We start from the raw sequence: 56,931 nt of genomic DNA on the forward strand, positions 1-56,931 counted from the left end.
GGAGCGGGAAAGCGTGAGGCGCTGCAGGCGTCAGGCCCGGCCCGGGAGCCCCCAGCCGCTCCTGCTCCCACGTACCCCCTTGCTTCCTTTACATTTGTGTATCGTATATAAATGCAGAGACAAGGAGCAGCGGCACGGAGCAGGCTGCTGGGTACGGGCTGTTCCCTCGGCACACACACCCACACGCCCCCGTCCGGGGCCCGCTGGGCACGAAAGGGAAGGTGAGGGAAGAACGAAAACTAAAGGCACACAGGCGTCCCGGCTGAAGCCGAGCTGTGCTCGTCTACCCTTTGAATGACAATTCCAAAGGCACAGCCCCACTCACGAAAGCTGGCGGCTCCGCAGCGTCCCCAGCAGACACAACCACCACCGGCGGGACGGGGGGGGCTCTGCCCGGGGAGCTCCCGCAGGGTCCGCAGTCTGAGGACAACGCTCCGCCCACAGCCCCGCACCGAAACCGCCGGAAGGTCCCACAGCCTCCTTGTCAAGCCCAAGGGAACCCGAGCTGGGCCTATATACGGTCAGTGCTGCAGAGGCTTCTCTGCTCCCAGGCGTTTCATTCAACGAGGCCCCGTCTGTCAGCCGAGGGCTGTGGGCGTGACCAGAGCGCCCATCAACCGGAAGTGCCGGGCGCTTTCCTGCGGCTGCAAAGCGCTGCGACACGGGGCTGGGGGCACCCCGGGGCGGGGCGCGGAGCCGCTGCGACCCCCAGTTCTGGGTCCCCCGGCCCAGAGCAGAGCGCTCCCCTCCTCCGGCTGCCGACAGTCAGCCCGGTGAAGCGCGGAATGACCTTACAGCCCTTGAGGTTATAAAGAAGGTATGTGTTTATTTACGACGCCGGGCACACCGGGAATCATTTCACCTAATACGTGTGTAAAATTACAGTAGCTGTGAACTTGGTTAAATGCAGTACAGTGTTACGTATTCAGGAAAGTTTTAGGAACGCCTATACATATTCATAACCTGTCCCCGAGAAGGCGGTTCTTATTACAGTGATTCAGGAGACCATTTCCAGAGCCTCCACCTCTGGCTGCTCCTGGTGGCAGCTGCGCAGTGACTGTGACCCCGGGTCCTCGTTCTCTGTACACGGTCACCGTTGGTCCAGTGTGATGAGCTGGTTGGGTCTCAGCCTGCTGAGCCGGTTCAAACTGGCGTATCTCCTGTCCTGTGCCCACGTTTCTGTAATCTAGTTCACCCAAGGATTATTATCTTTGCAAGGCGTCAGTGAAGTCCTGTTTTTCGTACAATCACAGAATCACAGAATTGGCCAGGTTGGAAAAGACCTCAGAGATCATCCAGTCCAACCCTTGGTCCAACTTCAGCCCGTTTACTAGATCATGGCACTAAGAGCCATGTCCAATCTCAGTTTAAAAACCTCCAGGGACGGTGAGTCCAGCACCTCCCTGGGCAGCCATTCCAATGCCTGATCACTCTCTCTGTAAAGAACTTCTTCCTAATATCCAGCCTAAACTTCCCCTGGCAGAGTTTAAGCCCATGTCCCCTTGTCCTATTGCTGACTGCCTGGGAGAAGAGACCAGTTCCCAATAAGTTACACAGAGCTAAGCAAGGCTGGGCAATAGTGATGCGGGTTAAAGGGTCAGCTCTCTAAGTGTCTTTAGTGATGTGGGGTAGGGTTAGTTCCTGAAGTGTCAAGTGTTAGTTTGTAAGTGTTAATTAGTTAATTGTCAGTTCCCTGTATCACTGGCTTCTTGCACAGCCCCCTGGTTACCCCCTGACCCCGTCCCCCCAGTTAGTCCCAGGGGGTGTTTCTGAAGCCCATGGACACCTCAGCCCCACCCGGGGTGCAGGATGGGCCTTTGCTGGCTCTGCCCTGGTGCCCACTGGTTTGCTCCCAGTGCTCCCTCTGGGGGGCCCTGGCTACCACCGGATCCACCTGGGCACCCCTAAAGTGCCATTTTAGCACTTATTTTTCTCCTGAAAAAGCAAACACGGCGAGGCTTTCTGCCATCCTGCCCCAGGGACCCCCACTCAGACCACACCAGCGCTTGGTTGCTCATCATCATTTATTGCAGCCACTGCCTGCTCAGCGCCCGGGGCGGTGGGACCAGGGCCGGGACCCCTGTCCTGCCCAGCTGTCAGGGCGCCGATTCACTGCGGCGGGGCTGGATGGGCGGCAGCGGCTTCGGTGCCTGGGTGATGTGTCCGAGAGACGAGACTGGTCGGCGCAGCAGCACGGCCGTTAGCAGCGAGGTCGAGGTACCTGGGGGCGAGGGGCAGGGTCAGCCACAGACGCCCACAAACAGCGTCCTGCCCCCACCCTGAAGCACACAGGCTGTTGTCCCACACTGCCCAGCACCACCCCCCATGTCCCCCAGCTCCCTCCAGCTCCACCACGAGGAGCGGCTGCCCCAGCAGCCAGTGCTGCCCCCACATACCAGGCCAAACCCCAGACCCTCGTCCCACCCAGCCCAGCTGCGGGCACAGACCCGTCCCCCCAGACAGCAGGGTGTCCTCTGCCCCCCGGTGCCCTGACAGGGCCATACTTGGCCGGCTCCTCAAGGTCAAGGTGTCTGGGGTGGCCCTTGGCGTTGTGGGCAGCTGAGAGCCCCCCATCATGGAAAGCTGATCGTCCTGCCGGTTCCCATCAGTGCCGTCCTGGCCCGACAGCTTCATCGCGTCCTTCTGGGAAGGGGAGAGCGTGTGACCCAAACATGGGGCCCCGTTCCACATCCCCCAGCAACCCTCCCCCAGCCAGCTCTCCCTGGGGAAACTGAGGCACAAATCCCCCCTACAGGCTCAGCATCCCCCTCCCCACCTCCGTCATCCCTACCTTGTTGGGGCTGCGGGCGCTGGGTGAGGACGGCCGTGGGGTGCTGGGCGGTTGGGGCTGGAAGCGCGGGGGCGTGAGGGTGTGTGCGCCCCCACAGCTCCGCGGAACAGTGGGGTACCTGCACTCGCCCGTCCGCTCCCTGTGGGACAGGACACGGGGTGCTCAGTGCCTGGCAGGTGGCACCCCATGTGTCACTCGATTCCAGGGAGGGGTCGGGGGTGCTCCCTGTTCGGGGGGGAGTTACTCACGGTCCAGGCGCCAGCATGTTGACGGGCCGGTCGCAGGACAGGCAATGGAAACCAGGCAGCAGCTGCCTGGAGAGGGGAGAAAAGGGCTGGGGAGCTCCTGGGGGGCACAGCCCCACCTGCACACCGTCCCCTGCCACAAAAAGCCTCTGCACCCACCCCCCAAGATTGGTTCAGGAGGGCTCCTCCCACACGTGCCCCCTCATTGTGCCGCCTCCGTCGCTGGGAAGCTGCAGCTGGCAGGAGCACAAGGCACAGCCACTTGCTCAGCATCCCCAGGGGCGCTGCCCACTCGGCTCCCACACCAGGGTACCACAGCGGCACGAGCTGGGACAGCCAGCAGGAACAGGGCCGGCACTGCCAAAGCCACCACTGTCCCCATCGCACTCACTTCCTAGTCCCAGCAGCATTGTCACGCTCTGGCTGCAGCGCCTTCTCCTGGAGCTGCTGCCCGCTGAGGCTCTTCCACCGCTCCTCCTGCTGCTGCCGGTACGCCCCCAGCTCCCGGCGGTCCAGCTGTGGACGGGTGACACCCTCAGCCATCTACCCCAGGATGGGACATGGCGGTCCCCAGGGGGACAGCCGGGAGGGGGCGCCCTCGCAAGGATGCTGCCTCAGGCTGCCAGGCCCCTAAGGTGCCAGTTCTGCGTGGAGGGGACGAGCCCTCACCTTGCAGTCCATCTGTCTCTGCAGCTCTTTCTGGAACCGGTGCCAGCTCTCCTCCTGGCCCGTCACCCGGCTCGTCACGTCCTCCATGACATTGTTCAGCCGCTCCACGCACGCCTCAAACTGGCTGCGACTGACTTTGTCAGCCAGGGCGGCTTTGTCTGCTTTCTAGCAACGGGGAAAGGGACAGGATGCAGGGACAACGCGAGAGGGACAAGTGGCTGCGTGGCCCTGTTCACCCCATCACCCCCGTGGGGTTGGTCCCACCAGCCAAAGTGACTCGGGGTCACAGAGGGATGTGGCAAGACACCCGCAACCGGGCTGGAAATCCTCCCTCCCCCTGGCTGCTTCTGCCAGCCGGCACCCAAGGGACAAGGGGCGTTTGTCACCCTGCCCGGGACACCCTTGGCTGGCACCAGGGCCCCTCAAGCCCCTACCTCATCGATTCCCAGCACCAGCAGCTGCTCCTTGTCTGCTTTCTGCTTCTTGAGCCTCCCCAGGGCCTGGGACAGAGCCTTCCAAGGCAGACAGCAGCCCGTGACGCCACGGCAGGGTCGGAGCTGCCCCCCCCCCCAGCCGAGCACCCCCTGCCTCCCCAGCCCATCAGAAACCTCCAGGAAAGGCATCGGGAAGCTGTGCAGGGCTGCGAGCAGGGTGGCAGGGGGACAGATCCCTTGGGGTCCCAGCCTGGGCTCTGCCTGCGGGTTACAGCCACCCACCTTGATGTCCTTCTGCTCCTGCTGGCGATCCTGCTGGAGGTTTGCAAGGGCCGAGCTGAACTTCTCGTAGTCCTTTTGGAGCTGCGTGATGCTGGCCTGGAGGCACTTGAGCTGCTCATCCTGCTGCAGGGACTAAGAGGACAAGGCGGTGCTGAGCAAGGGGGGTGGCTGCCCCACGGGGACAGACCCAGGGTCTTTTGGCTGGTGGCCGCGGGCTCTCAGGGCAAGCAGGACATTTGCTCCAAGGCTTTAACTCCCTTCCATGCTGCTGACTCCCACAAGCCAATTAGGGGGGCAGCGAGGGTCTCCCCCGCGTTACAGCAAAGCAGAAATGCCTGGGGGTCCTGGCAGCTCAAGCCCCCTACACCGCGTCTCCTTACCTGTCTCCTCCACTTTGGGTAACTCTCCACCTTGCCGCCCGCCTTCTGGGCCAGGGACTCCAGCTGCGCCTCGAGCTTCTCGCAGCGCTGGAGGAGCTTCCCCAGCAGCGTCCTGGTGTCCCAGTTGCAGCCGGGGCACCCCGCGTGCTCGTGTCCCCCGCTCTGCGCCGTCGCCCTCGGCTCGTCCAGCTGCTGGCAGGGGAGGAGGAATCAGCTCTGAGCCGGGCTGGATGCCGCCCACAAGCGCAGGTGCCGTGGAGGCTCCATGGCCCCATCCGGCCAGGGGACGTGGCCGGGACCCCGCCAAGACGCCCCCCGAGCCAGCGGGGGCTGGGAGCGCTGCCCCCGGGCCTCACCTCTGCCTGCAGCTGCTGTGCTGTCTCCATCACCAACTGATTCACGTACTCGGCCGCAAACTTCTCCAGCTGGGCCTGGGTCGGCTCCTGCTGCTTCCCCAACTCCTTCCGCTCTGCCTTGACCTTCTGTCCCTTGGGCCTGGCCAGCGAGACGGGGGCAGGGGCAGGCTTAGCCTTCGTGGGGGTGTCCAATGGCCCCCAAACTGGGATGCTCCCAGACCCCAGGCTCCCTCGCAGCCCTGCGGGGTAGGAAACCCTCTCCCATCCTTTTACCGCGGCTGTTGGGTCATCTGGCCGCTGCCGTCTGCTTTCCGGCTGGCGCCAGCCGCCCTCATCTTTCTGGGATCATCCTCCACCTTCCTGATCTGGGAACGGCAGTGGGGGCGGTGAGGGCACAGCCCCCTGTGCCATTCCGGCACGGGGACCCTTCGGCTGCCCCCTCCCTGCCCAAACTGGCATCCCCGCAGCCCCTCGGGGACTGCTGCCGGCTCACCTTCTCCTCCTGCCCGTGGAGGGCCCCGGCCATGTCTTGCAGGAAGGCCACCTGGCACTTGAGGTCGGCCAGGATGCTGGTGATGCTCTGCCGGCCTAGAGGGACATGGTGCAAGGGGATTTGCTATCGGTGAGGGGGTCTCAGCCTTGGGGCCAGGCTCTGAGCATGACAGGCCCCTGAGCCAGGGTGTCCCCACACCAGACAAGCCCCGCCAGCCCCCCCGTGCTCTCACCTCCCTCCGGGAAGAGCCGGCGCACGTTCTCAAGATCGGCATGTTCAGCTTTGGTAGATTTAAGCTGCTCCACCTGCTCCTTCAGACCAGTGCAGAGGTGGCCGAGCTGCCCAACCTGGGAGAGAACCTCCCGCATCTCCGACTCGTAGCTGGAGGTGCTGGTGGTGCCCCAGGGCTTGGCCGGCTCTTGGGCATCGCCTGGGATGGTGGCTTGGGAGGTGGAGGACCCAGGCTGCACCCCAGGGGTGGTGGTGTGGGTCCCAGCTGATCCTGGCTGCATCCCTGAGGTGCTGGCCTGGGCATCAGGGGCCCCTGGCTGTGTCCCCAGGGCGGTGGTGGCCTGGGTGCCCGGGGATCCTGGCTGCATCCCCGAGGTGCTGGCCTGGGTGTCAGGGGCCCCTGGCTGTGTCCCCAGGGCGGTGGTGGCCTGGGTGCCCGGGGATCCTGGCTGCATCCCCGAGGTGCTGGCCTGGGTGTCCGTGGCCCCTGGCTGTGTCCCCAGGGAGGTGCTGGCCTGGGTCACTGGTTCCCCCTGTGTCCCTGCTTGCATCCCCGGGGAGCCAGATCCTGCAGTCCCCTTGCTGGTCTCGATCTCAGGCTGTGTCCCACGTCCCTTCGGCCCCAGTGCTGAGCGCTTCCTGGCCTGGGTGTCCGTGGCCAGCTGGGTGGGCTCGGCGGGGGCAGACTGGCCCCCAGCGCCCTCCTGGGAAGAAGAGGCAAAGGGCAGCAGGGTTACTGGCAGCTGGGCAGCCGTGAGGACAGACCCCAGAACCCCCCGCCATGTCCCCAGTCCCTGTCCCCAAACCACCATCTGGCGGGGCCAAACTCATGTTGAACATGAGAGCCCAAATGCAAAGGGATCACGGGGTCAGCCCGGCCATGGAACTGGGGGGATGGGACCCCCAGGGATGGGACCCCCAGCATCACTGCCCAGCACCCCCAACCCACAGGCTGTGCCCCGAGGCAGGAGGGCTGGTGTCCCCGAGGGAGCAGGGAACGCAGCCGCCTCCTGTCCCTGCGCAGCCCGGCAGCGTCCTGGGGCTTCCCCTGGAGCTGGGTGAGGAGAGGGACACCCGTTCAGATGTGGGAGCGGGATTTAAAGAGCATCCCCAAATGAACTGGGGCAGGAGACAGAGGGTTGCTGGGCAGGGCTGTGCCTGGGGCCGTGGCTGAATTGCGGGAGCAGAGCTTTATCTCCCCTCCTTCCCCTCCCATGGTTCTGTTTGGATGGCTCTCTAGTTCAGAAGTGCCTTAGCAACTCCTGGGACACCCTTCCCACTCTTCCCTCCTGCTGCCCTTCACGCTGGTGACACCGATGGCCGTGGGGCACGGGCACAGTGTGACAGGGCAGCAGGAGCGGGGAGGGGACCAGGGTCCAGCTCCCTCCCGGGGCACCAGGGGACACTCACCAGGCCAAGGGTCTCCTGTATCTCCTGGATGTCCTCTGCCAGGCCAGAATGCGCCTCCTGCATGGCCCGCATGTCCTCTGTCAGGCCGACATGCGCCTCCTTCATCTCCTGGATGTCCTCTGCCAGGCCAGAATGCGCCTTCTGCATCTCCTCCTTCATCTCCCGCATGTCCTGTTCCAGGCCAGAATGCGCCTCCTGCATCGCCTCCTTCATCTCCCGCACGTCCTCTGCCAGGCCGGACTGCACCTCCTTAAACTTGTTGATCTCCTCCCAGAGATCCTGGAGCGAAGCCCTTTCCTGGGAGAGCGGGTGGGGGGTGAGCCCAGGGGAGGGTCCCTGGGGACCTGGACCCCGCTGTGCTCTGCTGCGGGAGCTCGGGCTTAACCCAGCCCTTGGGCTGAGGGCGGCACGAGGGCAGCGCGGAGCCCAGAGGAGGGGGCGTCTCGTGGGGGAGCACCCAGGGACCAGCAAGAGCATCTACCTTGGAGACGGCTCTCTCCTTCTCTTCTCTTGTTTTTGCAATGGCCTCCTTGGCCACGGAGGAGACCTCGGAGTCGCTCCCGGTCCCCTCCAGCGTGTCCTTCTCATGCAGCTGCTCTGCTGGTTTCCAGAGCTGCTGCCCTGTGCCCAGGGCTCCGTCCTCCTCCTTCTCCTGGCCAGGCTGGTCCTCGCTGTCCTGCTCCTTTGCCAGGCTGGGGGTCGGGCTCTGCCCTGGCTCCAGGACAGACGGCTCCTGCTGGCCCAGCTGCCCGATCATGGCCTCGAGCAACTTGTGCAGGGCCACCAAGTCGACAACCCCCAAATGGGGTGTCCCGATGGCGGCGTTCAGCAGCTCCAACAGACCGAGTGTGGCCATCGCTGCTGCTCTGCCGGAAAACACTGAACTTGATGTGGGAGGACGGGAGCTTTTCTGTCCGCAGATGATGTTGGAGGGAATGGCAGCCAGCAGCCTTTCTCCTCCTCCTTCTTGCCACAGAAAGTGATCCAGTCACCAAACGGATCCAAGTGCCGAAAGCAATCCGAGTGATGAAAGTGATCCAGTCACCAAAGCGATAAAGTTCCGAAAGTGATCAAACCACCGAAAGCGGTTCAACCACCAGAAGTGGTTCAACCACCAGTAGCGATCCCACCACAAAAAGTGATGCAACCACCAACAGCGATCCCACCACCAGAAGTGGTTCAACCACCAATAGCGATCCCACCACCAGAAGTGGTTCAACCACCAGTAGCGATCCCACCACCAAAAGTGATGCAACCACCAACAGCGATCCCACCACCAAAAGCGATCCAACTGCCAAAATGAGTCCACCACCACAGTGATCCCACCACGGCAAGTGATCCCACCACGGCCAGTGACCAAATGGGCACGGGGCACAGGTGACAGGGGACAATATAGTGTCTCTGTTGCCCGGCAACAGCCGCCCCAGCAGCCAGCGGGCGCCGCCCTGGCCATTGTGATGAAGTTATCCACGGGATGGGAGGTGCTGAGGGTCCCTCCTGCCTTTCCCGCTTTACCACCTACAGTGCAGCTGGTGACACCTCAAATGTTGTGGCAGTCACTGCAGCCCGTGCCCAGATTCAAAATACAATCGGACAGGTCATGGGGAATGAAATCTCATCTCACTGAATTAAATACCCTCAGTTTTAATTGCAGAGAGAGTGGCTTTATCCGTGTTGTGTACTCAATCAAACTCTCCCGACGTTTAATCCTTTCCTTTCCCCACGGCACAGTGGCCTCGGAGGCGATTCCCCTTCGTGGCAGATGTGCAGTGACTGGCTCACGAGTGCACCAGCACCTGGGAACCTGGGCTGAAAACAAGGCCAAAGTGCCCGGTTTAGGATGCCTTTCGCTGCGGCTGATCAAGGCAGACGGATGTCTTTGGAGAAGGAGCTGTTCTGAAGGGATTTCTTCTGCCTCTCTTGATCGTTGGCACGAGCCAGCGGCTGCTGACCAGGAAATGTGCTCATCGCTTGCTCCCTCGTGAACACTGTCTTTTCAGCTATAAAGACATAAACCAGAGTATGTTTCCTGTCCTCTGTGCAAGAAGGCGGTTCAAGTGCAAAGGTGATCTTGCCTGTAAGCAGCACGAACTGCTCTAGAGACAGCTCTTTGCTGGGGATGGAGCTGTGAGAGAGGTTCTCCAGCGGGCACGGCTGCCTCCCTTTTGAAACACGGGCAATCTTTTGCTGGATTCCCGTCCCTCAGCCTGATGGCTCTGACATCTCCTCTGACGCTTCCGAAACGGTGCTGCTATCTACACAGCCATTGCAAGATCCTCCTGCTCTGTGAACTGAAGTTGCTCCATAGCTGAAAGGGAGACCCCAACACAGAAAGCAGGGCTGCCCTGATTCCTCTGAGAGTGAAGCCCAGATCCCAAAGCAAGCCGGTTCTTAGAGACGGCCAAGTTTCGAGCAGCGCTGTCACACGTGAGCTGCGAGTCACACGAGGAAGAGTTCCGGAGGATGGAGCGTGTCCCCAGATGGTTTTTGCCAGCGCTGACTGAGGAAGAGGCGTCCTGTCCAGGGGCCTCTGCAGAGAGATCTCCAGGCAGAGCAAGACATCGGGGGGCAACAGCCCCTCTCAAACCCCATTTTTGCACCCCAAGTGGCCGCAGTGCAATGGGCAAGCCTTCATCCCGGGCCAGAGATGCTGGGTCCAGAAGTCATGGCTTGCTCCTGGGAGGGTCTTTTTGTGTCAGCCACCTCCTGTGTTTCGCCACGCATTTCTCACAGTCAATGACTTTCATTTCTTTTTCCTCTACGCTCTCCTTTGGTTTTGCCGTGGAGAGCAGATGCCAACAGTCTATTCCAGCCTTAGGGGATCTTGCAGACTTCTCCTTTGCTGTCTGTGGGGCTGGTGATTGCCTTCTGCTGCCCCTGGTTCATTTTGAAGACTAATTCCTGGCAGATGTGGTTGGTGCTGCTGAGCAACACTCTTGGCTTTTTGCTGGTGCTCAGTAGGACACCTACAAGAAAGCAGGTATCAAAAACCTCTCGGTTCTTGTGTTGAATGGTGTTGTGAAGAATCATTTAGCTTCTCGTTTTCATCCTGAGCTCCTGGGGTTTTTGGCAAGATTGGCCTCAAAAAGGGCCGGGTCTGTCCTGGGGGGAGGTGGGGAAGGTACTAAATTCAGCCCAGTGTGTAGAAAGCAGGGGCCGTACCGGGAACCGCGAGGGGCCCGGCCAGTGCCTCGCGTCCCGGGGGGCCCTGCCTGACTTTCTGTGCCCTAATGGGGTGCGAAGCGGAGCAGGGGGACAGGGAGCCGGGTGAAGAGGCTCCTGTGGGACCCCAAAACTCTCCCCACCCATGGTGCTGGTCCTCATTGCATCACCCCATCCCTGCCGCTCCCTGCTCGGGGCAGCTGGCATCAGAGCAGCGTCCCCTCCCCAAACCCGCTGCACCCCAGCGCTTTGAGCACCCTGGATGTCCAAAATGTTCTTCGCAGCCCGAGCTGGCCCTGCCTGGGCTGGAGATCCTCCCCAGGCAGCCCCCATGTTCTGGGGGTGCCACCCAGACCCCGCAGCGCTGGGTACCCCAAAACCCACCAGAGCTGGGCTTCGAGCATCCCCTGGTGCGGGATGCAGCCAGATCTCCAGCGATGGGGAGGTTGCCAGGTTGGGACTCCAAAACACCATCCGTGACCGATCTGACACCCCCGCAGATGTGCACCCCCAGCAACACGCCAGCCACGCCGCCCAACTTCCCCGACGCTCTGGCCACGTTCTCCAAGCTGCGAACCCCTGAGAGCCGGCAGAGCAGCAGCAGCCCCATCGCCTCCATGGCCTGTGCCCCCGGGAGCTTCAGCCCCTTCTGGGCTTCCTCGCCCCACAACCCCCAGCCCGCCTGGCTGCCCCCTCCTCACCCACCGCCCATGGCCTCCACCACCCCCTGCCCCCCCAGAAAGCCACGGCCACCATGGACGGCCAGAGATCAGACTGGGCTGGCGGAGGTGGGGGCGTCAGGGGGGTCCAGGGTCAGGGCGTTGGGAGCAGGGGCTCCCCTGAGAATCGCACTGGAAGAATTTTCTAGGTATTATTTCTAGGGTGGGGGGGCACACACTGCTGGGGAGGGCACTGGCCCTCGAGAGCCTCTAGATGGCCTTTTCTCCCCTCCTTTTTAAAAAATATATATCTAAAGTATATAAATCCAGAGAGAAGGAGCAGCAGCACTGAGGTGGGTGCTGGGTGGGGGGTTTCTTAATGCCCCGTCCCACCAGCATCGCTGCAGCGGGGCGGGAGAGGGAGGGGGAGGCAAATAACAAAGAAACTGATGGCTGGAGGCAGCTGTCGGCACCTGGATCATGGCTATGGGGGCACCCTGGACTGGGGGGGCACAGCCGCTGGGCCCCCTGCCTCTGCATGTCCCAGACCCCGGATGGAGCCCCCAAAGCGCTCCCCTCCTCCGGCTCCCAAAATCAGCCCAGCTTCTTGCACAGCCCCCCCGGGGCCCCCTCACCCCGTCCTCCCTCCCTCGACACCCCCAGGGCCCAGGGGGATTCTACAAGGTGATGTCCCCCCCGTCACTGCCACTGCCACTCACGGCCCTTCCCAGGGGAGGGGGTGCTGGGGGGGTTTTAGTCTTCAAATCAATCTTGCTTACATTAAGAAAACAAAAATACAACCAAGCCAGGTTGAAGGTTCATTATTAATGCAAAAATAAGAAAAATAATTTAAAGAAACCCCCACTTTTTAAACCCCAGCTGCCCCACGCTCTGTAGACAGCACGGGGACTGATCCCCTCCCCAGCTCATGCAGTTCTGACTGGGCAGGCCGGGCTCCATTGATGGATCCTCTGGTGTTCACCAACTGGGCACAACTGCTCAAGGGAAACCCCATTGCTCAGGGTTCCACCACCCACTGTCGTTCGTGTGTATTTTAGCAGCCCAGTTTGCGGCTCCATTTCCCAGAGGCTGGTGCCCGGCAGGGGATGCGTCGCAGGAATCAAATGAAGAGAGAAAAGGGGCAAGAGGAGCCCAAGCCTACGCTGTGAAGTTTGAACATGAAGTTCAGGGCCCGGCAGCTCCCCCTCGATCAGCTGCGGCGAGAAGAAAAGAAGTCAAAAGCTGAGTGCCCGCTAAGTCGGCGGAAAAAGGTGTGGGGGGCGGAGAGCGACGGCTGCTGGAGCTGGAGCTCAGCTCCTCTCCTCCGGGCTCGCCGCCCGCGGGGGATGAAGCGGGGGGGCAGTCGCCGCCTGGCCCGTTCCTGCGGGGCTGCTCGGTTGTGTGTAACGCGCACACAGCACCCGGATTTCCCCTTAGATACCCACCTTCTGACCCAGGCTCAGAAGTAGGGATTCGGCCACTAATAGAGAAATTCCCGCAAACAGGGTTAGTAAAGTAATGTGAGTCCAGTTAAAACACCCCTAGGTTGCCTGTCCGCAAGCCAGACGGCTCATATTGGGTGGTTCAGGACTTAGGAGCTATAAACAAAATAGCTGAGGACCTCTACCCAGTGGTAGCAGACCCATACACCCTTCTGACAGTATTAACACCTCATTTGACTTGGTTTATCGTTTTACATTTAAAAGATGCTTTCTTTTGCCTCCCTCTCCATGAAGCCAGCCAGACAATATTTGCATTTGAATGAGAGAACCCTAAAAATAAATGTCAAACCCAGCTCACATGGACGGTGTTGCCACAAGGATTCAAGAACAGCCCAACAGTATTTGGAAATCAGCTTGCTAAAGATTTTGAATCCTGGGAAGCCCTGTCTGATGAGGGACAGATGCTACAATACGTGGATGGCATTTTAATCGCTACTAGAACCAAGGAGACGTGCATGACCTGGACCCTGTGGACCAGAAACACCTGCAATGGAGTAAGGAAGCCACACGAGCCTTTAAGAACTTAAAAAGGCTTTGATGTCAGCCCCTGCTCTAGGACTCCCACATGTGAGTCAACCATTTTCCCTGTTCTCTCAGGAGAAAAGGGGAATACCCTTGGGTACATTGGCACAGGATCTTGGCCCGTATCGACAAGCAGTGGCCTATTTCTCCAGACAGTTAGACCCAACTGCAAAGGGGTGGCCCGGATGCCTGCGGGCAGTTGCTGCAGTGGTACTGAATATACAGGAGGTCCAGAGATTTGCCGTGGGTCAGAAGATGACTGTGCTCGTATCCCCCCCAGTGTCTAACAAGATGGTGTAGAAATTATCACAGTATCACAGTATGTTTGGGATTGGAAGGGACCTCAAAAGATCATCCAGTCCAATCCCCCTGCTGGAGCAGGAACGCCTAGGTGAGGTCGCACAGGAAGGTGTCCAGGCGGGCTTTGAATGTCTCCAGGGAAGGAGACTCCACAACCTCCCTGGGTAGCCTGTTCCAGTGCTCTGTCACCCTCACTGAGAAGTTCTTTCTCAAATTTAAGTGGAACCTCTTGTGTTCCAGCTTGATCCCATTGCCCCTTGTCCTATCATTGTTTGCCACTGAGAAGAGCCTGGCTCCATCTTCGTGGCACTCACCCTTTATATATTTATAAACATTAATAAGGTCACCCCTCAGTCTCCTCTTCTCCAAACTAAAGAGCCCCAGCTCCCTCAACCTTTCTTCATAAGGGAGATGCTCCACTCCCTTAATCATCTTTGTTGCCCTACGCTGGACCCTCTCCAGCAGTTCCCTGTCCTTCTTGAACTGAGGGGCCCAGAACTGGACACAATATTCCAGATGGGGTCTCACCAGGGCGGAGTAGAGGGGAAGGAGGACCTCTCTCGATCTACTGACCACCCCCCTTGTAATACACCCAAGGATGCCATTAGCCTTCCTGGCCACAAGGGCACAGTGCTGGCTCATGGTCATCCTGTTGTCCACCAGGACCCCCAGGTCCCTTTCCCCTACACTGCTCTCTAATAGGTCATGCCCCAACCTATACTGGAACCTGGGGTTACTCCTGCCCAGATGCAGGACTCTACACTTTCCCTTGTTAAATTCCATCAGGTTATCCCCCGCCCAACTCTCCAGCCTGTCCAGGTCTCTGGATGGCAGCACAGCCTTCTGGCGTGTCAGCCACTCCTCCCAGCTTAGTGTCATCAGCAAACTTGCCGATAGTACACTCAATTCCCTCGTCTAAATCATTAATGAATATATTGAATAATATTGGCCCCAGTACTGACCCCTGAGGCACTCCGCTAGATACTGGCCTCCAACTGGACTCCGCACCATTGAACACCACTCTCTGGCTTCTCTCTTTAAGCCAGTTTGCAACCCACCTCACTACTCTATTGTCTAGACCACACCTCCTCAATTTAGCTGTGAGGATGCTGTGAGGGACTGTGTCAAAGGCTTTACTGAAGTCAAGGTAGACCACATCCACCGCTCTGCCATCATCCATCCACCTTGTTACATTCTCATAAAAGGCTATGAGGTTGGTCAAGCATGACTTACCCTTGGTAAAGCCATGCTGACTGCCCCTAATGACCCTCTTATCCCTGATGTGCCTTGAGATGGCACCAAGGATAAGCTGTTCCATTACTTTCCCAGGGACAGAGGTGAGGCTGACCGGTCTATAATTACCCGGGTCCTCCTTCTTGCCCTTTTTAAAGACTGGAGTGACATTTGCTTTCCTCCAATCCTCGGGCACCTCTCCCGTTTCCCAAGACTTGGCAAAAATGATGGATAGCAGTCTAGCAATGACTTCAGCCAGCTCCCTCAGCACCCGCGGATGCATCCCATCTGGACCCATGGATTTATGGACGTCCAGACTACTTAATTGTTCCCTAACCCAGTCCTCATCGACTAAAGCAAACTCCTCCATTGACCTGGCTTCATCCGGGGTCTCAGGGGTACAGGGTTCCCCAGGACAGCCTCCAGTGGAGTAGACAGAGACAAAGAAGGCATTCAGCAATTCTGCCTTCTCTGTGTCTTCTGCCACCAGGGCACCCACCTCATTCATCAGTGGGCCTACATTGCCTCTGGTATTAGTTTTATCTGCTATGTATTTGAAAAAGTTCTTCTTGCTGTCCTTGACCCCTCTCGCCAGCTCTAATTCTAAGGAGGCCTTGGCTACCCTAGCTGCCTTCCTGCATCCTCTAACAGCAGCCTTATATTCCTCCCAAGTGGCCAGTCCCTGCTTCCATGACCTGTAAACTCGCCTCTTCTGCTTGAGCATACCCAACAGATCCCTATTCAACCACACAGGCCTTCTGGCTCCCTTCCTCGACTTCCTACGTGTGGGGATGCTCTGATCCTGAGCATGGAAGAAGCAATCTCTGAATGCAATCCAGCTCTCTTGGGCCCCTTTTCCTTCAAGCAGTCTTGCCCATGGGATTTCCCCCAGCAATTGCTTGAAAAGGCCGAAATTAGCCCTGCCAAAGTCCAGGGTTGCAATTCTACTTGCTATTCTGTTCCTGCCACACGAGATGCTGAACTCCACCATCTCGTGGTCACTGCAACCCAGGCAGCCCTCAACCTTTACTGCTTCGACCAGACCCTCTTTGTTAGTGAGGATGCGATGCAGCAGTGTACCTCTCCTGGTCGGCTCCTCCACCATCTGCATGAGGAAGTTATCATCAAGGCACTGGAGGAACCTCCTGGACTGTGGCTGGCTGGCTGAATGGTCCTTCCAGCAAACATCAGGGAAGTTAAAATCACCCACAACAACCAGGGCCTGTGACTGTGAGGCCACTCTCAGCTGCGCATAGAAGGCCTCATCAACTTCCTCAGTCTGATCTGGTGGCCTGTAATAGACACCTACAAACGTATCACCCCTGCCAGCCTGTCCCTTGATCCTGACCCACACACTCTCAACTCGTTCCTCATCCGCTCCTGGGCAGAATTTAGTACATTGCAGTTGCTCTCTCACATAGAGAGCAATTCCACCATCACGCCTGGCTGGCCTGTCTTTCCTGAAAAGGGCGTAGCCATCCATGACCACATTCCAGTCATGTGAACTGTCCCACCACGTTTCTGTAATTGCCACCAGATCATAATCTCCCGACCGAACATAGGATTCTAACTCCTCCTGCTTATTCCCCATGCTGCGCGCATTGGTGTACAGGCATTTCAGGGAGAGAGCAGAGCACACCAATTTCTCCCTAGGGGCACAGGAGGCCACCCGGTCCTCATCTGTTTTAGAATGCTGCCCCACTGGGGCAAGCCCAACTACAACCCCATCCCCCTTCGAGCCTAGTTTAAAGCTCTCCAAATGAGCCCAGCTAATTCCTGCCCCAGCATCCTTTTGCCTCTGCGAGATAAGCCTTTCCCGCATAATACTGTCTGGACTGGAGTCTTATAAAACCAGCCATTATCAAAAAAACCAAAGCCCTGCCTGTAGCACCAGTCTTGGAGCCAACCATTTAGAGACTGAATTTTCCCATTCCACCCCACATCGTCACTTGAAGAGGGAAGGAGTGAAGAGAAGATCACTTGAGCCCCTGAATCTTTCACCATCCTTCCCAAGACTAACGTTGTCAACCCAGCTTCTTTCCTCAGTGGTAACTTTGGAGAACCAGTTCATCATGACTGCCTGGAGACCGTCGAAGCAACACCATCCAATCGACCAGATCTAAAAGACATTCCTACTGAAAACGCTGAAAACTGGTTTACGGACGGAAGCAGCCAGCCTGAGGTGATCTGGACCTTTGCCTCAAAATCCTTTCGTGCAGAAGGCAGAGGTAATTGCCCTTACTCTGCTCTGGAACTAGCTCAAGGTAAAACGGTTAGCGCCTATACTGACTCCAAGGATGCTTTCAGGACTGTGCATGTGCACAGAGCAATTTGGAAAGAAAAGGGACTTTTGAACCCTCAAGGCAAACACATCAAACATGCGGAGGAGATATTGAAACTACAGGAATCATGCATATTAAGGCACACCAGAAAGTGAGCTCGGAATCGGAAAAGGCTGGCGGACAGAGAGGCAAACCAAACGGCTCAGCACAAGGTAAAAACACAAAGGGCTCTTGTCCTTGGCGGGCAGGTCTCTTTAACAGGTAAGCCAGAGTGTACTAAACAGAATCGAAACTCATCGTAGATTTAGAGGAATCACATCATAAGGAAGGGTGGGTTCAAACCCCCCAGGGAAAACTTATCATCCCCTCTCATCTGCTTTGCCCTTTAGGAAGGGAAGAACAGAAGAAGAGACTTTGAGGACTAGAACCACTATGCAAACACTGATTAGGGAAACAGGAGCTAGAGATTTGTCTATCACTGTAGAACAGGTGACAGCAGTGTGATCTTTGCCTCCAGACTAATCCCAAAAATATGCCTAAGCTAGAAATGGGTCAAATTGGGAAAGGGAATGGGCCTGGACCACAATGGCAAATTGATTGTTCAGAACTCCCAGGAAAAGGGGGGTACCGATGTTTGTTGGCATTAACTGATGTTTTTTCAGGTTGGCCAGAAGCGTTCCCTACCAGGACAGCAAAAGCGTAGGAGGTGACTCGAACATTGATACACAGAATAATACCAAGGCTTGGAGTCCCAGCTGTTGGATCCTCTGATTGAGGGCCACATTTTATTGACGTGTATGTGAAGTCTTTTGCAGAGAACTTTGAAACCATAATAGCAAGGTCCATTTCAAGACCCCCTGATATCCTTCACCGCTACCAATATTAGAGAACAGGATGCCTGGATTCACCGTTCTAAAGTGAAGAAAGCCTGCGAAACACCACGGAGGGTAACCCAGGTGCAACCTGGAAAACTCTGTTTTTCACAATCACCTTTCGGTCCTTCTGGGGGACCAGCCTGGGTGGTGCTTCCCGCATTGGGAAGAAGAAACCCAAAAGAACAGTGCTAGAACTGCAGTGAGCGGGGTCACCACGCCAAGGAGCGCGAGCTCCCGCTGCAGCCCAACAGATGCCGTTGCTGCCGGGGCACCAGCCACCCGGTCATCAGCTGCCCCAGAAGAGCAACTCGAACGTTTTGTTCAACATTGAAATTTGTTTGTTCTTTGAGAGAGAAAGGTAAGTCTTCTCATGTAGAAGTAGCTTTCTTGTTTGTGGTAAAAGAAAATGTTAAAAAGGGAATCATCATATTAGTGAAAGAATTTACTAACCTTCCTGAAAAGGCGGGAACTAATAGAGGGGACTAACTAACTAACACTTTGAGGGTGCCTACTTTAGAGCTTTATGTAACCCATTATGTTAAGAAAAAACAGAACCTCGTCAAAGGCCATGGTAAGAAGTTTTACAGCACCTAGATGTAAATTTAAGGCACCTGGCTGTAAACCTGAGAAGACGAGATAACGACGATTTACAGCAAAAGGGGGGAACCAGTCTGGTTTCAATCGACTTGGCAGCTTGGGTCCAGTCAATTCAACATAATGAGCCAAAGGTAAAAAGCTGACTGTGATGAGGCTGAAGGAGCCTTCATCCAAAGACCCCTCCTCAAGACCACCAGCCGGCACTGCGCAGGTGCCACAGGGAGGGGTCAAGGAGGAGACTATGGAAATGATCACCTGGGACTCATTTTAGTAAGAAGCAGGAAAGGTTATGAATATGTAGAGGCGTTCCTGGGGTCATTATGAATATGTAACACCTTACTGTATTTAAACACACCTCATATTGTTAGAAGTTGGGCATGAACGGTGGAACGATCGCCCTTGTGCCCGACGTCGAAATAAACATACCTGCTTTATAACCTCGTGAGTTGGGAAGTTTATGACTTCACAGGTTGTAAACTTGTTTCCGCTCATCATCACGGCCAGAGAGCCCTGCAGCCCCGGCGCAGCTCTGAAGCGAGAAACAACAGATGTAGAAGGCAACCCCAGCTCCTGCAGCATCCTTTTCTTACTCCTGGAGCATCCTTTTCTTACTCCTGCAGGGATCACCGCCCCTTAAGGGGTGGGGAGGAGGAGGAGATCCCTTCGGTACCTGCAGTCTGCTGGTTCACTGCTGGGGCGCAGTGCTAGGGGCGGGAAATATGAAAACAAACCGGAGCAGCAGCGCTCCTGGGGCGGGGGGTGTTCCCTGCAGAGCATCCCCCCGGGAGCCGGGCCTCGGCTCAGCCCGACCCAAACCCGCCCCACGCCCACCCGGCGGAACCTCAGGAACCAGGGGACAAGTGACCCCACGATGGGGGTGGTCGGGCAGAGAACGGGTTCCCTCTGGCTGGGAAAGGGGGCGTTGAGCTGAGGGGGAACCGGAGGTTTGGAAAAGGGGAAGGGGGTTCCCTGCGAGGCAGCGAGGCAGCAGGGGGGGTCCCGTCCCCTCACGCAGCCACGCGAGCTCCGCCAGGGGCTGGAGCGCCGCTCCCCGCGGCCGCCGTCCTGTCCGCGTGAGAGACCGCCCCGCCGCCATCTCTAGTGAGGGCACAGCGGCCGCGCTCTCCCCGCACCGCGCTCTCCCCGCACCGCCCGAACGGCGCCGGTACCCGAGCAGGAGGACTCGGAAGGACGTTAACTCCCCCTCCTCGGCGGGGTGCGCCGCCCGCTTCCCAAGAGCGGCTCCCAGAGCGACCGGCTCCCCTCCTCCCCGGCGCCACGAGGCACGGCCTCAGGGCGGCGGCTTCACTGCCCGCGCCCAAGATGGCGGCGTGACGGGAGCGGGAAAGCGTGAGGCGCTGCAGGCGTCAGGCCCGGCCCGGGAGCCCCCAGCCGCTCCTGCTCCCACGCACCCCCCCCGTTTGCTTTACATTTGTGTATCGTATATAAATGCAGAGACAAGGAGCAGCGGCACGGAGCAGGCTGCTGGGTACGGGCTGTTCCCTCGGCACACACACCCACACGCCCCCGTCCGGGGCCCGCTGGGCACGAAAGGGAAGGTGAGGGAAGAACGAAAACTAAAGGCACAGAGGCGTCCTGGCTGAAGCCGAGCTGTGCTCGTCTACCATTTGAATGACAATTCCAAAGGCACATCCCCACTCACGAAAGCTGGCGACTCCGCAGCGTCCCCAGCAGACACAACCACCGGCCGGCGGGGCGGGGGGGGCTCTGCCCGGGGAGCTCCCGCAGGGTCCGCAGTCTGAGGACAACGCTCCGCCCACAGCCCCGCACCGAAACCGCCGGAAGGTCCCACAGCCTCCTTGTCAAGCCCAAGGGAACCCGAGCTGGGCCCGTATACGGTCAGTGCTCCAGAGGCTTCTCTGCTCCCAGGCGTTTCATTCAACGAGGCCCCGTCTGTCAGCCGAGGGCTGTGGGCGTGACCAGAGCGCCCATCAACCGGAAGTGCCGGGCGCTTTCCTGCGGCTGCAAAGCGCTGCGACACGGGGCTGGGGGCACCCCTGGGCAAGGCGCGGAGCTGCTGCGACCCCCAGTTCTGGGTCCCCCGGCCCAGAGCAGAGCGCTCCCCTCCTCCGGCTGCCGACAGTCAGCCCGGTGAAGCGCGGAATGACCTTACAGCCCTTGAGGTTATAAAGAAGGTATGTGTTTATTTACGACGCCGGGCACACCGGGAATCATTTCACCTAATACGTGTGTAAAATTACAGTAGCTGTGAACTTGGTTAAATGCAGTACAGTGTTACGTATTCAGGAAAGTTTTAGGAACGCCTATACATATTCATAACCTGTCCCCGAGAAGGCGGTTCTTATTACAGTGATTCAGGAGACCATTTCCAGAGCCTCCACCTCTGGCTGCTCCTGGTGGCAGCTGCGCAGTGACTGTGACCCCGGGTCCTCGTTCTCTGTACACGGTCACCGTTGGTCCAGTGTGATGAGCTGGTTGGGTCTCAGCCTGCTGAGCCGGTTCAAACTGGCGTATCTCCTGTCCTGTGCCCACGTTTCTGTAATCTAGTTCACCCAAGGATTATTATCTTTGCAAGGCGTCAGTGAAGTCCTGTTTTTCGTACAATCACAGAATCACAGAATTGGCCAGGTTGGAAAAGACCTCAGAGATCATCCAGTCCAACCCTTGGTCCAACTTCAGCCCGTTTACTAGATCATGGCACTAAGAGCCATGTCCGATCTCAGTTTAAAAACCTCCAGGGACGGTGAGTCCAGCACCTCCCTGGGCAGCCATTCCAATGCCTGATCACTCTCTCTGTAAAGAACTTCTTCCTAATATCCAGCCTAAACTTCCCCTGGCAGAGTTTAAGCCCATGTCCCCTTGTCCTATTGCTGACTGCCTGGGAGAAGAGACCAGTTCCCAATAAGTTACACAGAGCTAAGCAAGGCTGGGCAATAGTGATGCGGGTTAAAGGGTCAGCTCTCTAAGTGTCTTTAGTGATGTGGGGTAGGGTTAGTTCCTGAAGTGTCAAGTGTTAGTTTGTAAGTGTTAATTAGTTAATTGTCAGTTCCCTGTATCACTGGCTTCTTGCACAGCCCCCTGGTTACCCCCTGACCCCGTCCCCCCAGTTAGTCCCAGGGGGTGTTTCTGAAGCCCATGGACACCTCAGCCCCACCCGGGGTGCAGGATGGGCCTTTGCTGGCTCTGCCCTGGTGCCCACTGGTTTGCTCCCAGTGCTCCCTCTGGGGGGCCCTGGCTACCACCGGATCCACCTGGGCACCCCTAAAGTGCCATTTTAGCACTTATTTTTCTCCTGAAAAAGCAAACACGGTGAGGCTTTCTGCCATCCTGCCCCAGGGACCCCCACTCAGACCACACCAGCGCTTGGTTGCTCATCATCATTTATTGCAGCCACTGCCTGCTCAGCGCCCGGGGCGGTGGGACCGGGGCCGGGACCCCCGTCCTGCCCAGCTGTCAGGGCGCCGATTCACTGCGGCGGGGCTGGATGGGCGGCAGCGGCTTCGGTGCCTGGGTGATGTGTCCGAGAGACGAGACTGGTCGGCGCAGCAGCACGGCCGTTAGCAGCGAGGTCGAGGTACCTGGGGGCGAGGGGCAGGGTCAGCCACAGACGCCCACAAACAGCGTCCTGCCCCCACCCTGAAGCACACAGGCTGTTGTCCCACACTGCCCAGCACCACCCCCCATGTCCCCCAGCTCCCTCCAGCTCCACCACGAGGAGCGGCTGCCCCAGCAGCCAGTACTGCCCCCACATACCAGGCCAAACCCCAGACCCTCGTCCCACCCAGCCCAGCTGCGGGCACAGACCCGTCCCCCCAGACAGCAGGGTGTCCTCTGCCCCCCGGTGCCCTGACAGGGCCATACTTGGCCGGCTCCTCAAGGTCAAGGTGTCTGGGGTGGCCTTTGGTGTTGTGGGCAGCTGAGAGCCCCCCATCATGGAAAGCTGATCGTCCTGCCGGTTCCCATCAGTGCCGTCCTGGCCCGACAGCTTCATCGCGTCCTTCTGGGAAGGGGAGAGCGTGTGACCCAAACATGGGGCCCCGTTCCACATCCTCCAGCAACCCTCCCCCAGCCAGCTCTCCCTGGGGAAACTGAGGCACAAATCCCCCCTACAGGCTCAGCATCCCCCTCCCCACCTCCGTCATCCCTACCTTGTTGGGGCTGCGGGCGCTGGGTGAGGACGGCCGTGGGGTGCTGGGCGGTTGGGGCTGGAAGCGCGGGGGCGTGAGGGTGTGTGGGCCCCCGCAGCTCCGCGGAACAGTGGGGTACCTGCACTCGCCCGTCCGCTCCCTGTGGGACAGGACACGGGGTGCTCAGTGCCTGGCAGGTGGCACCCCATGTGTCACTCGATTCCAGGGAGGGGTCGGGGGTGCTCCCTATTTAGGGGCAGTTACTCACGGTCCAGGCGCCAGCATGTTGACGGGCCGGTCGCAGGACAGGCAATGGAAACCAGGCAGCAGCTGCCTGGAGGAGGGAGAAAAGGGCTGGGGAGCTCCTGGGGGGCACAGCCCCACCTGCACACTGTCCCCCGCCACAAAAAGCCTCTGCACCCACCCCCCAAGATTGGTTCAGGAGGGCTCCTCCCACACGTGCCCCCTCATTGTGCCGCCTCCGTCGCTGGGAAGCTGCAGCTGGCAGGAGCACAAGGCACAGCCACTTGCTCAGCATCCCCAGGGGCGCTGCCCACTCGGCTTCCACGCCAGGGTACCACAGCGGCACGAGCTGGGACAGCCAGCAGGAACAGGGCCGGCACTGCCAAAGCCACCGCTGTCCCCATTGCACTCACTTCCTAGTCCCAGCAGCATCGTCACGCTCTGGCTGCAGCGCCTTCTCCTGGAGCTGCTGCCCGCTGAGGCTCTTCCACCGCTCCTCCTGCTGCTGCCGGTACGCCCCCAGCTCCCGGCGGTCCAGCTGTGGACGAGTGACACCCTCAGCCATCTACCCCAGGATGGGACATGGTGGTCCCCAGGGGGACAGCCGGGAGGGGGTGCCCTCGCAAGGATGCTGCTTCAGGCTGCCAGGCCCCTAAGGTGCCAGTTCTGCGTGGAGGGGACGAGCCCTCACCTTGCAGTCCATCTGTCTCTGCAGCTCTTTCTGGAACCGGTGCCAGCTCTCCTCCTGGCCCGTCACCCGGCTCGTCACGTCCTCCATGACATTGTTCAGCCGCTCCACGCACGCCTCAAACTGGCTGCGACTGACTTTGTCAGCCAGGGCGGCTTTGTCTGCTTTCTAGCAACGGGGAAAGGCAGGAGAGTGTTGGGGACAGGATGCAGGGACAACGCGAGAGGGACAAGTGGCTGCGTGGCCCTGTTCACCCCATCACCCCCGTGGGGTTGGTCCCACCAGCCAAAGTGACTCGGGGTCACAGAGTGACCTGGCAAGGGACCCGCAGCAGGGCTGGAAATCCTCCCTCCCCCTGGCTGCTTCTGCCAGCCGGCACCCAAGGGACAAGGGGCGTTTGTCACCCTGCCCGGGACACCCTTGGCTGGCACCAGGGCCCCTCAAGCCCCTACCTCATCGATTCCCAGCACCAGCAGCTGCTCCTTGTCTGCTTTCTGCTTCTTGAGCCTCCCCAGGGCCTGGGACAGAGCCTTCCAAGGCAGACAGCAGCCCGTGACGCCACGGCAGGGTCGGAGCTGCCCCCCGGCCAGCCGAGCACCCCCTGCCTCCCCAGCCCATCAGAAACCTCCAGGAAAGGCATCGGGAAGCTGTGCAGGGCTGCGAGCAGGGTGGCAGGGGGACAGATCCCTTGGGGTCCCAGCCTGGGCTCTGCCTGCGGGTTACAGCCACCCACCTTGATGTCCTTCTGCTCCTGCTGGCGATCCTGCTGGAGGTTTGCAAGGGCCGAGCTGAACTTCTCGTAGTCCTTTTGGAGCTGCGTGATGCTGGCCTGGAGGCACTTGAGCTGCTCATCCTGCTGCAGGGACTAAGAGGACAAGGCGGTGCTGAGCAAGGGGGGTGGCTGCCCCACGGGGACAGACCCAGGGTCTTTTGGCTGGTGGCCGCGGGCTCTCAGTGCAAGCAGGACATTTGCTCCAAGGCTTTAACTCCCTTCCATGCTGCTGACTCCCACAAGCCAATTAGGGGGGCAGCGAGGGGCTCCCCCGCGTTACAGCAAAGCAGAAATGCCTGGGGGTCCTGGCAGCTCAAGCCCCCTACACCGCGTCTCCTTACCTGTCTCCTCCACTTTGGGTAACTCTCCACCTTGCCGCCCGCCTTCTGGGCCAGGGACTCCAGCTGCGCCTCGAGCTTCTCGCAGCGCTGGAGGAGCTTCCCCAGCAGCGCCCTGGTGTCCCAGTTGCAGCCGGGGCACCCCGCGTGCTCGTGTCCCCCGCTCTGCGCCGTCGCCCTCGGCTCGTCCAGCTGCTGGCAGGGGAGGAGGAATCAGCTCTGAGCCGGGCTGGATGCCGCCCACAAGCCCAGGTGCCGTGGAGGCTCCATGGCCCCATCCGGCCAGGGGACGTGGCCGGGACCCCGCCAAGACTCCCCCCGAGCCAGCGGGGGCTGGGAGCGCTGCCCCCGGGCCTCACCTCTGCCGGCAGCTGCTGTGCTGTCTCCATCACCAACTGATTCACGTACTCAGCCGCAAACTTCTCCAGCTGGGCCTGGGTCGGCTCCTGCTGCTTCCCCAACTCCTTCCGCTCTGCCTTGACCTTCTGTCCCTTGGGCCTGGCCAGCGAGATGGGGGCAGGGGCAGGTTTAGCCTTCGTGGGGGTGTCCAATGGCCCCCAAACTGGGATGCTCCCAGACCCCAGGCTCCCTCGCAGCCCTGCGGGGTAGGAAACCCTCTCCCATCCTTTTACCGCGGCTGTTGGGTCATCTGGCCGCTGCCGTCTGCTTTCCGGCTGGCGCCAGCCGCCCTCATCTTTCTGGGATCATCCTCCACCTTCCTGATCTGGGAACGGCAGTGGGGGCGGTGAGGGCACAGCCCCCTGTGCCATTCCGGCACGGGGACCCTTCGGCTGCCCCCTCCCTGCCCAAACTGGCATCCCCACAGCCCCTCGGGGACTGCTGCCGGCTCACCTTCTCCTCCTGCCTGTGGAGGGCCCCGGCCATGTCTTGCAGGAAGGCCACCTGGCACTTGAGGTCGGCCAGGATGCTGGTGATGCTCTGCCGGCCTAGAGGGACATGGTGCAAGGGGATTTGCTATCGGTGAGGGGGTCTCAGCCTTGGGGCCAGGCTCTGAGCATGACGGGCCCCTGAGCCAGGGTGTCCCCACACCAGACAAGCCCCGCCAGCCCCCCCGTGCTCTCACCTCCCTCCGGGAAGAGCCGGCGCACGTTCTCAAGATCGGCATGTTCAGCTTTTGTAGATTTAAGCTGCTCCACCTGCTCCTTCAGACCAGTGCAGAGGTGGCCGAGCTGCCCAACCTGGGAGAGAACCTCCCGCATCTCCGACTCGTAGCTGGAGGTGCTGGTGGTGCCCCAGGGCTTGGCCGGCTCTTGGGCATCGCCTGGGATGGTGGCTTGGGAGGTGGAGGACCCAGGCTGCACCCCAGGGGTGGTGGTGTGGGTCCCAGCTGATCCTGGCTGCATCCCTGAGGTGCTGGCCTGGGCATCAGGGGCCCCTGGCTGTGTCCCCAGGGCGGTGGTGGCCTGGGTGCCCGGGGATCCTGGCTGCATCCCCGAGGTGCTGGCCTGGGTGTCAGGGGCCCCTGGCTGTGTCCCCAGGGCGGTGGTGGCCTGGGTGCCCGGGGATCCTGGCTGCATCCCCGAGGTGCTGGCCTGGGTGTCAGGGGCCCCTGGCTGTGTCCCCAGGGAGGTGCTGGCCTGGGTCACTGGTTCCCCCTGTGTCCCTGCTTGCATCCCCGGGGAGCCAGATCCTGCAGTCCCCTTGCTGGTCTCCATCTCAGGCTGTGTCCCACGTCCCTTCGGCCCCAGTGCTGAGCGCTTCCTGGCCTGGGTGTCCGTGGCCAGCTGGGTGGGCTCGGCGGGGGCAGACTGGCCCCCAGCGCCCTCCTGGGAAGAAGAGGCAAAGGGCAGCAGGGTTACTGGCAGCTGGGCAGCCGTGAGGACAGACCCCAGAACCCCCCGCCATGTCCCCAGTCCCTGTCCCCAAACCACCATCTGGCGGGGCCAAACTCATGTTGAACATGAGAGCCCAAATGCAAAGGGATCACGGGGTCAGCCCGGCCATGGAACTGGGGGGATGGGACCCCCAGGGATGGGACCCCCAGCATCACTGCCCAGCACCCCCAACCCACAGGCTGTGCCCCGAGGCAGGAGGGCTGGTGTCCCCGAGGGAGCAGGGAACGCAGCCGCCTCCTGTCCCTGCGCAGCGCGGCATCGTCCTGGGGCTTCCCCTGGAGCTGGGTGAGGAGAGGGACACCCGTTCAGATGTGGGAGCGGGATTTAAAGAGCATCCCCAAATGAACTGGGGCAGGAGACAGAGGGATGCTGGGTAGGGCTGTGCCTGGGGGCCGTGGCTGAATTGCGGGAGCAGAGCTTTATCTCCCCTCCTTCCCCTCCCATGGTTCTGTTTGGATGGCTCTCTAGTTCAGAAGTGCCTTAGCAACTCCTGGGACACCCTTCCCACTCTTCCCTCCTGCTGCCCTTCACGCTGGTGACACCGATGGCCGTGGGGCACGGGCACAGTGTGACAGGGCAGCAGGAGCAGGGAGGGGACGAGGGTCCAGCTCCCTCCCGGGGCACCAGGGGACGCTCACCAGGCCAAGGGTCTCCTGTATCTCCTGGATGTCCTCTGCCAGGCCAGAATGCGCCTCCTGCATGGCCCGCATGTCCTCTGTCAGGCCGACATGCGCCTCCTTCATCTCCTGGATGTCCTCTGCCAGGCCAGAATGCGCCTTCTGCATCTCCTCCTTCATCTCCCGCATGTCCTGTTCCAGGCCAGAATGCGCCTCCTGCATCGCCTCCTTCATCTCCCGCACGTCCTCTGCCAGGCCGGACTGCACCTCCTTAAACTTGTTGATCTCCTCCCAGAGATCCTGGAGCGAAGCCCTTTCCTGGGAGAGCGGGTGGGGGGTGAGCCCAGGGGAGGGTCCCTGGGGACCTGGACCCCGCTGTGCTCTGCTGCGGGAGCTCGGGCTTAACCCAGCCCTTGGGCTGAGGGCGGCACGAGGGCAGCGCGGAGCCCAGAGGAGGGGGCGTCTCGTGGGGGAGCACCCAGGGACCAGCAAGAGCATCTACCTTGGAGACGGCTCTCTCCTTCTCTTCTCTTGTTTTTGCAATGGCCTCCTTGGCCACGGAGGAGACCTCGGAGTCGCTCCCGGTCCCCTCCAGCGTGTCCTTCTCATGCAGCTGCTCTGCTGGTTTCCAGAGCTGCTGCCCTGTGCCCAGGGCTCCGTCCTCCTCCTTCTCCTGGCCAGGCTGGTCCTCGCTGTCGTGCTCCTTTGCCAGGCTGGGGGTCGGGCTCTGCCCTGGCTCCAGGACAGACGGCTCCTGCTGGCCCAGCTGCCCGATCATGGCCTCGAGCAACTTGTGCAGGGCCACCAAGTCGACAACCCCCAAATGGGGTGTCCCGATGGCGGCGTTCAGCAGCTCCAACAGACCGAGTGTGGCCATCGCTGCTGCTCTGCCGGAAAACACTGAACTTGATGTGGGAGGACGGGAGCTTTTCTGTCCGCAGATGATGTTGGAGGGAATGGCAGCCAGCAGCCTTTCTCCTCCTCCTTCTTGCCACAGAAAGTGATCCAGTCACCAAACGGATCCAAGTGCCGAAAGCAATCCGAGTGATGAAAGTGATCCAGTCACCAAAGCGATAAAGTTCCGAAAGTGATCAAACCACCGAAAGCGGTTCAACCACCAGAAGTGGTTCAACCACCAGTAGCGATCCCACCACAAAAAGTGATGCAACCACCAACAGCGATCCCACCACCAGAAGTGGTTCAACCACCAATAGCGATCCCACCACCAGAAGTGGTTCAACCACCAATAGCGATCCCACCACCAGAAGTGGTTCAACCACCAGTAGCGATCCCACCACCAAAAGTGATGCAACCACCAACAGCGATCCCACCACCAAAAGCGATCCAACTGCCAAAATGAGTCCACCACCACAGTGATCCCACCACGGCAAGTGATCCCACCACGGCCAGTGACCAAATGGGCACGGGGCACAGGTGACAGGGGACAATATAGTGTCTCTGTTGCCCGGCAACAGCCACCCCAGCAGCCAGCGGGCGCCGCCCTGGCCATTGTGATGAAGTTATCCACGGGATGGGAGGTGCTGAGGGTCCCTCCTGCCTTTCCCGCTTTACCACCTACAGTGCAGCTGGTGACACCTCAAATGTTGTGGCAGTCACTGCAGCCCGTGCCCAGATTCAAAATACAATCGGACAGGCCATGGGGAATGAAATCTCATCTCACTGAATTAAATACCCTCAGTTTTAATTGCAGAGAGAGTGGCTTTATCCGTGTTGTGTACTCAATCAAACTCTCCCGACGTTTAATCCTTTCCTTTCCCCACGGCACAGTGGCCTCGGAGGCGATTCCCCTTCGTGGCAGATGTGCAGTGACTGGCTCACGAGTGCACCAGCACCTGGGAACCTGGGCTGAAAACAAGGCCAAAGTGCCCGGTTTAGGATGCCTTTCCCTGCGGCTGATCAAGGCAGACGGATGTCTTTGGAGAAGGAGCTGTTCTGAAGGGATTTCTTCTGCCTCTCTTGATCGTTGGCACGAGCCAGCGGCTGCTGACCAGGAAATGTGCTCATCGCTTGCTCCCTCGTGAACACTGTCTTTTCAGCTATAAAGACATAAACCAGAGTATGTTTCCTGTCCTCTGTGCAAGAAGGTGGTTCAAGTGCAAAGGTGATCTTGCCTGTAAGCAGCACGAACTGCTCTAGAGATAGCTCTTTGCTGGGGATGGAGCTGTGAGAGAGGTTCTCCAGCGGGCACGGCTGCCTCCCTTTTGAAACACGGGCAATCTTTTGCTGGATTCCCGTCCCTCAGCCTGATGGCTCTGACATCTCCTCTGACGCTTCCGAAACGGTGCTGCTATCTACACAGCCATTGCAAGATCCTCCTGCTCTGTGAACTGAAGTTGCTCCATAGCTGAAAGGGAGACCCCAACACAGAAAGCAGGGCTGCCCTGATTCCTCTGAGAGTGAAGCCCACATCCCAAAGCAAGCCGGTTCTTAGAGACGGCCAAGTTTCGAGCAGCGCTGTCACACGTGAGCTGCGAGTCACACGAGGAAGAGTTCCGGAGGATGGAGCGTGTCCCCAGATGGTTTTTGCCAGCGCTGACTGAGGAAGAGGCGTCCTGTCCAGGGGCCTCTGCAGAGAGATCTCCAGGCAGAGCAAGACATCGGGGGGCAACAGCCCCTCTCAAACCCCATTTTTGCACCCCAAGTGGCCGCAGTGCAATGGGCAAGCCTTCATCCCGGGCCAGAGACGCTGGGTCCAGAAGTCATGGCTTGCTCCTGGGAGGGTCTTTTTGTGTCAGCCACCTCCTGTGTTTCGCCACGCATTTCTCACAGTCAATGACTTTCATTTCTTTTTCCTCTACGCTCTCCTTTGGTTTTGCCGTGGAGAGCAGATGCCAACAGTCTATTCCAGCCTTAGGGGATCTTGCAGAATTCTCCTTTGCTGTCTGTGGGGCTGGTGATTGCCTTCTGCAGCCCCTGGTTCATTTTGAAGACTAATTCCTGGCAGATGTGGTTGGTGCTGCTGAGCAACACTCTTGGCTTTTTGCTGGTGCTCAGTAGGACACCTACAAGAAAGCAGGTATCAAAAACCTCTCGGTTCTTGTGTTGAATGGTGTTGTGAAGAATCATTTAGCTTCTCGTTTTCATCCTGAGCTCCTGGGGTTTTTGGCAAGATTGGCCTCAAAAAGGGCCGGGTCTGTCCTGGGGGGAGGTGGGGAAGGTACTAAATTCAGCCCAGTGTGTAGAAAGCAGGGCCCGTACCGGGAACCGCGAGGGGCCCGGCCAGTGCCTCGCGTCCCGGGGGGCCCTGCCTGACTTTCTGTGCCCTAATGGGGTGCGAAGCGGAGCAGGGGGACAGGGAGCCGGGTGAAGAGGCTCCTGTGGGACCCCAAAACTCTCCCCACCCATGGTGCTGGTCCTCATTGCATCACCCCATCCCTGCCGCTCCCTGCTCGGGGCAGCTGGCATCAGAGCAGCGTCCCCTCCCCAAACCCGCTGCACCCCAGCGCTTTGAGCACCCTGGATGTCCAAAATGTTCTTCGCAGCCCGAGCTGGCCCTGCCTGGGCTGGAGATCCTCCCCAGGCAGCCCCCACGTTCTGGGGGTGCCACCCAGACCCCGCAGCGCTGGGTACCCCAATACCCGCCAGAGCTGGGCTTCGAGCATCCCCTGGTGCGGGATGCAGCCAGATCTCCAGCGATGGGGAGGTTGCCAGGTTGGGACTCCAAAACACCATCCGTGACCGATCTGACACCCCCGCAGATGTGCACCCCCAGCAACATGCCAGCCACGCCGCCCAACTTCCCCGACGCTCTGGCCACGTTCTCCAAGCTGTGAACCCCTGAGAGCCGGCAGAGCAGCAGCAGCCCCATCGCCTCCATGGCCTGTGCCCCCGGGAGCTTCAGCCCCTTCTGGGCTTCCTCGCCCCACAACCCCCAGCCCGCCTGGCTGCCCCCTCCTCACCCACCGCCCTTGGCCTCCACCACCCCCTGCCCCCCCAGAAAGCCACGGCCACCATGGACGGCCAGAGATCCGACTGGGCTGGCGGAGGTGGGGGCGTCAGGGGGGTCCAGGGTCAGGGCGTTGGGAGCAGGGGCTCCCCTGAGAATCGCACTGGAAGAATTTTCTAGGTATTATTTCTAGGGTGGGGGGGCACACACTGCTGGGGAGGGCACTGGCCCTCAAGAGCCTCTAGATGGCCTTTTCTCCCCTCCTTTTTTAAAAATATATATCTAAAGTATATAAATCCAGAGAGAAGGAGCAGCAGCACTGAGGTGGGTGCTGGGTGGGGGGTTTCTTAATGCCCCGTCCCACCAGCATCGCTGCAGCGGGGCGGAAGAGGGAGGGGGAGGCAAATAACAAAGAAACTGATGGCTGGAGGCAGCTGTCGGCACCTGGATCATGGCTATGGGGGCACCCTGGACTGGGGGGGCACAGCCGCTGGGCCCCCTGCCTCTGCATGTCCCAGACCCCGGATGGAGCCCCCAAAGCGCTCCCCTCCTCCGGCTCCCAAAATCAGCCCAGCTTCTTGCACAGCCCCCCCGGGGTCCCCTCACCCCGTCCTCCCTCCCTCGACACCCCCAGGGCCCAGGGGGATTCTACAAGGTGATGTCCCCCCCGTCACTGCCACTGCCACTCACGGCCCTTCCCAGGGGAGGGGGTGCTGGGGGGGTTTTAGTCTTCAAATCAATCTTTCTTACATTAAGAAAACAAAAATACAACCAAGCCAGGTTGAAGGTTCATTATTAATGCAAAAATAAGAAAAATAATTTAAAGAAACCCCCACTTTTTAAACCCCAGCTGCCCCACGCTCTGTAGACAGCACGGGGACTGATCCCCTCCCCAGCTCATGCAGTTCTGACTGGGCAGGCCGCGCTCCATTGATGGATCCTCTGGTGTTCACCAACCGGGCACAACTGCTCAAGGGAAACCCCATTGCTCAGGGTTCCACCACCCACTGTCCTTCATGTGTATTTTAGCAGCCCAGTTTGCGGCTCCATTTCCCAGAGGCTGGTGCCCGGCAGGGGATGCGTCGCAGGAATCAAATGAAGAGAGAAAAGGGGCAAGAGGAGCCCAAGCCTACGCTGTGAAGTTTGAACATGAAGTTCAGGGCCCGGCAGCTCCCCCTCGATCAGCTGCGGCGAGAAGAAAAGAAGTCAAAAGCTGAGTGCCCGCTAAGGCGGCGGAAAAAGGCGTGGGGGGGGAGAGCGACGGCTGCTGGAGCTGGAGCTCAGCTCCTCTCCTCCGGGCTCGCCGCCCGCGGGGGATGAAGCGGGGGGGCAGTCGCCGCCTGGCCCGTTCCTGCGGGGCTGCTCGGTTGTGTGTAACGCGCACACAGCACCCGGATTTCCCCTTAGATACCCACCTTCTGACCCAGGCTCAGAAGTAGGGATTCGGCCACTAATAGAGAAATTCCCGCAAACAGGGTTAGTAAAGTAATGTGAGTCCAGTTAAAACACCCCTAGGTTGCCTGTCCGCAAGCCAGACGGCTCATATTGGGTGGTTCAGGACTTAGGAGCTATAAACAAAATAGCTGAGGACCTCTACCCAGTGGTAGCAGACCCATACACCCTTCTGACAGTATTAACACCTCATTTGACTTGGTTTATCGTTTTACATTTAAAAGATGCTTTCTTTTGCCTCCCTCTCCATGAAGCCAGCCAGACAATATTTGCATTTGAATGAGAGAACCCTAAAAATAAATGTCAAACCCAGCTCACATGGACGGTGCTGCCACAAGGATTCAAGAACAGCCCAACAGTATTTGGAAATCAGCTTGCTAAAGATTTTGAATCCTGGGAAGCCCTGTCTGATGAGGGACAGATGCTACAATACGTGGATGGCATTTTAATCGCTACTAGAACCAAGGAGACGTGCATGACCTGGACCCTGTGGACCAGAAACACCTGCAATGGAGTAAGGAAGCCACACGAGTCTTTAAGAACTTAAAAAGGCTTTGATGTCAGCCCCTGCTCTAGGACTCCCACATGTGAGTCAACCATTTTCTCTGTTCTCTCAGGAGAAAAGGGGAATACCCTTGGGTACATTGGCACAGGATCTTGGCCCGTATCGACAAGCAGTGGCCTATTTCTCCAGACAGTTAGACCCAACTGCAAAGGGGTGGCCCGGATGCCTGCGGGCAGTTGCTGCAGTGGTACTGAATATACAGGAGGTCCAGAGATTTGCCGTGGGTCAGAAGATGACTGTGCTCGTATCCCCCCCAGTGTCTAACAAGATGGTGTAGAAATTATCACAGTATCACAGTATGTTTGGGATTGGAAGGGACCTCAAAAGATCATCCAGTCCAATCCCCCTGCTGGAGCAGGAACGCCTAGGTGAGGTCGCACAGGAAGGTGTCCAGGCGGGCTTTGAATGTCTCCAGGGAAGGAGACTCCACAACCTCCCTGGGTAGCCTGTTCCAGTGCTCTGTCACCCTCACTGAGAAGTTCTTTCTCAAATTTAAGTGGAACCTCTTGTGTTCCAGCTTGATCCCATTGCCCCTTGTCCTATCATTGTTTGCCACTAAGAGCCTGGCTCCATCTTCATGGCACTCACCCTTTATATATTTATAAACATTAATAAGGTCACCCCTCAGTCTCCTCTTCTCCAAACTAAAGAGCCCCAGCTCCCTCAGCCTTTCTTCATAAGGGAGATGCTCCACTCCCTTAATCATCTTTGTTGCCCTACGCTGGACCCTCTCCAGCAGTTCCCTGTCCTTCTTGAACTGAGGGGCCCAGAACTGGACACAATATTCCAGATGGGGTCTCACCAGGGCGGAGTAGAGGGGAAGGAGGACCTCTCTCGATCTACTGACCACCCCCCTTGTAATACACCCAAGGATGCCATTGGCCTTCCTGGCCACAAGGGCACAGTGCTGGCTCATGGTCATCCTGTTGTCCACCAGGACCCCCAGGTCCCTTTCCCCTACACTGCTCTCTAATAGGTCATGCCCCAACCTATACTGGAACCTGGGGTTACTCCTGCCCAGATGCAGGACTCTACACTTTCCCTTGTTAAATTCCATCAGGTTATCCCCCGCCCAACTCTCCAGCCTGTCCAGGTCCTGCTGGATGGCAGCACAGCCTTCTGGCGTGTCAGCCACTCCTCCCAGCTTAGTGTCATCAGCAAACTTGCCGATAGTACACTCAATTCCCTCGTCTAAATCATTAATGAATATATTGAATAATATTGGCCCCAGTACTGACCCCTGAGGCACTCCGCTAGATACTGGCCTCCAACTGGACTCCGCACCATTGACCACCACTCTCTGGCTTCTCTCTTTAAGCCAGTTTGCAACCCACCTCACTACTCTATTGTCTAGACCACACCTCCTCAATTTAGCTGTGAGGATGCTGTGAGGGACTGTGTCAAAGGCTTTAGTGAAGTCAAGGTAGACCACATCCACCGCTCTGCCATCATCCATCCACCTTGTTACATTCTCATAAAAGGCTATGAGGTTGGTCAAGCATGACTTACCCTTGGTAAAGCCATGCTGACTGCCCCTAATGACCCTCTTATCCCTGATGTGCCTTGAGATGACACCAAGGATAAGCTGTTCCATTACTTTCCCAGGGACAGAGGTGAGGCTGACCGGTCTATAATTACCCGGGTCCTCCTTCTTGCCCTTTTTAAAGACTGGAGTGACATTTGCTTTCCTCCAATCCTCGGGCACCTCTCCCGTTTCCCAAGACTTGGCAAAAATGATGGATAGCAGTCTAGCAATGACTTCAGCCAGCTCCCTCAGCACCCGCGGATGCATCCCATCTGGACCCATGGATTTATGGACGTCCAGACTACTTAATTGTTCCCTAACCCAGTCCTCATCGACTAAAGCAAACTCCTCCATTAACCTGGCTTCATCCGGGGTCTCAGGGGTACAGGGTTCCCCAGGACAGCCTCCAGCGGAGTAGACAGAGACAAAGAAGGCATTCAGCAATTCTGCCTTCTCTGTGTCTTCTGCCACCAGGGCACCCACCTCATTCATCAGTGGGCCTACATTGCCTCTGGTATTAGTTTTATCTGCTATGTACTTGGAAAAGTTCTTCTTGCTGTCCTTGACCCCTCTCGCCAGCTCTAATTCTAAGGAGGCCTTGGCTACCCTAGCTGCCTTCCTGCATCCTCTAACAGCAGCCTTATATTCCTCCCAAGTGGCCAGTCCCTGCTTCCATGACCTGTAAACTCGCCTCTTCTGCTTGAGCATACCCAACAGATCCCTATTCAACCACGCAGGCCTTCTGGCTCCCTTCCTCGACTTCCTACGTGTGGGGATGCTCTGATCCTGAGCATGGAAGAAGCAATCTCTGAATGCAATCCAGCTCTCTTGGGCCCCTTTTCCTTCAAGCAGTCTTGCCCATGGGATTTCCCCCAGCAATTGCTTGAAAAGGCCGAAATTAGCCCTGCCAAAGTCCAGGGTTGCAATTCTACTTGCTATTCTGTTCCTGCCACACGAGATGCTGAACTCCACCATCTCGTGGTCACTGCAACCCAGGCAGCCCTCAACCTTTACTGCTTCGACCAGACCCTCTTTGTTAGTGAGGATGCGATGCAGCAGTGCACCTCTCCTGGTCGGCTCCTCCACCATCTGCATGAGGAAGTTATCATCAAGGCACTGGAGGAACCTCCTGGACTGTGGCTGGCTGGCTGAATGGTCCTTCCAGCAAACATCAGGGAAGTTAAAATCACCCACAACAACCAGGGCCTGTGACTGTGAGGCCACTCTCAGCTGCGCATAGAAGGCCTCATCAACTTCCTCAGTCTGATCTGGTGGCCTGTAATAGACACCTACAACAGTATCACCCCTGCCAGCCTGTCCCTTGATCCTGACCCACACACTCTCAACTCGCTCCTCATCCGCTCCTGGGCAGAATTTAGTACATTGTAGTTGCTCTCTCACATAGAGAGCAACTCCACCATCACGCCTGGCTGGCCTGTCTTTCCTGAAAAGGGCGTAGCCATCCATGACTACATTCCAGTCACGTGAACTGTCCCACCACGTTTCTGCAATTGCCACCAGATCATAATCTCCCGACCGAACATAGGATTCTAACTCCTCCTGCTTATTCCCCATGCTGCGCGCATTGGTGTACAGGCATTTCAGGGAGAGAGCAGAGCACACCAATTTCTCCCTAGGGGCACAGGAGGCCACCCGGTCCTCATCTGTTTTAGAATGCTGCCCCACTGGGGCAAGCCCAACTACAACCCCATCCCCCTTCGAGCCTAGTTTAAAGCTCTCCAAATGAGCCCAGCTAATTCCTGCCCCAGCATCCTTTTGCCTCTGCGAGATAAGCCTTTCCCGCATAATACTGTCTGGACTGGAGTCTTATAAAACCAGCCATTATCAAAAAAACCAAAGCCCTGCCTGTAGCACCAGTCTTGGAGCCAACCATTTAGAGACTGAATTTTCCCATTCCACCCCACATCGTCACTTGAAGAGGGAAGGAGTGAAGAGAAGATCACTTGAGCCCCTGAATCTTTCACCATCCTTCCCAAGACTAACGTTGTCAACCCAGCTTCTTTCCTCAGTGGTAACTTTGGAGAACCAGTTCATCATGACTGCCTGGAGACCGTCGAAGCAACACCATCCAATCGACCAGATCTAAAAGACATTCCTACTGAAAACGCTGAAAACTGGTTTACGGACGGAAGCAGCCAGCCCTGAGGTGATCTGGACCTTTGCCTCAAAATCCTTTCGTGCAAAAGGCAGAGGTAATTGCCCTTACTCTGCTCTGGAACTAGCTCAAGGTAAAACGGTTAGCGCCTATACTGACTCCAAGGATGCTTTCAGGACTGTGCATGTGCACAGAGCAATTTGGAAAGAAAAGGGACTTTTGAACCCTCAAGGCAAACACATCAAACATGCGGAGGAGATATTGAAACTACAGGAATCATGCATATTAAGGCACACCAGAAAGTGAGCTCGGAATCGGAAAAGGCTGGCGGACAGAGAGGCAAACCAAACGGCTCAGCACAAGGTAAAAACACAAAGGGCTCTCGTCCTTGGCGGGCAGGTCTCTTTAACAGGTAAGCCAGAGTGTACTAAACAGAATCGAAACTCATCGTAGATTTAGAGGAATCACATCATAAGGAAGGGTGGGTTCAAACCCCCCAGGGAAAACTTATCATCCCCTCTCATCTGCTTTGCCCGTTAGGAAGGGAAGAACAGAAGAAGAGACTTTGAGGACTAGAACCACTATGCAAACACTGATTAGGGAAACAGGAGCTAGAGATTTGTCTATCACTGTAGAACAGGTGACAGCGGTGTGATCTTTGCCTCCAGACTAATCCCAAAAATATGCCTAAGCTAGAAATGGGTCAAATTGGGAAAGGGAATGGGCCTGGACCACAATGGCAAATTGATTGTTCAGAACTCCCAGGAAAAGGGGGGTACCGATGTTTGTTGGCATTAACTGATGTTTTTTCAGGTTGGCCAGAAGCGTTCCCTACCAGGACAGCAAAAGCGTAGGAGGTGACTCGAACATTGATACACAGAATAATACCAAGGCTTGGAGTCCCAGCTGTTGGATCCTCTGATTGAGGGCCACATTTTATTGACGTGTATGTGAAGTCTTTTGCAGAGAACTTTGAAACCATAATAGCAAGGTCCATTTCAAGACCCCCTGATATCCTTCACCGCTACCAATATTAGAGAACAGGATGCCTGGATTCACCGTTCTAAAGTGAAGAAAGCCTGCGAAACACCACGGAGGGTAACCCAGGTGCAACCTGGAAAACTCTGTTTTTCACAATCACCTTTCGGTCCTTCTGGGGGACCAGCCTGGGTGGTGCTTCCCGCGTTGGGAAGAAGAAACCCAAAAGAACAGTGCTAGAACTGCAGTGAGCGGGGTCACCACGCCAAGGAGCGCGAGCTCCCGCTGCAGCCCAACAGATGCCGTTGCTGCCGGGGCACCAGCCACCCGGTCATCAGCTGCCCCAGAAGAGCAACTCGAACGTTTTGTTCAACATTGAAATTTGTTTGTTCTTTGAGAGAGAAAGGTAAGTCTTCTCATGTAGAAGTAGCCTTCTTGTTTGTGGTAAAAGAAAATGTTAAAAAGGGAATCATCATATTAGTGAAAGAATTTACTAACCTTCCTGAAAAGGCGGGAACTAATAGAGGGGACTAACTAACTAACACTTTGAGGGTGCCTACTTTAGAGCTTTATGTAACCCATTATGTTAAGAAAAAACAGAACCTCGTCAAAGGCCATGGTAAGAAGTTTTACAGCACCTAGATGTAAATTTAAGGCACCTGGCTGTAAACCTGAGAAGACGAGATAACGACGATTTACAGCAAAAGGGGGGAACCAGTCTGGTTTCAATCGACTTGGCAGCTTGGGTCCAGTCAATTCAACATAATGAGCCAAAGGTAAAAAGCTGACTGTGATGAGGCTGAAGGAGCCTTCATCCAAAGACCCCTCCTCAAGACCACCAGCCGGCACTGCGCAGGTGCCACAGGGAGGGGTCAAGGAGGAGACTATGGAAATGATCACCTGGGACTCATTTTAGTAAGAAGCAGGAAAGGTTATGAATATGTAGAGGCGTTCCTGGGGTCATTATGAATATGTAACACCTTACTGTATTTAAACACACCTCATATTGTTAGAAGTTGGGCATGAACGGTGGAACGATCGCCCTTGCGCCCGACGTCGAAATAAACATACCTGCTTTATAACCTCGTGAGTTGGGAAGTTTATGACTTCACAGGTTGTAAACTTGTTTCCGCTCATCATCACGGCCAGAGAGCCCTGCAGCCCCGGCGCAGCTCTGAAGCGAGAAACAACAGATGTAGAAGGCAACCCCAGCTCCTGCAGCATCCTTTTCTTACTCCTGCAGCATCCTTTTCTTACTCCTGCAGGGATCACCGCCCCTTAAGGGGTGGGGAGGAGGAGGAGATCCCTTCGGTACCTGCAGTCTGCTGGTTCACTGCTGGGGCGCAGTGCTAGGCGCGGGAAATATGAAAATAAACCGGAGCAGCAGCGCTCCTGGGGCGGGGGGTGTTCCCTGCAGAGCATCCCCCCAGGAGCCGGGCCTCGGCTCAGCCCGACCCAAACCCGCCCCACGCCCACCCGGCGGAACCTCAGGAACCAGGGGACAAGTGACCCCACGATGGGGGTGGTCGGGTAGAGAACGGGTTCCCTCTGGCTGGGAAAGGGGGCGTTGAGCTGAGGGGGAACGGGAGGTTTGGAAAAGGGGAAGGGGGTTCCCTGCGAGGCAGCGAGGCAGCAGGGGGGGTCCCGTCCCCTCACGCAGCCACGTGAGCTCCGCCAGGGGCTGGAGCGCCGCTCCCCGCGGCCGCCGTCCTGTCCGCGCGAGAGACCGCCCCGCCGCCATCTCTAGTGAGGGCACAGCGGCCGCGCTCTCCCCGCACCGCGCTCTCCCCGCACCGCCCGAACGGCGCCGGTACCCGAGCAGGAGGACTCGGAAGGACGTTAACTCCCCCTCCTCGGCGGGGTGCGCCGCCCGCTTCCCAAGAGCGGCTCCCAGAGCGACCGGCTCCCCTCCTCCCCGGCGGCACGAGGCACGGCCTCAGGGCGGCGGCTTCACTGCCCGCGCCCAAGATGGCGGCGCAACGGGAGTGGGAAAGCGTGAGGCGCTGCAGGCGTCAGGCCCGGCCCGGGAGCCCCCAGCCGCTCCTGCTCCCACGCACCCCCCCCGTTTGCTTTACATTTGTGTATCGTATATAAATGCAGAGACAAGGAGCAGCGGCACGGAGCAGGCTGCTGGGTACGGGCTGTTCCCTCGGCACACACACCCACACGCCCCCGTCCGGGGCCCGCTGGGCACGAAAGGGAAGGTGAGGGAAGAACGAAAACCAAAGGCACAGAGGCGTCCTGGCTGAAGCCGAGCTGTGCTCATCTACCCTTTGAATGACAATTCCAAAGGCACAGCCCCACTCACGAAAGCTGGCGGCTCCGCAGCGTCCCCAGCAGACACAACCACCACCGGCGGGGCGGGGGGGGCTCTGCCCGGGGAGCTCCCGCAGGGTCCGCAGTCTGAGGACAACGCTCCGCCCACAGCCCCGCACCGAAACCGACGGAAGGTCCCACAGCCTCCTTGTCAAGCCCAAGGGAACCCGAGCTGGGCCCGTATACGGTCAGTGCTCCAGAAGCTTCCCTGCTCCCAGGCGTTTCATTCAACGAGGCCCCGTCTGTCAGCCGAGGGCTGTGGGCGTGACCAGAGCGCCCATCAACCGGAAGTGCCGGGCGCTTTCCTGCGGCTGCAAAGTGCTGCGACATGGGGCTGGGGGCACCCCGGGGCGGGGCGCGGAGCCGCTGCGACCCCCAGTTCTGGGTCCCCCGGCCCAGAGCAGAGCGCTCCCCTCCTCCGGCTGCCGACAGTCAGCCCGGTGAAGCGCGGAATGACCTTACAGCCCTTGAGGTTATAAAGAAGGTATGTGTTTATTTACGACGCCGGGCACACCGGGAATCATTTCACCTAATACGTGTGTAAAATTACAGTAGCTGTGAACTTGGTTAAATGCAGTACAGTGTTACGTATTCAGGAAAGTTTTAGGAACGCCTATACATATTCATAACCTGTCCCCGAGAAGGCGGTTCTTATTACAGTGATTCAGGAGACCATTTCCAGAGCCTCCACCTCTGGCTGCTCCTGGTGGCAGCTGCGCAGTGACTGTGACCCCGGGTCCTCGTTCTCTGTACACGGTCACCGTTGGTCCAGTGTGATGAGCTGGTTGGGTCTCAGCCTGCTGAGCCGGTTCAAACTGGCGTATCTCCTGTCCTGTGCCCACGTTTCTGTAATCTAGTTCACCCAAGGATTATTATCTTTGCAAGGCGTCAGTGAAGTCCTGTTTTTCGTACAATCACAGAATCACAGAATTGGCCAGGTTGGAAAAGACCTCAGAGATCATCCAGTCCAACCCTTGGTCCAACTTCAGCCCGTTTACTAGATCATGGCACTAAGAGCCATGTCCAATCTCAGTTTAAAAACCTCCAGGGACGGTGAGTCCAGCACCTCCCTGGGCAGCCATTCCAATGCCTGATCACTCTCTCTGTAAAGAACTTCTTCCTAATATCCAGCCTAAACTTCCCCTGGCAGAGTTTAAGCCCATGTCCCCTTGTCCTATTGCTGACTGCCTGGGAGAAGAGACCAGTTCCCAATAAGTTACACAGAGCTAAGCAAGGCTGGGCAATAGTGATGCGGGTTAAAGGGTCAGCTCTCTAAGTGTCTTTAGTGATGTGGGGTAGGGTTAGTTCCTGAAGTGTCAAGTGTTAGTTTGTAAGTGTTAATTAGTTAATTGTCAGTTCCCTGTATCACTGGCTTCTTGCACAGCCCCCTGGTTACCCCCTGACCCTGTCCCCCCAGTTAGTCCCAGGGGGTGTTTCTGAAGCCCATGGACACCTCAGCCCCACCCGGGGTGCAGGATGGGCCTTTGCTGGCTCTGCCCTGGTGCCCACTGGTTTGCTCCCAGTGCTCCCTCTGGGGGGCCCTGGCTACCACCGGATCCACCTGGGCACCCCTAAAGTGCCATTTTAGCACTTATTTTTCTCCTGAAAAAGCAAACACGGCGGGGCTTTCTGCCATCCTGCCCCAGGGACCCCCACTCAGACCACACCAGCGCTTGGTTGCTCATCATCATTTATTGCAGCCACTGCCTGCTCAGCGCCCGGGGCGGTGGGACTGGGGCCGGGACCCCCGTCCTGCCCAGCTGTCAGGGCGCCGATTCAGTGCGGCGGGGCTGGATGGGCGGCAGCGGCTTCGGTGCCTGGGTGATGTGTCCGAGAGACGAGACTGGTCGGCGCAGCAGCACGGCCGTTAGCAGCGAGGTCGAGGTACCTGGGGGCGAGGGGCAGGGTCAGCCACAGACACCCACAAACAGCGTCCTGCCCCCACCCTGAAGCACACAGGCTGTTGTCCCACACTGCCCAGCACCACCCCCCATGTCCCCCAGCTCCCTCCAGCTCCACCACGAGGAGCGGCTGCCCCAGCAGCCAGTGCTGCCCCCACATACCAGGCCAAACCCCAGACCCTCGTCCCACCCAGCCCAGCTGCGGGCACAGACCCGTCCCCCCAGACAGCAGGGTGTCCTCTGCCCCCCAGTGCCCTGACAGGGCCATACTTGGCCGGCTCCTCAAGGTCAAGGTGTCTGGGGTGGCCCTTGGCGTTGTGGGCAGCTGAGAGCCCCCCATCATGGAAAGCTGATCGTCCTGCCGGTTCCCATCAGTGCCGTCCTGGCCCGACAGCTTCATCGCGTCCTTCTGGGAAGGGGAGAGCGTGTGACCCAAACATGGGGCCCCGTTCCACATCCCCCAGCAACCCTCCCCCAGCCAGCTCTCCCTGGGGAAACTGAGGCACAAATCCCCCCTACAGGCTCAGCATCCCCCTCCCCACCTCCGTCATCCCTACCTTGTTGGGGCTGCGGGCGCTGGGTGAGGACGGCCGTGGGGTGCTGGGCGGTTGGGGCTGGAAGCGCGGGGGCGTGAGGGTGTGTGCGCCCCCACAGCTCCGCGGAACAGTGGGGTACCTGCACTCGCCCGTCCGCTCCCTGTGGGACAGGACACGGGGTGCTCAGTGCCTGGCAGGTGGCACCCCATGTGTCACTCGATTCCAGGGAGGGGTCGGGGGTGCTCCCTGTTCGGGGGGGAGTTACTCACGGTCCAGGCGCCAGCATGTTGACGGGCCGGTCGCAGGACAGGCAATGGAAACCAGGCAGCAGCTGCCTGGAGCGGGGAGAAAAGGGCTGGGGAGCTCCTGGGGGGCACAGCCCCACCTGCACACCGTCCCCTGCCACAAAAAGCCTCTGCACCCACCCCCCAAGATTGGTTCAGGAGGGCTCCTCCCACACGTGCCCCCTCATTGTGCCGCCTCCGTCGCTGGGAAGCTGCAGCTGGCAGGAGCACAAGGCACAGCCACTTGCTCAGCATCCCCAGGGGCGCTGCCCACTCGGCTCCCACGCCAGGGTACCACAGCGGCACGAGCTGGGACAGCCAGCAGGAACAGGGCCGGCACTGCCAAAGCCACCGCTGTCCCCATCGCACTCACTTCCTAGTCCCAGCAGCATTGTCACGCTCTGGCTGCAGCGCCTTCTCCTGGAGCTGCTGCCCGCTGAGGCTCTTCCACCGCTCCTCCTGCTGCTGCCGGTACGCCCCCAGCTCCCGGCGGTCCAGCTGTGGACGAGTGACACCCTCAGCCATCTACCCCAGGATGGGACATGGCGGTCCCCAGGGGGACAGCCGGGAGGGGGCGCCCTCGCAAGGATGCTGCCTCAGGCTGCCAGGCCCATAAGGTGCCAGTTCTGCGTGGAGGGGACGAGCCCTCACCTTGCAGTCCATCTGTCTCTGCAGCTCTTTCTGGAACCGGTGCCAGCTCTCCTCCTGGCCCGTCACCCGGCTCGTCACGTCCTCCATGACATTGTTCAGCCGCTCCACGCACGCCTCAAACTGGCTGCGACTGACTTTGTCAGCCAGGGCGGCTTTGTCTGCTTTCTAGCAACGGGGAAAGGCAGGAGAGCGTTGGGGACAGGATGCAGGGACAACGCGAGAGGGACAAGTGGCTGCGTGGCCCTGTTCACCCCATCACCCCCGTGGGGTTGGTCCCACCAGCCAAAGTGACTCGGGGTCACAGAGTGACCTGGCAAGGGACCCGCAGCAGGGCTGGAAATCCTCCCTCCCCCTGGCTGCTTCTGCCAGCCGGCACCCAAGGGACAAGGGGCGTTTGTCACCCTGCCCGGGACACCCTTGGCTGGCACCAGGGCCCCTCAAGCCCCTACCTCATCGATTCCCAGCACCAGCAGCTGCTCCTTGTCTGCTTTCTGCTTCTTGAGCCTCCCCAGGGCCTGGGACAGAGCCTTCCAAGGCAGACAGCAGCCCGTGACGCCACGGCAGGGTCGGAGCTGCCCCCCCGGCCAGCCGAGCACCCCCTGCCTCCCCAGCCCATCAGAAACCTCCAGGAAAGGCATCGGGAAGGTGTGCAGGGCTGCGAGCAGGGTGGCAGGGGGACAGATCCCTTGGGGTCCCAGCCTGGGCTCTGCCTGCGGGTTACAGCCACCCACCTTGATGTCCTTCTGCTCCTGCTGGCGATCCTGCTGGAGGTTTGCAAGGGCCGAGCTGAACTTCTCGTAGTCCTTTTGGAGCTGCGTGATGCTGGCCTGGAGGCACTTGAGCTGCTCGTCCTGCTGCAGGGACTAAGAGGACAAGGCGGTGCTGAGCAAGGGGGGTGGCTGCCCCACGGGGACAGACCCAGGGTCTTTTGGCTGGTGGCCGCGGGCTCTCAGGGCAAGCAGGACATTTGCTCCAAGGCTTTAACTCCCTTCCATGCTGCTGACTCCCACAAGCCAATTAGGGGGGCAGCGAGGGGCTCCCCCGCGTTACAGCAAAGCAGAAATGCCTGGGGGTCCTGGCAGCTCAAGCCCCCTACACCGCGTCTCCTTACCTGTCTCCTCCACTTTGGGTAACTCTCCACCTTGCCGCCCGCCTTCTGGGCCAGGGACTCCAGCTGCGCCTCGAGCTTCTCGCAGCGCTGGAGGAGCTTCCCCAGCAGCGCCCTGGTGTCCCAGTTGCAGCCGGGGCACCCCGCGTGCTCGTGTCCCCCGCTCTGCGCCGTCGCCCTCGGCTCGTCCAGCTGCTGGCAGGGGAGGAGGAATCAGCTCTGAGCCGGGCTGGATGCCGCCCACAAGCGCAGGTGCCGTGGAGGCTCCATGGCCCCATCCGGCCAGGGGACGTGGCCGGGACCCCGCCAAGACTCCCCCCGAGCCAGCGGGGGCTGGGAGCGCTGCCCCCGGGCCTCACCTCTGCCTGCAGCTGCTGTGCTGTCTCCATCACCAACTGATTCACGTACTCGGCCGCAAACTTCTCCAGCTGGGCCTGGGTCGGCTCCTGCTGCTTCCCCAACTCCTTCCGCTCTGCCTTGACCTTCTGTCCCTTGGGCCTGGCCAGCGAGATGGGGGCAGGGGCAGGTTTAGCCTTCGTGGGGGTGTCCAATGGCCCCCAAACTGGGATGCTCCCAGACCCCAGGCTCCCTCGCAGCCCTGCGGGGTAGGAAACCCTCTCCCATCCTTTTACCGCGGCTGTTGGGTCATCTGGCCGCTGCCGTCTGCTTTCCGGCTGGCGCCAGCCGCCCTCATCTTTCTGGGATCATCCTCCACCTTCCTGATCTGGGAACGGCAGTGGGGGCGGTGAGGGCACAGCCCCCTGTGCCATTCCGGCACGGGGACCCTTCGGCTGCCCCCTCCCTGCCCAAACTGGCATCCCCGCAGCCCCTCGGGGACTGCTGCCGGCTCACCTTCTCCTCCTGCCCGTGGAGGGCCCCGGCCATGTCTTGCAGGAAGGCCACCTGGCACTTGAGGTCGGCCAGGATGCTGGTGATGCTCTGCCGGCCTAGAGGGACATGGTGCAAGGGGATGTGCTGTCGGTGAGGGGGTCTCAGCCTTGGGGCCAGGCTCTGAGCATGACGGGCCCCTGAGCCAGGGTGTCCCCACACCAGACAAGCCCCGCCAGCCCCCCCGTGCTCTCACCTCCCTCCGGGAAGAGCCGGCGCACGTTCTCAAGATCGGCATGTTCAGCTTTTGTAGATTTAAGCTGCTCCACCTGCTCCTTCAGACCAGTGCAGAGGTGGCCGAGCTGCCCAACCTGGGAGAGAACCTCCCGCATCTCCGACTCGTAGCTGGAGGTGCTGGTGGTGCCCCAGGGCTTGGCCGGCTCTTGGGCATCGCCTGGGATGGTGGCTTGGGAGGTGGAGGACCCAGGCTGCACCCCAGGGGTGGTGGTGTGGGTCCCAGCTGATCCTGGCTGCATCCCTGAGGTGCTGGCCTGGGCATCAGGGGCCCCTGGCTGTGTCCCCAGGGCGGTGGTGGCCTGGGTGCCCGGGGATCCTGGCTGCATCCCCGAGGTGCTGGCCTGGGTGTCAGGGGCCCCTGGCTGTGTCCCCAGGGCGGTGGTGGCCTGGGTGCCCGGGGATCCTGGCTGCATCCCCGAGGTGCTGGCCTGGGTGTCAGGGGCCCCTGGCTGTGTCCCCAGGGAGGTGCTGGCCTGGGTCACTGGTTCCCCCTGTGTCCCTGCTTGCATCCCCGGGGAGCCAGATCCTGCAGTCCCCTTGCTGGTCTCCATCTCAGGCTGTGTCCCACGTCCCTTCGGCCCCAGTGCTGAGCGCTTCCTGGCCTGGGTGTCCGTGGCCAGCTGGGTGGGCTCGGCGGGGGCAGACTGGCCCCCAGCGCCCTCCTGGGAAGAAGAGGCAAAGGGCAGCAGGGTTACTGGCAGCTGGGCAGCCGTGAGGACAGACCCCAGAACCCCCCGCCATGTCCCCAGTCCCTGTCCCCAAACCACCATCTGGCGGGGCCAAACTCATGTTGAACATGAGAGCCCAAATGCAAAGGGATCACGGGGTCAGCCCGGCCATGGAACTGGGGGGATGGGACCCCCAGGGATGGGACCCCCAGCATCACTGCCCAGCACCCCCAACCCACAGGCTGTGCCCCGAGGCAGGAGGGCTGGTGTCCCCGAGGGAGCAGGGAACGCAGCCGCCTCCTGTCCCTGCGCAGCCCGGCATCGTCCTGGGGCTTCCCCTGGAGCTGGGTGAGGAGAGGGACACCCGTTCAGATGTGGGAGCGGGATTTAAAGAGCATCCCCAAATGAACTGGGGCAGGAGACAGAGGGATGCTGGGTAGGGCTGTGCCTGGGGCCGTGGCTGAATTGCGGGAGCAGAGCTTTATCTCCCCTCCTTCCCCTCCCATGGTTCTGTTTGGATGGCTCTCTAGTTCAGAAGTGCCTTAGCAACTCCTGGGACACCCTTCCCACTCTTCCCTCCTGCTGCCCTTCACGCTGGTGACACCGATGGCCGTGGGGCACGGGCACAGTGTGACAGGGCAGCAGGAGCGGGGAGGGGACCAGGGTCCAGCTCCCTCCCGGGGCACCAGGGGACGCTCACCAGGCCAAGGGTCTCCTGTATCTCCTGGATGTCCTCTGCCAGGCCAGAATGCGCCTCCTGCATGGCCCGCATGTCCTCTGTCAGGCCGACATGCGCCTCCTTCATCTCCTGGATGTCCTCTGCCAGGCCAGAATGCGCCTTCTGCATCTCCTCCTTCATCTCCCGCATGTCCTGTTCCAGGCCAGAATGCGCCTCCTGCATCGCCTCCTTCATCTCCCGCACGTCCTCTGCCAGGCCGGACTGCACCTCCTTAAACTTGTTGATCTCCTCCCAGAGATCCTGGAGCGAAGCCCTTTCCTGGGAGAGCGGGTGGGGGGTGAGCCCAGGGGAGGGTCCCTGGGGACCTGGACCCCGCTGTGCTCTGCTGCGGGAGCTCGGGCTTAACCCAGCCCTTGGGCTGAGGGCGGCACGAGGGCAGCGCGGAGCCCAGAGGAGGGGGCGTCTCGTGGGGGAGCACCCAGGGACCAGCAAGAGCATCTACCTTGGAGACGGCTCTCTCCTTCTCTTCTCTTGTTTTTGCAATGGCCTCCTTGGCCACGGAGGAGACCTCGGAGTCGCTCCCGGTCCCCTCCAGCGTGTCCTTCTCATGCAGCTGCTCTGCTGGTTTCCAGAGCTGCTGCCCTGTGCCCAGGGCTCCGTCCTCCTCCTTCTCCTGGCCAGGCTGGTCCTCGCTGTCGTGCTCCTTTGCCAGGCTGGGGGTCGGGCTCTGCCCTGGCTCCAGGACAGACGGCTCCTGCTGGCCCAGCTGCCCGATCATGGCCTCGAGCAACTTGTGCAGGGCCACCAAGTCGACAACCCCCAAATGGGGTGTCCCGATGGCGGCGTTCAGCAGCTCCAACAGACCGAGTGTGGCCATCGCTGCTGCTCTGCCGGAAAACACTGAACTTGATGTGGGAGGACGGGAGCTTTTCTGTCCGCAGATGATGTTGGAGGGAATGGCAGCCAGCAGCCTTTCTCCTCCTCCTTCTTGCCACAGAAAGTGATCCAGTCACCAAACGGATCCAAGTGCCGAAAGCAATCCGAGTGATGAAAGTGATCCAGTCACCAAAGCGATAAAGTTCCGAAAGTGATCAAACCACCGAAAGCGGTTCAACCACCAGAAGTGGTTCAACCACCAGTAGCGATCCCACCACAAAAAGTGATGCAACCACCAACAGCGATCCCACCACCAGAAGTGGTTCAACCACCAATAGCGATCCCACCACCAGAAGTGGTTCAACCACCAGTAGCGATCCCACCACCAAAAGTGATGCAACCACCAACAGCGATCCCACCACCAAAAGCGATCCAACTGCCAAAATGAGTCCACCACCACAGTGATCCCACCACGGCAAGTGATCCCACCACGGCCAGTGACCAAATGGGCGAGGGGCACAGGTGACAGGGGACAATATAGTGTCTCTGTTGCCCGGCAACAGCCGCCCCAGCAGCCAGCGGGCGCCGCCCTGGTCATTGTGATGAAGTTATCCACGGGATGGGAGGTGCTGAGGGTCCCTCCTGCCTTTCCCGCTTTACCACCTACAGTGCAGCTGGTGACACCTCAAATGTTGTGGCAGTCACTGCAGCCCGTGCCCAGATTCAAAATACAATCGGACAGGCCATGGGGAATGAAATCTCATCTCACTGAATTAAATACCCTCAGTTTTAATTGCAGAGAGAGTGGCTTTATCCATGTTGTGTACTCAATCAAACTCTCCCGACGTTTAATCCTTTCCTTTCCCCACGGCACAGTGGCCTCGGAGGCGATTCCCCTTCGTGGCAGATGTGCAGTGACTGGCTCACGAGTGCACCAGCACCTGGGAACCTGGGCTGAAAACAAGGCCAAAGTGCCCGGTTTAGGATGCCTTTCCCTGCGGCTGATCAAGGCAGACGGATGTCTTTGGAGAGGGAGCTGTTCTGAAGGGATTTCTTCTGCCTCTCTTGATCGTTGGCACGAGCCAGCGGCTGCTGACCAGGAAATGTGCTCATCGCTTGCTCCCTCGTGAACACTGTCCTGGCCTTTTCAGCTATAAAGACATAAACCAGAGTATGTTTCCTGTCCTCTGTGCAAGAAGGTGGTTCAAGTGCAAAGGTGATCTTGCCTGTAAGCAGCACGAACTGCTCTAGAGACAGCTCTTTGCTGGGGATGGAGCTGTGAGAGAGGTTCTCCAGCGGGCACGGCTGCCTCCCTTTTGAAACACGGGCAATCTTTTGCTGGATTCCCGTCCCTCAGCCTGATGGCTCTGACATCTCCTCTGACGCTTCCGAAACGGTGCTGCTATCTACACAGCCATTGCAAGATCCTCCTGCTCTGTGAACTGAAGTTGCTCCATAGCTGAAAGGGAGACCCCAACACAGAAAGCAGGGCTGCCCTGATTCCTCTGAGAGTGAAGCCCACATCCCAAAGCAAGCCGGTTCTTAGAGACGGCCAAGTTTCGAGCAGCGCTGTCACACGTGAGCTGCGAGTCACACGAGGAAGAGTTCCGGAGGATGGAGCGTGTCCCCAGATGGTTTTTGCCAGCGCTGACTGAGGAAGAGGCGTCCTGTCCAGGGGCCTCTGCAGAGAGATCTCCAGGCAGAGCAAGACATCGGGGGGCAACAGCCCCTCTCAAACCCCATTTTTGCACCCCAAGTGGCCGCAGTGCAATGGGCAAGCCTTCATCCCGGGCCAGAGATGCTGGGTCCAGAAGTCATGGCTTGCTCCTGGGAGGGTCTTTTTGTGTCAGCCACCTCCTGTGTTTCGCCACGCATTTCTCACTGTCAATGACTTTCATTTCTTTTTCCTCTACGCTCTCCTTTGGTTTTGCCGTGGAGAGCAGATGCCAACAGTCTATTCCAGCCTTAGGGGATCTTGCAGACTTCTCCTTTGCTGTCTGTGGGGCTGGTGATTGCCTTCTGCTGCCCCTGGTTCATTTTGAAGACTAATTCCTGGCAGATGTGGTTGGTGCTGCTGAGCAACACTCTTGGCTTTTTGCTGGTGCTCAGTAGGACACCTACAAGAAAGCAGGTATCAAAAACCTCTCGGTTCTTGTGTTGAATGGTGTTGTGAAGAATCATTTAGCTTCTCGTTTTCATCCTGAGCTCCTGGGGTTTTTGGCAAGATTGGCCTCAAAAAGGGCCGGGTCTGTCCTGGGGGGAGGTGGGGAAGGTACTAAATTCAGCCCAGTGTGTAGAAAGCAGGGGCCGTACCGAGAACAGCGAGGGGCCCGGCCAGTGCCTCGTGTCCCGGGGGGCCCTGCCTGACTTTCTGTGCCCTAATGGGGTGCGAAGCGGAGCAGGGGGACAGGGAGCCGGGTGAAGAGGCTCCTGTGGGACCCCAAAACTCTCCCCACCCATGGTGCTGGTCCTCATTGCATCACCCCATCCCTGCCGCTCCCTGCTCGGGGCAGCTGGCATCAGAGCAGCGTCCCCTCCCCAAACCCGCTGCACCCCAGCGCTTTGAGCACCCTGGATGTCCAAAATGTTCTTCGCAGCCCGAGCTGGCCCTGCCTGGGCTGGAGATCCTCCCCAGGCAGCCCCCACGTTCTGGGGGTGCCACCCAGACCCCGCAGTGCTGGGTACCCCAATACCCGCCAGAGCTGGGCTTCGAGCATCCCCTGGTGCGGGATGCAGCCAGATCTCCAGCGATGGGGAGGTTGCCAGGTTGGGACTCCAAAACACCATCCGTGACCGATCTGACACCCCCGCAGATGTGCACCCCCAGCAACACGCCAGCCACGCCGCCCAACTTCCCCGACGCCCTGGCCACGTTCTCCAAGCTGCGAACCCCTGAGAGCCGGCAGAGCAGCAGCAGCCCCATCGCCTCCATGGCCTGTGCCCCCGGGAGCTTCAACCCCTTCTGGGCTTCCTCGCCCCACAACCCCCAGCCCGCCTGGCTGCCCCCTCCTCACCCACCGCCCTTGGCCTCCACCACCCCCTGCCCCCCCAAGAAAGCAACGGCCACCATGGACGGCCAGAGATCCGACTGGGCTGGCGGAGGTGGGGGCGTCAGGGGGGTCCAGGGTCAGGGCGTTGGGAGCGGGGGCACCCCTGAGAATCACACTGGAAGAATTTTCTAGGTATTATTTCTAGGGTGGGGGGGCACACACTGCTGGGGAGGGCACTGGCCCTCCAGAGCCTCTAGATGGCCTTTTCTCCCCTCCTTTTTTAAAAATATATATCTAAAGTATATAAATCCAGAGAGAAGGAGCAGCAGCACCGAGTTGGGTGCTGGGTGAGGGGTTTCTTAATGCCCCGTCCCACCAGCGTCGCTGCAGCGGGGCGGGAGAGGGAGGGGGAGGCAAATAACAAAGAAACTGATGGCTGGAGGCAGCTGTCGGCACCTGGATCATGGCTATGGGGGCACCCTGGACTGCGGGGGCACAGCCGCTGGGCCCCCTGCCTCTGCATGTCCCAGACCCCGGATGGAGCCCCCAAAGCGCTCCCCTCCTCCGGCTCCCAAAATCAGCCCAGCTTCTTGCACAGCCCCCCCAGGGCCCCCTCACCCCGTCCTCCCTCCCTCGACACCCCCAGGGCCCAGGGGGATTCTACAAGGTGATGTCCCCCCCGTCACTGCCACTGCCACTCACGGCCCTTCCCAGGGGAGGGGGTGCTGGGGGGGTTTTAGTCTTCAAATCAATCTTTCTTACATTAAGAAAACAAAAATACAACCAAGCCAGGTTGAAGGTTCATTATTAATGCAAAAATAAGAAAAATAATTTAAAGAAACCCCCACTTTTTAAACCCCAGCTGCCCCACGCTCTGTAGACAGCACGGGGACTGATCCCCTCCCCAGCTCATGCAGTTCTGACTGGGCAGGCCGCGCTCCATTGATGGATCCTCTGGTGTTCACCAACCGGGCACAACTGCTCAAGGGAAACCCCATTGCTCAGGGTTCCACCACCCACTGTCCTTCATGTGTATTTTAGCAGCCCAGTTTGCGGCTCCATTTCCCAGAGGCTGGTGCCCGGCAGGGGATGCGTCGCAGGAATCAAATGAAGAGAGAAAAGGGGCAAGAGGAGCCCAAGCCTACGCTGTGAAGTTTGAACATGAAGTTCAGGGCCCGGCAGCTCCCCCTCGATCAGCTGCGGCGAGAAGAAAAGAAGTCAAAAGCTGAGTGCCCGCTAAGGCGGCGGAAAAAGGTGTGGGGGGGGAGAGCGACGGCTGCTGGAGCTGGAGCTCAGCTCCTCTCCTCCGGGCTCGCCGCCCGCGGGGGATGAAGCGGGGGGGCAGTCGCCGCCTGGCCCGTTCCTGCGGGGCTGCTCGGTTGTGTGTAACGCGCACACAGCACCCGGATTTCCCCTTAGATACCAACCTTCTGACCCAGGCTCAGAAGTAGGGATTCGGCCACTAATAGAGAAATTCCCGCAAACAGGGTTAGTAAAGTAATGTGAGTCCAGTTAAAACACCCCTAGGTTGCCTGTCCGCAAGCCAGACGGCTCATATTGGGTGGTTCAGGACTTAGGAGCTATAAACAAAATAGCTGAGGACCTCTACCCAGTGGTAGCAGACCCATACACCCTTCTGACAGTATTAACACCTCATTTGACTTGGTTTATCGTTTTACATTTAAAAGATGCTTTCTTTTGCCTCCCTCTCCATGAAGCCAGCCAGACAATATTTGCATTTGAATGAGAGAACCCTAAAAATAAATGTCAAACCCAGCTCACATGGATGGTGTTGCCACAAGGATTCAAGAACAGCCCAACAGTATTTGGAAATCAGCTTGCTAAAGATTTTGAATCCTGGGAAGCCCTGTCTGATGAGGGACAGATGCTACAATACGTGGATGGCATTTTAATCGCTACTAGAACCAAGGAGACGTGCATGACCTGGACCCTGTGGACCAGAAACACCTGCAATGGAGTAAGGAAGCCACATGAGCCTTTAAGAACTTAAAAAGGCTTTGATGTCAGCCCCTGCTCTAGGACTCCCACATGTGAGTCAACCATTTTCCCTGTTCTCTCAGGAGAAAAGGGGAATACCCTTGGGTACATTGGCACAGGATCTTGGCCCGTATCGACAAGCAGTGGCCTATTTCTCCAGACAGTTAGACCCAACTGCAAAGGGGTGGCCCGGATGCCTGCGGGCAGTTGCTGCAGTGGTACTGAATATACAGGAGGTCCAGAGATTTGCCGTGGGTCAGAAGATGACTGTGCTCGTATCCCCCCCAGTGTCTAACAAGATGGTGTAGAAATTATCACAGTATCACAGTATGTTTGGGATTGGAAGGGACCTCAAAAGATCATCCAGTCCAATCCCCCTGCTGGAGCAGGAACGCCTAGGTGAGGTCGCACAGAAAGGTGTCCAGGCGGGCTTTGAATGTCTCCAGGGAAGGAGACTCCACAACCTCCCTGGGTAGCCTGTTCCAGTGCTCTGTCACCCTCACTGAGAAGTTCTTTCTCAAATTTAAGTGGAAAGAAAAGGGACTTTTGAACCCTCAAGGCAAACACATCAAACATGCGGAGGAGATATTGAAACTACAGGAATCATGCATATTAAGGCACACCAGAAAGTGAGCTCGGAATCGGAAAAGGCTGGCGGACAGAGAGGCAAACCAAACGGCTCAGCACAAGGTAAAAACACAAAGTGCTCTCGTCCTTGGCGGGCAGGTCTCTTTAACAGGTAAGCCAGAGTGTACTAAACAGAATCGAAACTCATCGTAGATTTAGAGGAATCACATCATAAGGAAGGGTGGGTTCAAACCCCCCAGGGAAAACTTATCATCCCCTCTCATCTGCTTTGCCCTTTAGGAAGGGAAGAACAGAAGAAGAGACTTTGAGGACTAGAACCACTATGCAAACACTGATTAGCGAAACAGGAGCTAGAGATTTGTCTATCACTGTAGAACAGGTGACAGCGGTGTGATCTTTGCCTCCAGACTAATCCCAAAAATATGCCTAAGCTAGAAATGGGTCAAATTGGGAAAGGGAATGGGCCTGGACCACAATGGCAAATTGATTGTTCAGAACTCCCAGGAAAAGGGGGGTACCGATATTTGTTGGCATTAACTGATGTTTTTTCAGGTTGGCCAGAAGCGTTCCCTACCAGGACAGCAAAAGCGTAGGAGGTGACTCGAACATTGATACACAGAATAATAGCAAGGCTTGGAGTCCCAGCTGTTGGATCCTCTGATTGAGGGCCACATTTTATTGACGTGTATGTGAAGTCTTTTGCAGAGAACTTTGAAACCATAATAGCAAGGTCCATTTCAAGACCCCCTGATATCCTTCACCGCTACCAATATTAGAGAACAGGATGCCTGGATTCACCGTTCTAAAGTGAAGAAAGCCTGCGAAACACCACGGACGGTAACCCAGGTGCAACCTGGAAAACTCTATTTCTCACAATCACCTTTCGGTCCTTCTGGGGGACCAGCCTGGGTGGTGCTTCCCGCATTGGGAAGAAGAAACCCAAAAGAACAGTGCTAGAACTGCAGTGAGCGGGGTCACCACGCCAAGGAGCGCGAGCTCCCGCTGCAGCCCAACAGATGCCGTTGCTGCCGGGGCACCAGCCACCCGGTCATCAGCTGCCCCAGAAGAGCAACTCGAACGTTTTGTTCAACATTGAAATTTGTTTGTTCTTTGAGAGAGAAAGGTAAGTCTTCTCATGTAGAAGTAGCCTTCTTGTTTGTGGTAAAAGAAAATGTTAAAAAGGGAATCATCATATTAGTGAAAGAATTTACTAACCTTCCTGAAAAGGCGGGAACTAATAGAGGGGACTAACTAACTAACACTTTGAGGGTGCCTATTTTAGAGCTTTATGTAACCCATTATGTTAAGAAAAAACAGAACCTCGTCAAAGGCCATGGTAAGAAGTTTTACAGCACCTAGATGTAAATTTAAGGCACCTGGCTGTAAACCTGAGAAGACGAGATAACGACGATTTACAGCAAAAGGGGGGAACCAGTCTGGTTTCAATCGACTTGGCAGCTTGGGTCCAGTCAATTCAACATAATGAGCCAAAGGTAAAAAGCTGACTGTGATGAGGCTGAAGGAGCCTTCATCCAAAGACCCCTCCTCAAGACCACCAGCCGGCACTGCGCAGGTGCCACAGGGAGGGGTCAAGGAGGAGACTATGGAAATGATCACCTGGGACTCATTTTAGTAAGAAGCAGGAAAGGTTATGAATATGTAGAGGCGTTCCTGGGGTCATTATGAATATGTAACACCTTACTGTATTTAAACACACCTCATATTGTTAGAAGTTGGGCATGAACGGTGGAACGATCGCCCTTGCGCCCGACGTCGAAATAAACATACCTGCTTTATAACCTCGTGAGTTGGGAAGTTTATGACTTCACAGGTTGTAAACTTGTTTCCGCTCATCATCACGGCCAGAGAGCCCTGCAGCCCCGGCGCAGCTCTGAAGTGAGAAACAACAGATGTAGAAGGCAACCCCAGCTCCTGCAGCATCCTTTTCTTACTCCTGCAGGGATCACCGCCCCTTAAGGGGTGGGGAGGAGGAGGAGATCCCTTCGGTACCTGCAGTCTGCTGGTTCACTGCTGGGGCGCAGTGCTAGGCGCGGGAAATATGAAAATAAACCGGAGCAGCAGCGCTCCTGGGGCGGGGGGTGTTCCCTGCAGAGCATCCCCCCAGGAGCCGGGCCTCGGCTCAGCCCGACCCAAACCCGCCCCACGCCCACCCAGCGGAACCTCAGGAACCAGGGGACAAGTGACCCCACGACAGGGGTGGTCGGGCAGAGAACGGGTTCCCTCTGGCTGGGAAAGGGGGGGTTGAGCTGAGGGGGAACGGGAGGTTTGGAAAAGGGGAAGGGGGTTCCCATCGAGGCAGCGAGGCAGCAAGGCTGCAGGGGGGGTCCCGTCCCCTCACGCAGCCACGTGAGCTCCGCCAGGGGCTGGAGCGCCGCTCCCCGCGGCCGCCGTCCTGTCCGCGCGAGAGACCGCCCCGCCGCCATCTCTAGTGAGGGCACAGCGGCCGCGCTCTCCCCGCACCGCGCTCTCCCCGCACCGCCCGAACGGCGCCGGTACCCGAGCAGGAGGACTGGGAAGGACGTTAACTCCCCCTCCTCGGCGGGGTGCGCCGCCCGCTTCCCAAGAGCGGCTCCCAGAGCGACCGGCTCCCCTCCTCCCCGGCGGCACGAGGCACGGCCTCAGGGCGGCGGCTTCACTGCCCGCGCCCAAGATGGCGGCGCGACGGGAGCGGGAAAGCGTGAGGCGCTGCAGGCGTCAGGCCCGGCCCGGGAGCCCCCAGCCGCTCCTGCTCCCACGCACCCCCCCCGTTTGCTTTACATTTGTGTATCGTATATAAATGCAGAGACAAGGAGCAGCGGCATGGAGCAGGCTGCTGGGTACGGGCTGTTCCCTCGGCACACACACCCACACCCCCCCGTCCCGGGCCGCTGGGCACGAAAGGGAAGGTGAGGGAAGAACGAAAACTAAAGGCACAGAGGCGTCCTGGCTGAAGCCGAGCTGTGCTCGTCTACCCTTTGAATGACAATTCCAAAGGCACATCCCCACTCACGAAAGCTGGCGGCTCCGCAGCGTCCCCAGCAGACACAACCACCACCGGCGGGGCGGGGGGGGCTCTGCCCGGGGAGCTCCCGCAGGGTCCGCAGTCTGAGGACAACGCTCCGCCCACAGCCCCGCACCGAAACCGACGGAAGGTCCCACAGCCTCCTTGTCAAGCCCAAGGGAACCCGAGCTGGGCCCGTATACGGTCAGTGCTCCAGAGGCTTCTCTGCTCCCAGGCGTTTCATTCAACGAGGCCCCGTCTGTCAGCCGAGGGCTGTGGGCGTGACCAGAGCGCCCATCAACCGGAAGTGCTGGGCGCTTTCCTGCGGCTGCAAAGCGCTGCGACACGGGGCTGGGGGCACCCCTGGGCAAGGCGCGGAGCTGCTGCGACCCCCAGTTCTGGGTCCCCCGGCCCAGAGCAGAGCGCTCCCCTCCTCCGGCTGCCGACAGTCAGCCCGGTGAAGCACGGAATGACCTTACAGCCCTTGAGGTTATAAAGAAGGTATGTGTTTATTTACGACGCCGGGCACACCGGGAATCATTTCACCTAATACGTGTGTAAAATTACAGTAGCTGTGAACTTGGTTAAATGCAGTACAGTGTTACGTATTCAGGAAAGTTT

General features: G+C 58.6%; 6 protein-coding genes and 1 long non-coding RNA gene across 11 annotated transcripts; 1 reads left to right on the top strand and 6 right to left on the bottom strand.

Annotated features, from left to right (window-relative positions):
* Positions 1-3,019: 3,019 nt before the first annotated feature.
* Positions 3,020-4,396, bottom strand: LOC139829372 (glutamine-rich protein 2-like). Its single transcript, XM_071816614.1, has 4 exons — positions 4,140-4,396; positions 3,706-3,870; positions 3,428-3,552; positions 3,020-3,105 (listed from the first exon to the last, which is right to left on the bottom strand). Exons 1-4 carry the CDS (start codon positions 4,326-4,328, stop codon positions 3,036-3,038), a joined length of 549 nt encoding a protein of 182 aa, XP_071672715.1. The 5' UTR covers positions 4,329-4,396; the 3' UTR covers positions 3,020-3,035.
* Positions 4,397-7,198: 2,802 nt separating this feature from the next.
* On the bottom strand, positions 7,199-20,215 carry LOC139829371 (uncharacterized). Of its 3 annotated transcripts, none has more exons than XM_071816613.1 (3): positions 20,087-20,215; positions 18,850-18,952; positions 7,199-10,257 (listed from the first exon to the last, which is right to left on the bottom strand). In XM_071816613.1, exon 3 carries the CDS (start codon positions 8,145-8,147, stop codon positions 7,542-7,544), a length of 606 nt encoding a protein of 201 aa, XP_071672714.1. In that variant the 5' UTR covers positions 8,148-10,257; positions 18,850-18,952; positions 20,087-20,215; the 3' UTR covers positions 7,199-7,541. The 3 variants fall into 3 exon arrangements, 2 of the variants coding, with proteins under 2 accessions (XP_071672714.1, XP_071672713.1); XM_071816612.1 differs by having other exon boundaries at positions 7,199-10,393; XR_011741829.1 differs by lacking the exon at positions 7,199-10,257 and adding an exon at positions 11,201-12,326.
* Positions 20,216-20,336: 121 nt separating this feature from the next.
* LOC139829373 (uncharacterized) lies at positions 20,337-30,150 on the top strand. The gene is made up of 2 exons (XR_011741830.1): positions 20,337-20,579; positions 28,044-30,150. It is a non-coding gene; the product is annotated as an uncharacterized lncRNA (long non-coding RNA).
* On the bottom strand, positions 23,181-24,962 carry LOC139829380 (glutamine-rich protein 2-like). Its single transcript, XM_071816675.1, has 5 exons — positions 24,954-24,962; positions 24,197-24,328; positions 23,916-23,993; positions 23,467-23,631; positions 23,181-23,313 (listed from the first exon to the last, which is right to left on the bottom strand). The coding sequence occupies exons 1-5, from the start codon at positions 24,960-24,962 to the stop codon at positions 23,185-23,187; spliced, it is 513 nt and encodes a 170-aa protein (XP_071672776.1). The 3' UTR covers positions 23,181-23,184.
* On the bottom strand, positions 25,036-26,468 carry LOC139829381 (uncharacterized). Its single transcript, XM_071816676.1, has 4 exons — positions 26,463-26,468; positions 25,658-26,360; positions 25,426-25,520; positions 25,036-25,297 (listed from the first exon to the last, which is right to left on the bottom strand). Exons 1-4 carry the CDS (start codon positions 26,466-26,468, stop codon positions 25,202-25,204), a joined length of 900 nt encoding a protein of 299 aa, XP_071672777.1. The 3' UTR covers positions 25,036-25,201.
* On the bottom strand, positions 29,703-40,351 carry LOC139829370 (uncharacterized). Of its 3 annotated transcripts, none has more exons than XM_071816611.1 (3): positions 39,898-40,351; positions 38,661-38,763; positions 29,703-30,069 (listed from the first exon to the last, which is right to left on the bottom strand). In XM_071816611.1, exons 1-3 carry the CDS (start codon positions 40,233-40,235, stop codon positions 30,058-30,060), a joined length of 453 nt encoding a protein of 150 aa, XP_071672712.1. In that variant the 5' UTR covers positions 40,236-40,351; the 3' UTR covers positions 29,703-30,057. The 3 variants fall into 3 exon arrangements, with proteins under 3 accessions (XP_071672712.1, XP_071672711.1, XP_071672710.1); XM_071816610.1 differs by having other exon boundaries at positions 29,703-30,205; XM_071816609.1 differs by lacking the exon at positions 29,703-30,069 and adding an exon at positions 31,730-32,138 and having other exon boundaries at positions 39,898-40,350.
* A 2,240-nt stretch (positions 40,352-42,591) lies between these two features.
* On the bottom strand, positions 42,592-46,280 carry LOC139829329 (glutamine-rich protein 2-like). The gene is made up of 6 exons (XM_071816367.1): positions 46,275-46,280; positions 44,009-44,140; positions 43,727-43,804; positions 43,278-43,442; positions 43,000-43,124; positions 42,592-42,677 (listed from the first exon to the last, which is right to left on the bottom strand). Exons 1-6 carry the CDS (start codon positions 46,278-46,280, stop codon positions 42,608-42,610), a joined length of 576 nt encoding a protein of 191 aa, XP_071672468.1. The 3' UTR covers positions 42,592-42,607.
* Between the last annotated feature and the right edge of the window lie 10,651 nt (positions 46,281-56,931).

The sequence above is a fragment of the Patagioenas fasciata genome, chromosome 18 (genome assembly GCF_037038585.1).
Source record: "Patagioenas fasciata isolate bPatFas1 chromosome 18, bPatFas1.hap1, whole genome shotgun sequence".
In the NCBI taxonomy this organism is placed as follows: domain Eukaryota; kingdom Metazoa; phylum Chordata; class Aves; order Columbiformes; family Columbidae; genus Patagioenas; species Patagioenas fasciata.

Excerpts from the sequence above, each read along its gene's own strand:
- LOC139829372 (XM_071816614.1), bottom strand. The coding sequence starts at position 4,328 with ATGCCTTTCCTGGAGGTTTCTGATGGGCTGGGGAGGCAGGGGGTGCTC. Across the intron at positions 3,871-4,139 it reads TGGTGCTGGGAATCGATGAG|AAAGCAGACAAAGCCGCCCT; the intron begins GTAGGGGCTTGA and ends CCCCGTTGCTAG. Across the intron at positions 3,553-3,705 it reads AGAGACAGATGGACTGCAAG|CTGGACCGCCGGGAGCTGGG; the intron begins GTGAGGGCTCGT and ends ACCCGTCCACAG.
- LOC139829371 (XM_071816613.1), bottom strand. The coding sequence starts at position 8,147 with ATGGCCACACTCGGTCTGTTGGAGCTGCTGAACGCCGCCATCGGGACA.
- LOC139829329 (XM_071816367.1), bottom strand. Across the intron at positions 43,805-44,008 it reads AGGAGCAGAAGGACATCAAG|GCTCTGTCCCAGGCCCTGGG; the intron begins GTGGGTGGCTGT and ends CTGCCTTGGAAG. Across the intron at positions 43,443-43,726 it reads TGGTGCTGGGAATCGATGAG|AAAGCAGACAAAGCCGCCCT; the intron begins GTAGGGGCTTGA and ends CCCCGTTGCTAG.
- LOC139829380 (XM_071816675.1), bottom strand. Across the intron at positions 23,994-24,196 it reads AGGAGCAGAAGGACATCAAG|GCTCTGTCCCAGGCCCTGGG; the intron begins GTGGGTGGCTGT and ends CTGCCTTGGAAG. Across the intron at positions 23,632-23,915 it reads TGGTGCTGGGAATCGATGAG|AAAGCAGACAAAGCCGCCCT; the intron begins GTAGGGGCTTGA and ends CCCCGTTGCTAG.
- LOC139829381 (XM_071816676.1), bottom strand. Across the intron at positions 25,521-25,657 it reads CCGGCTCTTCCCGGAGGGAG|GCCGGCAGAGCATCACCAGC; the intron begins GTGAGAGCACGG and ends ATGTCCCTCTAG. Across the intron at positions 25,298-25,425 it reads TCCACAGGCAGGAGGAGAAG|ATCAGGAAGGTGGAGGATGA; the intron begins GTGAGCCGGCAG and ends TGCCGTTCCCAG.
- LOC139829370 (XM_071816609.1), bottom strand. The coding sequence starts at position 40,235 with ATGTCGCAGCACTTTGCAGCCGCAGGAAAGCGCCCGGCACTTCCGGTT. Across the intron at positions 38,764-39,897 it reads CTGCGGAGCCGCCAGCTTTC|AGCTGCGCCGGGGCTGCAGG; the intron begins GTGAGTGGGGCT and ends TTCTCGCTTCAG. Across the intron at positions 32,139-38,660 it reads CTCACGAGGTTATAAAGCAG|CTGATCGAGGGGGAGCTGCC; the intron begins GTATGTTTATTT and ends TTCTCGCCGCAG.